Source organism: Neoarius graeffei, chromosome 3 (genome assembly GCF_027579695.1).
Source record: "Neoarius graeffei isolate fNeoGra1 chromosome 3, fNeoGra1.pri, whole genome shotgun sequence".
Taxonomy (NCBI): domain Eukaryota; kingdom Metazoa; phylum Chordata; class Actinopteri; order Siluriformes; family Ariidae; genus Neoarius; species Neoarius graeffei.
Genome location: NC_083571.1, coordinates 42,143,016 through 42,215,104, shown reverse-complemented (window position 1 = coordinate 42,215,104; position 72,089 = coordinate 42,143,016).

Below are 72,089 nucleotides of genomic sequence, written 5' to 3'. Positions count from 1 at the left end.
CTGAAAACCCGATTTGTGTCCAGACATTTTGTTCTGCTACCAACGAACTAACTCGTCAGGTCTCGTCTCTCGAGCCCGCGATGATTCCCGTGGGAAGGGCAACAATTGATACATTTTTACAAACAGCCAATAGGGAGGTTGCATCGTTCAGGCTCTTCTTTGCTCAGACACTCAGTAATTCACCTAGTATTCACTAGTAGTCCACCTTCCCGCTCTCTCCATTCAATCAGCGAACGTCACACAGGAAGTGAACCCCAGCGGGTCATAGAAACTTGCGCAGGAGAAGAATGACTATCTGTAGGCTACAGAAACTTTGAGGAACGAAATAAAAACCGGTATTAACCGGTTACCATTATTTTTAATAAGCGTTTCTGTTCCGGAACATAAAAAATAAAGTTTCTGGTTTCGTTTCTGTTCCATGTGAAATAGAAAAAGTTCCTGGTTTTCGTTTTCGTTCCTTGAACCGGTTCAAAGCCCTGGCCAGAATACATAGATATAGCAATTTACAGGTCTATATCCCCCTTAGAACAAAAAATATGGGCCTCCAAAAATGCTTGCAAATTAAGTGTACAATTCCTGGACCCCAAAAGTGGGCGTGGCACCCAAACTTTGAAGGGCCAAAATTCAAAAACTGTTCCAGCTAGGAAGCTAAAATTTTGGATTCTTTCTTTTGACATAATAAGGCACTAATAAAATAAGTATCAGGCAAATTGAAGAGGGGTCACTGGGGAGGGTGTGTGAATTGACATGGAATGACCCAAAAGGAAACACAAAATAAAAAGTAAAATGCACCCATAAAGTCATTGTTGGTGATAAATTGTCATGTTCATCTCATCTTAGGCATAGCAGTGGGTTTAAAAACAGGCTGATGAATATATGGACTAGTTGAATGAGGACTTATTGTTGAGTCTCTAAAATAATCATTGAATTAAGTGACTTTTGTAGGTAAAATTACCGGTAGGTGTTTAACAACCTGTTAAAAATACACCAGAATGCAGGAAATGGCATCTAATTAATTAAAAATTTTCTGGGGGAGGACCCCCAGACCCTCTGCCAGCATGTCCCCCCTATTAAAAATGCTTCTGACACCCCTGTGCTGAACAACCAACATTCCTGCCTGTCTGTGACTCTGCTGCCTGTCTCACGTTTTGGATTTAGCTGCTAGTTTGTGATGCACCCACTCTCCCCTGCAACTGCATCTGTAAATGCCTGCACCTGCTGACAGCTATGAAATGAGAGGATGTGTGTATCATCTTCACAACTCCAAGGCAAATTGAAGGCATTACAAGCTAGAGCAAGGGTATGATACAAAAAGACTTTATACATTCTGCTGTATAAAAGTAAGTAAATGTTTTGATGCATTTACATTGTGTTTTCACAGACTGAGCTCCCCTCACAAGGAAGCACTTACTACTTATTTGGTTGAAGCTCGAGCTGCAAGTGCAGATTTGCACAGTGCATTATGATGCCATTCTCTGTAAGTACAACATATTAGGGCCATTGGAAGTTTAAAAAAATGGAGGTGAAGGAGGGTTAATATTCGGAGGAACCCAAAAGCTTGGGTATTCTTTGAGATTAAAGCCACAAATTTTGACAGGCGAAAGCTCAAATTCCATTTATGTGAAGTAACATCAGGATTTGGGACTTTTCTCATGTTACTGCACCTCTCTTTCACCACTAGATGGACTTATTTTGCCCTTTTGTGTTTATTTTGCTATTGCTTAAACCTGTTAGCATGGAGGTATATATTGTGTGCCTAGCCTGGTGCTCTTTGAGTTCTACAGTCTGCTGCGCTCCTGAGAATGTAAGCTGTGAGTTTATGACCATTTGTCTGCTTCCAGGGTGAGTGTGTGTTTTTTTTTTTTTTTTTTTAATGTTCTGCCTGTTTGGACTTCCTTTTGTGAACTGTTACCAAGACCTTGTATGGAACCTGGTTGGTGCAAAACTTGCATTATTTGGAATTTGCCAGATCGAAAGTAAAGTTCTGCGACTACTTTCTTGTAATTTGTGTCTCTTTGCACTTGGGGCTTGTACATCCATTGTGGTGGCTCAGGGGCTCTTGCACCATCTATTCTGTCCTGGCAGGTATGTCACTTCTATTGTTAGACAGTGAACATAAAGACTCTGTAGGCTTGACTCTGGGTTGAGTGTGTTTTACTGAAATCTTGTTAATTTTTGTATTGCAATTTTACAAACTTTAAACACATTATCAAATAAAATGTGACCTTGCTTGTATTTTTCTCTCTTTACAGGTTTCCAACTGTGGTAAGGGTTTTTTTTTTTTTTTGGGGGGGGGGGTTAAACAGGTTTGCAGATCAGGCAGAAGTATCCTAATGGTTAAGCAAACATTTTACAGTAGGATTCACTTGCAGGTAAGCAAATGAAGTATGAAATGCAGCAAATGACAACCATGTAATAATTCAATCAACATAAATGAGGTTTAACAATGTAGTAAATCAGCCCATGTAGCTTAGCTAAACCTATGTTAACTTAGCCTCCTGATTAGCATAGTTAGCCTGGTAGGTCCCCTCCAAGTGAAAAAAAAAAACTGCCTTTAACACTATTCTGATGCAGACATATAACCAACTTAAATAAGCTAGGAGCAACATACTCCCTGATAGATCTACTCCAAGGATCAGACAAACAACTCTGTGGTGGAGCATTTAATCTGCATGTGCCTTTGCCTGTTGTATCCTTAAAGGCACAATAACACACATCACCAAAGTTCACGAATGTTACTCCAACACTGACAGGAGTCCGAACACTCCCTGGTTGGTATAAATGTTATACCACTATTTACTCTTTCACATTTTGGTATAAGTAAGGCATCACTAATGGGCCTAAGATACTCCTTAATTGTCTCTTGGTTAAGAGTCTTCACCATGAGTCTTCACCATAACCTTATGGACCTTGCTGCTGGAGCTGGGAATGGCCTTAATTATCAGTCCAAGAGGCCATCTCATCTCTAGCCGCTTTATCCTTCTACAGGGTCGCAGGCAAGCTGGAGCCTATCCCAGCTGACTACAGGCGAAAGGCGGGGTACACCCTGGACAAGTCGCCAGGTCATCACAGGGCTGACACATAGACACAGACAACCATTCACACTCACATTCACACCTACGGTCAATTTAGAGTCACCAGTTAACCTAACCTGCATGTCTTTGGACTGTGGGGGAAACCGGAGCACCCGGAGGAAACCCACGCGGACACGGGGAGAACATGCAAACTCCACACAGAAAGGCCCTCGCCGGCCCCGGGGCTCGAACCCAGGACCTTCTTGCTGTGAGGCGACAGCGCTAACCACTACACCACCGTGCCGCCCTCCAAGAGGCCACTCATTACATTTTGCATGAATGTCCTTTATCAAAACATCAGCCTCCTGGAGGTCAGGCTTCTCTTTCGTCCGGCTTCTCTTTGGCCCACCTTCTGTGGCTGAAGAGTTGCTAAGTACTCCAACCTCCACATTTTCCAGAAGGAGTCTGCCAAGCTCTGTACCTGGTACCACTGTCCCTTACATAGGTGGTCCAATTCGAAGTCTCCTAGGGGTGTGGGAGTAACACTCACCTTTTGGGTTAGGAGTGTGAGAGCATTTCAGGTATCTTTGCATCATATGTAATTGAGACCAGTAGTCTGGTGTTCATGATGGCCATAACCTCAGCCATCAAGATTGTTAGGACTTCATGGGTCAGTCTGGTAGCTCCATCCTTCACCAGCAGTGCATTTAGGATCTGTCTAGCCACTCCTATCAACCTCTCCCAAGTGCCTCCCATGTGCAAGGAATGAGGTGCATTAAAGGTCCATGTACAGCCTTGGTCTTGCAGGTAGTTCTTGAGCTCAGGGTTGCTGGTGTTAATCTGAAGCTCTCTGCATGCACCAATGAATTTGGTGCCTCTATCTGACCTGAGGTGTTTCACAGGTCTCCATATGGATAGAAAGTGCCTCCAGGTGTTGTTGACTCAAGGTCAACATAGATTCAATGACTTCCAGGTGGATGGCTCTCATACTTGGGCAAGCAAAAATAACAGCCCACCTTCTGCTCTCAGCAGAACTGCCTCACGTCTGCTGGGTTATGGCACTCCATGCACCCAAAACTTCAAGTACTACATGGGTGAAAGGTGGGTCCATAGCCAATCCATCAGTGGGCAGATCAGACATCTTTTGAACCTTAGACTTGCCCCTCAACTTCTTACAGATGACACATTTGAATATGATGCTGGAGATGAGCCTCTTCCCTCCTACTATCCAGACACCAGCAGTGTGCAGTGAGCCCTCTGTAAAGTGGTGACCTTCGTGGGCTACTTTATCGTGATAGTGACAGACCAGGAGAGTGGTTACATGATGATCAGCTGGTTGGATAAGTGGGTGTTTCTCTAGAGCTTCCAAATCTGATTTGTGTATCTGACCTCCCACTCTAACCAATCCATTCTTGTCAAGGAAGGGATCCAACTTTATGAGAGGGCCTTAGCGGTGAACTTTGATGCCCTGAGTTAGGCATTTTAGCTCCTCCTTGTACACCACCTCCTGTACTGCCTTGAAGATGGTTGTCTGGGCTTAAAACCACTCTGTAGTGTGTGGCTGATTGCATTGATGCCATCCTTTACACTCATCAGTCTTGGTCTCACTAGAGAATGACTTGGCTACATGAATGGGACTTGCCATGCCTCTTACTAGACTCTTCCATGTAGAGAAGTGTTCAAATCTTTGTGATCCAAGAGACTGCTCTGTGACCTTGGTTGCAAGAGAGGTGACTTGAGGCCGAACATCTTTATCTGTGCCTGGTTTCACAAGCTTGAATGATTCTGCTTCATCTTGATCTGTGTTTGGCTGGCTGAGAAATGGAGGGCCAAGGAGCCAACTGGATGAGGCCAGGTAAGCTACTGGAATTGGCCTGGTTCCATGGTCTGCAGGGTTCTCATGTACTGCCACAGTTTTTCTTCAGTGAAGCTCCAAATGTGAGTTACTCAGTTAGCTACTGTACATGGGTATAGAACCTTCTTGAACTGTTGTGGATGTACAGTGCTCAGTGTAAATGAGTGCACCCCCATTGAAAAGTAACATTTTAAACAATATCTCAATGAACACATACAATTTCCAAAATGTTGACAAGACAAAATTTAATATAACATCTGTTTAACTTATAACATGAAAGTAAGGTTAATAATATAACTTAGATTACACATTTTTCCATTTTACTCAAATTAAGGTGGTGCAAAAATGAGTACACCCCACAACAAAAACTACTACATCTAGTACTTTGTATGGCCTCCATGATTTTTAATGACAGCACCACGTCTTCTAGGCATGGAATGAACAAGTTGGTGACATTTTGCAACATCAATCTTTTTCCATTCTTCAACAATGACCTCTTTTAATGACTGGATGCTGGATGGAGAGTGATGCTCAACTTGTCTCTTCAGAATTCCCCATAGGTGTTCGATTGAGTTCAGATCAGGAGACATACTTGGCCACTGAATCACTTTCATCCTGTTCTTCAGAAATCCAACAGTGGCCTTAGATGTGTGTTTAGGATCATTGTCATGTTGGAAAAGTGCACGAAGACCAAAGGCACGGAGTGATGGTAGCATCTTCTCTTTCAGTATAAGCAATACATCTGTGAATACATGATGCCATCAATGAAATGCAGCTCCCCGACACCAGCAGCACTCATGCAGTCCCACATAAGGACACTGCCACCACCATGTTTCACTGGAGGCACCATGCATTTTTCTTTGTCTTCCTCACCTTTGCGACACCATACGGTTTTGAAGCCATCAGTTCCAAAAACATTTATCTTGGTCTCATCATTCCAGAGTATAGAGTCCCAGTAGTCTTCATCTTTGTCAGCATGGGCTCTGGCAAACTCTAGGTGGGCTTTTTTGTGCCTGGGCTTTAGGAGAGGCTTCTTTCGTGGACGGCATCCATGCATGCCATTCCTCTGCAGTGTACGCCATATTGTGTCACGGGAAATAGTCACCCCAGTTTGTCTTTCTATTTCTTTAGATAACTGCCGTGAACTTGCATGCTGATTTTCTTCAACCCTTCTCATCAGAAGACGCTCCTGTCGAGGTGTTAACTTCTGTGGATGACCTGGACGTCTCTGTGAGATGGTTGCGGTTCCATCTTTCTTAAATTTTTTGTACCACTTTTGCTACAGTATTCTGACTGATAAGCTTTGCTGATCATCTTATAGCCTTCACCTTTGTGGCATAAAGAAATTATTTTCTTTGGAGAATTCTGAAGAGACAAGTTGAGCATCACTCTCCATCCAGCATCCAGTCACTAAAAGAGGTCATTGTTGAAGAATGGAAAAAGATTGATGTTGCAAAATGTCACCAACTTGTTCATTCCATGCCTAGAAGACTTGGTGCTGTCATTAAAAATCATGGAGGCTGTACAAAGTACTAGATGTAGTAGTTTTTGTTGTAGGGTGTACTCACTTTTGCACCACCCTAATTTGAGTAAAACTGAAAAAAATGTGTAATCTAAGTTATATTATTAACCTTTCATGTTGTAAGTTAAACAGATGTTATATTAAACTTTGTCTTGTCAACATTTTGGAAATTGTTTGTGTTCATTGAGATATTGTTTAAAATGTTACTTTTCAAAGGGGGTTGGACTCATTTACGCTGAGCACTGTAGCCCAGCATGATGCGACAGTCTCTGAAGAACCTGACTGCTTGTGAATCTATCTATTTCAGACTGGATCAGTTCTGCCAGCTTGACCACCAAGACTGCTGTGCACAACTCCAGGTGTGGTACAGTGTGCATGGGGTAAGGAGCCAGCTTTGATTTTTCCCATTACAAAACCTACATGCCATTTTTTTCATCAGAATCCAAGACATGTAGGTAGGCTACAGCAGCTATCGCCATAGTGGGAGCATCTGAGAACACACAGTTCTGTCCATTTGCGACATGACCTGGAGCCTGGAATGTATGCTCTCTGAATGTGAACCTGTTCCAGCTCAGTTAAGGAGTTAGTCCATGCTTTCCACTGTGCCTCTTTCTCCAGTGGGAGAGGTGTGTCCCACTCATATTGCTCTGAGGAAAGGTCTCTTACTAATCCCTTGCCTTGCACTGTGATGGGGGAAGCAAATCCAAGGGGACCATAAAGGCTGTTTACAATGGACAGTACACCTCTCCAAGTGAATGGTTTAACATCTCTTGACACTCTGAAGGTGCAAATATCAGTCTGGAGTTCTCAGCTTAAACCCAAACTCTGCTGGAGGGGCAAGGGGTCTGCTCCTAAATCTAGATTCTTAAAGTCACTTGCTTGCTCTTCTGGAGGAAAGGCCTCCCTGACCTTTTGTGCTATTCAAAGCTATTTTGTGAAGTTGTAAGTTGGACTTGGCTAGTAGGGCCTTGGTACACTGCAGAAGATTGATAGCTTCAACCTCCTTTGCCACTGAGGTGAGTCCATCATCGATGTAAATTTCTGAAGACAAACTCCTTTGCATCTGTGCCATGTTCAGTTTCTCCATGTTCTGCAGCTTTCCTCAGTCCATATGTTACTACAGCTGGTGATGAGCTGTTCCCAAACATGTGCACAATCATCCTGTAGTCAATGATCTCCTTATCCAGATCATTATCTTGGTGCCACAGATGCCACAGGAAATTGTGATGGCCCACTTTGACCTTGAAACCATAGAACATTTGCTCTCTCCTGAATCTTAGGAGGACTCCAACTAGGGTGTTGTTGAGGTTTGGTCCACTGAGAAGCATGTTGTTCAATGATGTTCCTTTATAATCCGTGCTGGAATCAAATACCACTCTTATTTTCCCTGGTTTCTGGGGGTGGTATACACCGAAGGTAGGTAAATACCAGCGCTCTTGCCCTAGCTGCAGTTGAGGAGCTGACTCTGCCTGGTGGTTGTAAATGACTTTCTGCATGAAGTCAAAGAAGTGTGCTTTCATTTCAGGTTTCCTTCTGAATGAGTGTTGGAGAGAGGAGAGTCTCTGGGAGGCCTGTTCTGTTATTAGGAAGGGGCTTGCGAGGTAAGCAAAAAGGCAGCAGTGCCACCCAGTGATTTTCATCATCCATGTACACTTCATTTTCCATTATTCTGAGAAAGTTGCTGTCCTCCACTGACATGGCTGGTTTGTCATCTTCAGGTGTCTTCTGAAACGCACCTTCCCCCAGACCATCTAGACATGTCTCATGAAAGATCTCCTGGCCATGAAATGGCATTTGAAGACTGCACTGGACGGACCCTTGACTCTCTCCTTGATGTGGATATTGTTGGAACATGGCTTAAAGAAAGAGAAGCATCCATTTTGAAGGACTTGTCTTGTAGGCGTTGATTTCCTCTGTCTTGTGAGCACCACCCAAGTATAACTCTCCATTTATGGCCCAGCCAAGGTCAAGGCACTGGGTGTATGGTGATTTGAGGCCTGTTATGCTGTTCACCGATCTTTATACAAGCTCAATATGTCTGCCTAACAGGAGGAGAATAGGAGCACCGATGTCGGGGGGATCTTCTCACCTCAGACCTGTGGCTGATGAAAATATTGGGTGAACTCAGGAGTTGTGATCTGTCGTCAGGTAGGTTGTTACATTCTCACAAAGTGAGAAGTTTCACCTTGGTTTTCCCATTGAGTGACTCCACCATAATGTTACTCGCTTTCCTCCCTGTAGTCTCTACTGTGCCAGAGCATGTTTTAAGAGTATAGGGGGATGCACTGCTGTTAATGTCTAATAGATTGAAGAATTGTGATTATACTAAAGACAGGTTGCTTTGGTCATCGAGTACTGCGTACACCCTGTGAAACTTGCTTGGATGGTTGGCATGGTAAACCTTGACCCAGATTTTTGAGCAGGATCTGGGCTTGGGAGTACCACCACATTTCTGTACACTTGGAAGTAACTATAGGGGTGTTGATTCTTCACACTCACTGCTTTGCTCATCCTCAGGTGTGTACTCAGCCTGCTCACCAAGTGACCAAGGAGCCAGACCAGGATGCATCACTGAGGTATGCTTGTCGCTTTCACATGCCTTGCATTTAAGCATTGCTTTGCAATCTTTAGCCATATGCTTGGTGCTGGCACAACATCGGAAAGAGATTAAAGGAGAATTCAAGTATGTATTCTTTTCATCAAGGTGCTTTCCTCGAAACCCATGGCATTTTGACAGTGGGTGAGGTTTATGATGTATAGGACGTTGCTTGTCCAGTTCATCCTCCTTGGCAGCTGCATTAACCTTTGGGGCAGGAGTTGTGGCAGTGACTGCAGTTTTTCTAGCTGTCTCAGTTGTTTTTGGGGAGGTGCTTTGGTGCCTTTTCAACCTTTGTGTGGCTTGGGGTAGAGGAGAGGCTAAATGCAAAACTGGGGTCATCTTGGCCTGGTCATACAAAGCTGAATGGTGGGAAGGGGACATGATCATCTTTATATGTGGATCCCTACATGATCCAGCATTCCCGTAGAGCAGAAAGGAAGCTTTTTGACTATTGGATTAACACCCCTCGATGTGTCTAGATATGCAAGTTCAGGCAAGGATCCCTCAGATTTAGCAGCATCTAGCTCTCAGCAAGGTGTGTGTGTGTGAGAGAGAGAGATGGATGACTGGGAAAGTCTCTAGTCTTCTCAGTTAGGGCACTTTCGATCACCTCTGGGCTTCCATACGTTGCCTCCAAACACTGCCATATCATAAACACACCTGCTCTAGGATTATTAACATGCATTTATCTTACCTTACCTTATCTGCTTTGCTTGACCTGATGACTCAGAGCCTAGCCATTTGGTGAGAAGGTTGAGCTCTTCCTGGTCAGATTTAGCTCCTTTGTGGCTGCTAGGAAAGATGATTTCCATGCCCAGTAGTTTTCTGGACGATCGTCAAAGGCAAGGAGCCCAGAGCTCACCATCTCTCTTCTCACAAGATACTGAGCTAGGTCAGGGGTCTGAGGAGTTGAAGGCAAGTATGTCTTATACTGGACCTGATCAGGGGCTTGAAGAGTAGCAGCTGGGTATTCCTTTGGGGTGTAAGGAGTCACAGGTGAGTATTCCTGCTTTGGGAAAAATACCTTAAGGGGAGGTGCATAGTGTTCACCTGCAGTGGGTTTGTAGTTATCTTTCTCAAGTGTCTCGTACACAGTTTTGTACATTGATTGGGGGGGTATGCTTTTATCATGTAGGATTGGCTGCAGTGGCATAGCATCTTGAAGCTCCTGTTGAGCATGTTGTTCAAATGGCTGAGTTTCTATATAGTCTCTGGTGTGTCTTATTGGATCTTCAAGAGTTAAGTCCTGTAACTCTCCAAGAGGGTCTCTTTCCATTTGTTTTGCTGCTGCTGCCTCTTTTGATGCTGTTGCTCCCTTCTCTTGCTTCAATATGTGAAGACCTTGCCTCTATCAAAGCCTTTTATTTCATTATGGCTACTTCCTTTTTATTTTTGCTGCTTTGACCTTGGCTCTAGCCCTTGTCACAATGGCACTGACAGATGTCCATGTTGAGATTCTGGAGGACTTGTGAGACACTGGACCTCATCTGCAGCTGAGACTGTTATACTTTGTCATTGTTGTCGCTCATCTTTGCAATGTTTCTTGAGTCAGAAGGTTTAGGCTTCTGCATGCTGTTCAGAATTATTGTAATTTCCTGCTGTGTGGATATCCTTTTACTATTCTTTTCTGGCATATACGTCACTTGTATTTTTAGACAGATATAGAACGAACTCAGTAGGCTTGACTCCAGGTTGAGTTGTGTGGGTGTTAACTAATTTTTTTTTTAAGTTATTAGATTAGATACAACTTTATTGATCCCTTTGGGCGGGTTCCCCCAGGGAAATTAAGATTCCAGCAGCATCATTACAGATGAACAGAGAAAATAAATAGAGAACTTCTAGATAAATTAAAATAAATTATTTACATATACAAGTATAAAAGAATAAGATATGGGGAGGGGGGGGCAGCGGCAGGAGAGATATTGCACATTATATTGCACATTGTCCGGTATTGCTTATTGTTAGGCTAGGCTACTGCTCTTTCCAATCCTCTGTCCTCCTGTTACCCCCCCCCCCCCCCCCCAGAGAGGAGTTGTACAGTCTGATGGTGTGAGGGACAAAGGAGTTTTTGAGTCTGTTCATCCTGCACTTGGGAAGGAGCATTTTGTCACTGAACAGGCTCCTCTGGTTGCTGATGACGGTGTGCAGAGGGTGACTGGCATCGTCCATGATGTTCAATAGTTTGTCCATAGATCTCTGCCACTGTCACCAGAGTCCAGCTTCATGCCGACCACAGAGCCGGCCCGCATGATCAGTTTGTCCAGCCTGGATGTGTCCTTCTTGGATGTGCTGCCCCCCCAGCACACCATGGTGTAAAACAGGACACTGGCAACCACAGACTGATAGAACATCCACAGGAGTTTCCTGCAGATGTTAAAGGACCGCAGCCTCCTAAGGAAGTATAGCCTGCTCTGTCCCTTCCTGTATAAGTGTTTGGTGTTGCAAGTCAAGTCCAGCTTGCTGTCCAGCCACAGCCTGAGGTACTTGTAGGAATCCACAGCCTCCACCTCGACTTCCTCGATCAGAACTGTTCGTGACCTTGGTCTGGACCTCCCAAAGTCAATGACCAGCTCCTTGGTCTTCGAGGTGTTGAGCTGCAGATGGTTCCTGTTGCACCACACAGCAAAGTCCCTCATCAGGCTCCTATACTCCTCCTCTCTGTCATCACTGATACACCCAACGATGGCTGTGTCATCAGAAAACTTCTGAATGTGACACAGCTCCGAGTTGTAGCAGAAGTCCGCGGTGTACAGGGTGAAGAGAAGAGGGGCCAGCACTGTACCCTGGGGTGCTCCGGTGCTGCTAATCACAGTGTCAGATGTGATGTCCTTCAGCCTGACGTACTGCGACCTGTTAGTGAGGTAGCTGGAGATCCAGGTGACCAGGCAGGGGTCCACTCGCATCCTGTTCAGTTTGTCCTGAAGCAATAGGGGCTGGATGGTGTTGAAGGCACTCAAGAAGTCCAAGAAGAGGATCCTCACTGTGCCATTTCCCTTATCCAGATTTGAGTGGGCTCGGTGTAGCAGGTAGAGGATGGCGTCTTCCACACAATTGTAAAACTGCAATACAAAAAATTAAAATACACATTTATGATTTTATTTGATTCAGGAGTCAGAACACAATCTGGTGACCTGGATTCAAATCCCTGCCCACCTAACAAGTCAGAAATTCAGAGACTAGTCACATACTCGTGAGATTTTAATCTTTGGATTTTTTTTTTTAAACCGACAATGGTCATGTCGTTATGTAAATATTCTAAGCTTTATTGCAGACACAGGTCCATATAACACATCATACAGTATAAATAATATAAAGAGTGTTCAAAAATACAAAAAATGTGCAAATTACAAGATATACAGGCTATTGCACCAATGCCACCTTAACCTAGAAGTGAATCTATAGCAGCTTTTCAACAGGCTGACTAGGGCTTCAATTATGTGGTTCTCTGACTTGTCCAAGTGACACACACAACTAAACATCAGCTGTCTTAAGAGTGTCTCACAAGTAGGCACTATTGGACACAAACAACTGACTAGCACTATGATACCTAGGGACAGAAAGCAGCAACCTCATTGCATCATTGTATGCTACCTTGAGCCTCTGCATAGTCTTTTTCTTATAGTTAGACCACAATTGGGCAGTTTATAATGGTGTAATGTAAGTTCTGAACAGGGAACACTTCACAGAATCAGAACACACAGAAAACTTCCTAATAAGCATGTTAGCTTGAGAATAAATTTTACAACACTGTTGATATAGGTCTTTGTCATCTATCCAGTCATCAGATATGATATGTCCTAGGTATTTAATTTCCTCACACACAGCAAGGGGACCGTCTGCCAAATAAAAGGTGGGAAAAGTTGATTTCCTATCCCCAGTGCTTCTAACTATCATTATGTGGCTTTTCTTAGCCTTATACTTTCATGATCAAGTCCATACTGAGAACACACCTTCAACATCTGCTGCGGCCCAGCACTATATAGACAAAGCAGGACCAAGTCATCTGCATACGTAAGATAACTAATAGGAATGTTGCCCACAAGGCAACCAGTTTGTAACCTATTTAACTGATTTGATAATTTGTCCATATAGACATAGGAGACAAAATTCCTCCTTGCCGCACACCATTACTGACACAAAATGGAGCAGATACCATATTGTCCCATTTAACCTGAAATGTTTGATGGACATACCAAAACACTAAAATTCTCACTAAGAATTTAGGGACACCTCTATCTAGCAATTTTATAAATAATTTTTCATGATTAATTTTATCAAATGCCTTTGATGCATCAGTGAAACATAAAAATACAGATGAGTTCAGGCTTGTGTACTTAAATACAATCTCTTTAAGAGCATAGATACACAGGTCAGTTCCATGTTTTCTTTTAAAGCCAAACTGGTTGTCAGAAGTAAGAACATTTCTAGCGTTGTTAACAGTATTCTCTCCAGTACTTTAGATAAGATGCTGGCTAATGCAGTAGGTCGATAATGGTCAATGCTATTAAGCTTACCCACCTTGTCTTTAAGCACAGGCACTAGTATTAGACATAATGGAGTTGGTACAGTAAAATACCTTTTGCTGTATCTTATAGTGATTCCAGAAATCACTACAGAGAGTTGTGAAGACAGCACAGCACATCAGTGGCAAGGGTCTCTCTGCCATTCAAGACATCTACCCCCAGTGGTGCCTGTGGAAGGCACACAGCAGCATTAAGGACCACAGTCACCCAGCATGACAGCTGTTACTGTCTGGAAGGTGATGGAGAAGCATGAAGGCATGGACTACCAGACTCGTGGTTTTTATCAGATCATCAGAGCTCTTAAAGTGCTAATCTTACAAAAATGACATCACCCCTGAATTTATACCTTATAACACTAAACATGGTGTGGCGCTGTGAGACAACAGTGCTAGAAGGTTCTGGGTTTGAGCCCAGTGGCCAATGGGGGGCCTTTCTGTGTGGAGTTTGCATGTTTTCCATGTGGGTTTCCACTGGGTGCTCTGGATTCCCCCACAGTCCAAAGACATGCAGGTTAGGCTAATTGGTTGCTCTAAAGTGACTGTAGGTGTGAATGGTTTTGTCTCTGTGTCAGCCCTGCGATAATCTGGCAACTTGTCCAGGGTGTACACTGCTTCTCGCCCATAGTCATCTGGGATAGGCTTCAGCTTGCCCACAACCCTGCACAGGATAAGCGGTTATGGATAATGGATGGGTAAAACTAGACATGTTAAATGGTTTACTGTCTAAATTGTATTTTAATGAGACCAGGAATATGTTCTATTAAGCTGGTAAAATTTGACTCTCTTGAGTCAGCCATTACACAAAATGCATTCCTGGTAAATCCTCTGTTAATTCAAAGGAAGTGACATATGCCCAGCGCTTGAAAGTTTGTGGCATTTCTGGCTTTGCCTGCTTTGCAAAATGTTGCTTTTTTTTTTATTCCAAAATAAAATTAAAACCAGAGCATGCCTCCTAAGAGGTGTCATTCAAGGCTGTTCAAGTGTAGCCATCTCGTTATCTCTAGCCACTTTATCCTGTTCTACAGGGTCGCAGGCAAGCTGGAGCCTATCCCAGCTGACTACGGGAGAAAGGCGGGGTACACCCTGGACAAGTTGCCAGGTCATCACAGGGCTGGCACATAGACACAGACAACCATTCACACCTACGGTCAATTTAGAGTCACCAGTTAACCTAACCTGCATATCTTTGGACTGTGGGGGAAACCGGAGCACCTGGAGGAAACCCACATGGACACGGGGAGAATATGCAAACTTCGCACAGAAAGGCCCTCCTCAGCCATGGGGTTCGAACCCGGACCTTCTTGCTGTGAGGTGACAGCGCTAACCACTACCAAGTGTAGCCAATTGATCCATTATAGCTCAAAGTTGGCAGGATGCTTATGGAATGAATGGGTTCGATTTGTACAGACAGGATGGTTTGGTGTCTGCTCCATATGTTTTGAAAGACAAATTTGTGAGGCAAATTCACATGGAAGGATTTGACTAACATTTGGTATGTGGAGTAGTTCCTACAACCTGGAAACAAGTCAGACATGCCATCCCAAAGAGCTCACCACACAGTAAGTGTCAAGCTTGTGTTAGGCATGTTTCACTTTCAGCACTGGAGCCAGCAGAAGTGGGTGACACACTGTGCCATCTGCATTGTGTGCAGCCAGCGCACAGCAGCCAGGACCTTGTTAGGGTTAACCTCCAAAACTAAGTTGCTCATAAAACTACAGCCTTTTCTGGTTCTAACAGTACCAATTAGAACCATGTAGACCCTTTCTATTGTGTTAAGTTAGGTGGGGGTGTGGGTGTGCAATTACCTTTTTTTAAAAAAACTAATCCCTGTTTTTGTTTTGGTAACTAATATATTTTTACAACTCCATTTTCTCATTCAGGTACTTTTGCAACTCTCACTCCAGACTTTACAAGACAGTCGTTGTCATCAAGTACACCTCTTTCCTCTAATTTAGTGTGGTAACTGCCTAACTCTGAAATTAGATAAGAAAGCTCTGCAGTCCAAAATTAAAAGGCTGGAACATAAAGTAAAATAAATGGAAACACAATCAGAGCAACTGGGTGAATACATTTAAAACTGGTTGATTTTCCAGCAACTGTTTCAGCAGGTACACATACATTTTATTTCTTAATTTGTGCTACATATTAATTTCCCTGGGGCAGCACGGTGGTGTAGTGGTTAGCGCTGTTGCCTCACAGCAAGAAGGTCCGGGTTCGAGCCCTGTGGCCTTTCTGTGTGGTGTTTGCATGTTCTCCCCGTGTCTGCGTGGGTTTCCTCCGGGTGCTCCGGTTTCCCCCACAGTCCAAAGACATGCAGGTTAGGTTAACTGGTGACTCTTAATTGACCGTAGGTGTGAGTGTGAATGGTTGTCTGTGTCTATGTGTCAGCCCTGTGATGACTGGTGACTTGTCCAGGGTGTATCCTGCATTTCGCCCGTAGTCAGCTGGGATAGGCTCCAGCTTGCCTGCGACCCTGTAGAACAGGATAAAGCAGCTAGAGGTAATGAGATGAGATTAATTTCCCTTATTTAATCTAACAAATCCATTGCATTCTTAAGAATGTAATGGATCTGGTGTGCTTAAAAGCCTGGTCCTACAATACCGATAACTATATAAAATAAATTGATCCCCTGCAGTTTGTGGTTGGTGGTCACACCAGACCGATAACGATGCCTATAGCCCAGGCCTGGGTTTTTTGGCATTTGAGTGTTTCTGGCATTACACCCCCCACCACCACCACCACCAAAAAAAGCCTGATCCAATAAAACATCTGACCAATCGGGTAATTGTTCACATATGACGTTGTCTGAGCACGTGCTATTTTTCCCCAAACATCTTTGTTGCGTCAATGAAAGAGAAGCGGATTATAGAAGTGTCAAAGAATCCTTTATGAAAAAAGCACATGCAGTACAAAAATGCAGCCAAAAAGGAAGATGTACTGGATGGAAGATCATTTGCAGTTGTGTGTGTGTGTGTGTGTGTGTGTGTGTGTGTGTGTGTGTGTGTGTGTGTGTGTGGGCTGTGCAAGATTAAACCGAGATCTAAAATTGAGATTTTAGAGTGTGCAGCCACACGCGCACACACTGCCACAAATATTATTTGTGGATCATGTAAAGATTTTGCAGTCCGAGGTCTTACATCTGATACACTTTTCTATGTGCCCACTGCCGAATAATATATATTTAAATTGCCTAAATTCAAAGAAACATAAAAATTTGTCACCTTATTCGTATCTGAGTTGGAGCGCTGAGTGCCCACTTACTCATTCACAAAAGAATACACACATGGCATGATCACTTTCACTCTTTCGGTTTCAATTGGTTTATCTTGCGTGGTGGGAACATCCACCGTAAACAGGATAAAATTTGTCAGGCATAGTTTAGGCTATCTGTGTTAAAGGTTAATTTAGTACTCAAAGCAAAACACACAGGCATGCGTCTTAGGTATGTACAGTGTATAGCTGTGTCTGTCATGCCACTGACTGTCCGAGTGGGTCTGTTACATGTGGGAGTGCCAGGAGTCTGAGATTAGCAGTCCTCTATGTGCTGCAGGATTTCATGCACCCAGATTCCCCCTTTCTTCTTTTGGCTTTGCCTTCTGTGCAATGAGCATCAAAAGCAGCTCTTCCTTGCTGTCACTGTCAGCCATTGTGTGCTCCTGAGTGCACTGGGTATGCGCGCACAGCATACAATCACTACATTTTCCTGCAAAAAACAACTGATCATCAGGATAAAAGATGTGATGTGACTGCTCCAGACTAGAACTAAATTCAGGAATAGGTATTGTTATAGTTATCGGTGCTATGGGACTGAGGCATAAAACAGCACTCAGTATTCCCTACAATAGGCACCTAAAATAAAATTATTAAAATTATAAAATGATACTTGTGTACCATCTCTTTGTAGCTTTCATCATCTTTTTCAAAAGAATTGGTATCAAGAACGCATGCCACTGCAGAGAATATTAGTTGGTGTGGACACAAAAGAAGGCAGTGGCGCATATGATGTCACACATGCAGTGCCACTGACCTATAAATCGCTGCGATCTAATGGCGGACAAGCTTTTAGTGATGTTTTTGGAACGTAATTCAGATGCAAAAATTTTTTTTTTTAAACAATCTTGTTTAATTCATTGGTGAACTTTAGAATTTATTTGAGCATATCACACACAGAACCTAGGATTTTATGATGTCATTTTTGTAAGACTAGCACTTTAACACCTAATCATTCCACATTGCTCTGGATCGCCAACACTTCACATTTACTGTTTTCCATATCACATCACATATTTACCAACTTATCACAAGACTCTGTTTATCACTGTGGCAGCGGGGGCGTGGTCAAGCATCGGTCTGTGACAGGAGGGTGGAGCCGGGGAAGGTGAGTGGCAGATTCGCTACACCTGACTGTAATTAACCTGTGTTTTGTGTGTGTTTTCCCAGTAAACCGCTCCCTATTTTAGGAGGCTGAGAGAGAGCAGAGGGAGCGCGACCCGGGATTGGAGGCGGAGTGTGTGTCTGTGTGCTGCGATTATTAGACTGAAAAGTTTACTAATAAATACGCTGTCACTACCTCCAAACGTTGTCCTGCCGTCCTCTGTGCTCCACCCACTCATTGTCCGCGCTACAGTGGTGCCGAAACCCGGGAAAAGGTGGAGCACCAGTGGTGCAGCTCCATGGAATCCTCCCCGTTCGCGGACTTGGTCCACGCCCTCGCCACGGCTCAGCAGAGCCAGCACCAGGCACTCGTCACGCTCCGAAAGGAGCAGGAGCGCCGCTTCGAAGCCCTGGTGCTGGCTCAACAGGAAGATCGAGAGGCGTTCCGGCGGCTCCTCGCGTCGGCGGGGTCCACCAGCGCCCCGGCCGCGGGCCCGTCTCCCCTCACTGTGACCAAGATGGGCCCGCAGGACGACCCCGAGGCTTTCATCACCTTGTTCGAGCAGGTCGCCGAAGCCTCGGGGTGGCCGATGGAGCAGCGCGCGGCGCGCCTCCTCCCCCTCCTGACTGGAGAGGCGCAGCTGGCTGCATTACAGCTCCCCGCCGACCGCCGGCTGGCCTACGCTGACCTTCGCCGGGCCATCCTCCAGCGCGTGGGGTGCACGCCGGAGCAGCAGCGCCAGCGCTTCCGCGCGCTGCGGATGGAGGAAGTCGGCAGCCCGTTCGTGTTTGGCCAGCAGCTCCGGGACGCCTGCTGGCGGTGGCTGAGGGCCGAAGATCGTGACGCCGAGGGAATCATCGACCAGGTGGCGCTGGAACAGTTCGGTGCCCGCTTACCAGCCGGAACCGCGGAGTGGGTCCAGTGCCACCACCCGGCGTCGCTGGATCAGGCCGTAGGACTGGCGGAGGATCATCTGGCGGCTGTTCCGGCGGCAGGACAACGGATGACATCGTCTTCTGTCTCCTCTTCTCTCTCTCTGTCTTCCCCCCCTCCTCCCGTGTCCTGTCCTCGCCCCATTCCCCCACCACGGAGGCGGGGGCCGGCTCCACCCCAGCCGGCCCACCGCACCCGTGGTGCCCTCCCGTTTCTCCCTTCTGTGTCTGTCTCTCCCCCCCCCTCAGGTGAGTGAGCCCCAGAACACAGCTGCAGAGGGAAGGCCCGGGCCGGTTTGCTGGCGCTGCGGGGAACCGGGCCACCTGCAGCAACAATGTGCAGCGATGGAGGTGGGGGCAGTGGTGCGGATCCCCGACGTGCCAGAGGCTGCCCTCGATCGGGCCGGAGCGTATCGCATACCGGTAAGTGTACAAGGGGCTACATATCAGGCGTTGGTGGATTCAGGCTGCAATCAGACCTCGATCCGCCAAAGCCTGGTGCAAGACGAGGCATTGGGGGGAGCACAAGGGGTGAAGGTGTTGTGTGTGTGTGTGTGTGCACGGGGATATTCACAGCTACCCGTTGGTGTCAGTCCACATATATTTTAGAGGGGAAAAATCTATAGTGAAGGCGGCGGTTAATCCTCGCCTTACCCACTCTTTGATCTTGGGGACCGATTGGCCGGGATTTCGGGGTTTAATGGCACGCCTAGTAAAGAGTGGGTCCTGCCAGTTGACGGGGGAGGGTCCCGGTGTCGCTTTGGCTGGAGCGGCGGTCGCAGAGCCGTCTACGTCATCTCCACGACAGGGTGAGGAGCCGCCGGCCCCTTCTCTTTCTATTGGGGAATCCCTCGTGGATTTCCCACTGGAACAATCGCGAGACGAGACTCTGCGACACGCGTTTGACCAAGTGAGAGTAATCGATGGTCAAACGCTCCAGCCGAATGCCACCCCGTCCTTCCCCTATTTTTCCATTTTGAAGGATAGATTATACCGAGTGACGCAGGACACTCAGACGAAAGAGCGAGTCACCCAGTTATTAATTCCAAAGAGCCACCGGGAATTGGTATTCCAGGCGGCCCACTTTAATCCCATGGCTGGACACCTCGGGCAGGATAAGACACTCGCCCGGATAATGGCCCGATTCTATTGGCCGGGGATTCGCGGCGACGTCCGTAAGTGGTGTACGGCGTGCCGCGAATGCCAGTTAGTAAATCCAGCGGCCATTCCAAAAGCGCCCTTGCGCTCCCTACCATTAATCGAGACCCCGTTCGAAAGAATTGGGATGGATCTCGTCGGGCCATTAGATCGGTCAACACGAGGGTACCGCTTTATATTAGTTCTGGTGGACTATGCAACGCGATACCCGGAAGCGGTGCCTCTTCGCAATATCTCAGCACGCAGTATTGCAGAGGCCCTCTTCCACATCATCTCCCGGGTTGGAATCCCGAAAGAGATTCTGACTGACCAAGGCACCTCGTTTATGTCACGGACACTGAGCGAACTGTATGGGCTACTAGGTATTAAGCCGATCCGCACCAGCGTTTATCACCCACAGACGGACGGTTTAGTTGAACGGTTCAATCGCACCCTCAAGAATATTATTAAAAAATTTGTGAGGACGCACGTAACTGGGATAAGTGGCTCGAACCCTTGTTGTTTGCAGTGCGAGAGGTCCCCCAAGCCTCCACGGGGTTCTCCCCGTTTGAATTATTATACGGGCGTAAGCCGCGCAGCATCTTAGATGTACTGCGGGAAAATTGGGAGGAGGGACCTTCACAGAGCAAAAACGAAATTCAGTACGTTATGGATCTGCGCGCAAAACTCCACACGCTCACCCACCTAACTCAGGAGAATTTGCGGCAGGCCCAGGAACGGCAAGCCCGCCTGTACAACAAGGCCACGCGCCTTAGAGAGTTCACTCCGGGAGATAAGGTACTCGTCCTGTTGCCCACATCGAGCTCCAAATTAATCGCCAAGTGGCAAGGACCCTTTGAGGTCACACGGCGAGTCGGGGACGTCGACTATGAGGTTAGGCGAACGGACAGGGAGGGGGCGCTACAGATCTACCACCTCAATCTGCTGAAACTCTGGAATGAGGAGGTCCCCGTGGCGTTGGTGTCGGTAGTTCCGGAGAAGGCGGAGCTGGGGCCGGAGGTCCCTAAAGGGTCATTGGCATCACGTACCTCTCCGGTCCCCTGTGGAGACCACCTCTCCCCGACCCAACTCGCGGAGGTCGCCCAGTTGCAGGCCGAGTTTTCGGATGTGTTCTCGCCCCTGCCCGGTCGCACTAACCTCATAGAACACCACATAGAGACGCCCCCGGGGGTGGTAGTCCGTAGCCGCCCTTATAGATTACCCGAACACAAAAAAAAGGTGGTTCGGGAAGAACTTCAGGCCATGCTCGAAATGGGCATCGTCGAGGAGTCCCACAGTGACTGGAGCAGCCCGGTGGTCTTGGTTCCCAAGGCCGACGGGTCGGTCCGGTTCTGTGTGGACTATAGAAAAGTCAACGCGGTGTCTAAATTCGACGCGTACCCAATGCCTCGTATTGATGAGCTGCTCGATCGACTAGGCACGGCTTGCTTTTACTCGACACTGGATTTGACGAAGGGATATTGGCAGATCCCCTTGACTCCATTATCCCGAGAGAAAACGGCCTTTTCCACACCGTTCGGCTTACACCAGTTCGTCACACTTCCGTTTGGGCTGTTTGGGGTGCCCGCTACGTTTCAGCGGCTGATGGACCGGGACCTCCGGCCGCACGCCACCTATGCGGCCGTGTACTTAGACGACATCATTTATAGCAATGACTGGCAGCGGCACCTGCAACACCTGAGGGCCGTCCTTAGGTCGCTGAGGCGGGCGGGACTCACTGCCAACCCGAAGAAGTGTGCGATTGGGCGGGTGGAAGTACGGTATCTGGGCTTCCACTTGGGCAACGGGCAGGTGCGTCCCCAAATTAATAAGACGGCAGCGATTGCGGCCTGCCCGAGGCCCAAGACCAAAAAGGGGGTGAGACAGTTCCTGGGGCTGGCTGGCTACTATCGTAGGTTTATACCTAATTATTCGGACGTCACCAGCCCGCTGACTGACCTCACTAAAAAGGGGGTGCCAGATCCGGTCCAGTGGACGGAGCAGTGCCAGCGGGCTTTCTCTGAGGTAAAGGCTGCACTGTGTGGGGGGCCACTCTTACACTCCCCTGACTTCTCTCTCCCTTTTTTGTTGCAGACGGATGCGTCGGACAGAGGGCTGGGGGCCGTTTTGTCCCAGCAGGTGGAGGGGGAGGACCGCCCAGTCCTATACATCAGCCGCAAGCTGTCAGTGCGTGAGGGGCGCTACAGCACCATTGAGAAAGAGTGCCTGGCGTTCAAGTGGGCGGTCCTCGCCCTCCGTTACTACCTGCTGGGGCGCTCTTTCACCCTCTGTTCGGACCACGCGCCCCTCCAGTGGCTCCACCGCATGAAGGATGCCAACGCGCGGATCACCCGTTGGTATCTGGCACTCCAACCCTTCAACTTCAAGGTGGTCCACAGGCCGGGTGCGCAGATGGTCGTGGCGGACTTCCTCTCCCGTCAAGGGAGGGGGGGGGGGAGTCGGCTGCGGGCCGGACGGGCGCCTGGCCTGAGTCGGGCGGTGGGGGTATGTGGCAGCGGGGGTGTGGTCAAGCATCGGTCTGTGACAGGAGGGTGGAGCCGGGGAAGGTGAGTGGCAGATTTGCTACACCTGACTGTAATTAACCTGTGTTTTGTGTGTGTTTTCCCAGTAAACCGCTCCCTATTTTAGGAGGCTGAGAGAGAGCAGAGGGAGCGCGACCCGGGATTGGAGGCGGAGTGTGTGTCTGTGTGCTGCGATTATTAGACTGAAAAGTTTACTAATAAATACGCTGTCACTACCTCCAAACGTTGTCCTGCCGTCCTCTGTGCTCCACCCACTCATTGTCCGCGCTACAATCACCAACATATTTACTGCTTAGATATTTACCAACTGTGGCAGCAGGGGTGTGGTTGAGCATCAGCTGTGAATGGCAAGGAGGCAGGTTGAACCAGTAAATAACATAAGGTGCACCAGTGTCTTATTACTGGCTATTAACCTGTGTTTCTGTTTGTCTTTCAGACAGCTAGGAAAAAAAGAGAGAGAGAGAGAGAGCTGTTACCCCGTGTGTGTTTTTGCAAGCAGATGTATTAGTAGTCACTGAAAAGTGTCCAAGTAAAAAGAACTCGCCTGTTCTGAAGCCTTCTTCCAGTTCCTCTGTTTCCCCACAATTTAAAGAAGTGTCACACTGGTGCCAAAACCCAGGACTGAGCGAACACTGGCATGAAGTCTGAACCAGTCAGAGAGTTCCTCCAAAGCACTCTCTAACAACTTCCAATACCAGCAGCATACCCTTGTTGCACTGTCAGTAGATCAGTGCTGGCACTACCAGGCTCTGCTTGAAGCCCAAGCAGAGGACCAACAAGTGAGTTGGAGCTGGATCCAGTCCATGGGTGCTCCAGCTATCGTCCCTGCGGCCAGCATGCCCATCCAGCTGGTCAAGATTGGGCCACAGGACAACCCCGATGCTTTCCTTGAGCTCTTCAAGCATGTTGCAGAGGCAAGCTCATGGCCAATCTCTCATGCCCCTTTTCCACCAAAGCAGTTCCAGGGCTGGTTCAGGGCCAGTGCTTAGTTTGGAACCGGGTTTTCTGTTTCCACTGACAAAGAACTGGCTCTGGGGCCAGAAAAACCAGTTCCAGGCTAGCACCAACTCTCTGCTGGGCCAGAGGAAAGAACCGCTTACGTCAGCGGGGGGGGGCGGAGTTGTTAAGACCAACAACAATAACAAGACCGCGAAAGGTCACCATTTTTAAGTGATGAGAAGCAGCAGCTGTACAAACACAAAGTCATCCATTATTATTATTGTTGTTGTTGTTGCTGCTTCTTCCGTGTTTTTGCTTTGATATTCGCGCCAAGGTTTATGCAAATGTGGTGCCGTAACTGATGTATACAGTGACGTAATGACATGGCTCCGCTTAGCACTGCGAGCTATGGAAAAGCAAACTGATTCTCACTTGGCTTGCAAGTTGAACGAGTTGTGAACCAGCACCAGCACTGGCCCCGAACCAGCCCTGGAACTGATTTGGTGGAAAAGGGGTATCAGTGGGCAGCTCGCCTATTGCCACTCCTGTTGGAAGCGCAGCTCAACAGCTCCCAGTCACCAACATGTTGGAGTAACCCCCACCTGAAGCAAGCCATCCTACAGCAATTCAGCCACAGCCCAGAAGAGCAGCGCCAGCATTTGCTCACTGGCATATGCTGAAGTGGGGCAGTCATTCATGTTCACATGAGCTATGGGACACCTGCTGACAGTGGCTGCTGGCCAGCGAGTGCAACATTGAATCCATCAAGTGAGTAACACTGGAGCAGTTCATCACCAAGCTGCTGAGCGAGAGGTCAGCATGTCAATGCATGATGTCACTGGAGGAGGTGGTCCGGCTGGCCGAGGACCATCTGATGGTGTTTCTGGAAGGAGATGCTGAGACAATATATCTCTCGCTCTCCTCTCTCCCCTCACCCTACCCTAGCCCTGCAGAAATGCAGGCCAATTCCCCCAAAACCTGCTCCCAGCACTTGTCTGTCCTTGTGTTTCTCCTCTACCTCTGTCTGTGCTGCCATTAACCCTCTCTCTCCCCCCACAGGTGAACTCTTCCATGCCCACCAGAACAGTGTGTGTCTGGGCAGGTGTTATAGCTGTGGTGTTGGGGGTGGGGTTTTGTTTTGTTTTTTCCCTTCTCCAGGTACCACCCTCCACCATTGCTGTGAGTGGTTAGCTGTGCCGGCGCTTAAATGTTCACCAGAAGCGGCTGTTTTAAAAGACCTGGGGAAACCTATGAACAGGGCCATTGGCCAGACAGCAGTGTGGATGCTGTGTGCGCATGCGTGCGCAATTTAACCCTGTATTACAGAGATCACTGTGTTTTTTCGTGGTGTCGGATTACAGCAGTTATGCTGTGTGGATAACTGAAATCTGATTTCTGATAGCAGTGATTACGGTGTGTGTTAATAGTGGTGACACGGTGCATCTAGGTGCACAACCTTGACTTCACAGGGAGTGGTTTGGGGTTTTGCTTTGTTCTGTTGTGCCCCTTTTATTTATTTATTTTTGTTTTATAAATAAACTCACGTATTTCCATTTCCCCTCTATTTTTTTCTTCTTCTCTTGGTTGATGTACTTTGTTACCTCCCCCATTCCCTGGACTTAATCCTTGGGGACGTAACATATTTGGGGGCTTATCCGGGAGACTGAAAGTGATTGGTAAGCAGAGTTTTTAAATTAGTTTCTTTTTTATTTTCTATCGCATTGACTAGCCTGTGTTAGACACTTAAGCAGCTCCCTCAGATTAGGTAGATGAGTGTCTAGCTGGGCTGTACCAGCCTCTCCATTGGGCACTCGTTTATTTTGTCTTTTCTTATTTTCGGGGTAAATCCTGGGTGGGGATAAAGTTCTCCAGCGGGGGGGTAGGCATTTCAGGGCTTCAGCCACTGATGTTAAGCCTTTCAAGTTGCCTCGAGCCCGGCATGCTCCGAAAGATAGGTAGGTATAATGTGAGTTAGGTAGGATCTGGTGGGAGTTTTGCTTCTGTAAGGCTGAGTTTGGTAGTTGCCCATTATGTCTATAAACTCCAATATCAATATTACTGCGTTTGCCTAGGTGACAGTGAAAGCCTTTATATCAATGTGTTAGAAGCTACGTTGTTAGGTTTGGTCTATGTGTATGGTTAATTTACTTGCTTTTGGTAAGTATGGCAACATTTAATTTGGAGGAGTTTGTGGTTAATCCCACTCTGAGTCAGCTTGATGAATGTTGAAAAATTGACTTGTGTATAATCGCCAAGCATTATGGTATTCCTTTTTTGACTTCCCTTGTTAAGAGAACTAAAAGCTGCTGTGTTAAATGGGTTGAAGGAAAAAGGTATCTTCACCTCACAGGACAGTTCGGTGGCTGGGGCTATGGCAGCAGTGTCCACAGGCAAGGGCTGCAATGGTATGGCGGAGCCCTTGGGTGAAATCTCCGTTGATCTTCAGTTGGGACAAGCGACCGAGTTGCAGCCTGTTACCCACACTCCTGGTTTAGAGAAGAGTGAGGTGGAAGGAAAGTTCACTTTGCCATGATTTGATCCTCTCTCTGTGGGCTCGTCTTCTGGCTCTAGGCTAGATGTGCAATTTAAGTGTGTCTAGCCCATCTTCAATTCGAGATGCAGGAAAAGTTGCTGGTTCGTAGAGGGGAGCGAGAGTTTCAACTCTGGAGGGAGGTAGAAATAAAGAAATTGGAGGCAGACACAGCCATTAGAATGTGTCAGCTAGAGTTGCAGATGGGTGAAACTGGTTTTAGGGCTACCTCGGCAATGATTACTAACTCTGGCGAGTGGCTGTCATCCGAATCTGCAAGTACATTTGATGTAAGTAAAAATATTTCCTTGGCCCTGGTTTTTCAGGAATCAGAGGTTGGATCTTATTTTAGTGCGTTTGAGCACATTGCTGCTGCTCTGAATTGGCCAAAAGATGTGTGGGCAATACTTTTGCAATGCAAGCTGGTTGGTAAGGCTCAGGAGGCTTGTTCTCTCTATTGAAGACAGTCTTGTCTATGAGAGAGTAAAAAGCGCTATTTTGCAAGCGTATGAGCTAGTACAGGGGTGGGCAAACTTTTTGGCTCAGGGGCCACATTGACTTTTGAAATTTGCCAGGCGGGCCGGGCCAACACCAAATTTATACATATTGAACATAAACTGGAAAAGCTTTAGTGTTATTGTAAGGCCTTCACTGACAGAGACCCAAATGCAGATCAGATTGACATTTATTTTAGTTCTCAGTCAACAAAGGCAGAGCAGAAAAATGCTTGCAGTTCAATAGATTGGCACTGGATCCATCCAGAAAAGTAATACACACACACACACACACACACACACACGTGACAGTAAGAAAAGTAGCACACTTAATTCTTAAATTACATCTTTGAGCTGCCAGGATGAGTAGGATGCCAGTGTATTTGTATCATTTTATACATACAACTAAATTGCATATCATTAAATTGAACTAAATTACATATCAGTACATATCATTTTTGTACATTTCACTGAACTCGTAGATTTACACCTGAGGTTTTTTTTTTTTTTTTTTTTTTTTAACCATCCACTTCCAGCCTGCCAGTACAACCAACCACCATTAGTAGGAGAGGTACCACACCATTCCAAAATGTTTGCAGTTCAACAGTTTGGGCACCACACCATGCCAACATGTTTGCAGTTCAGTGGTTTGGCACTGGATCCATCCAGCCCACAAAATCAGACAAAACAGCTCAAGAAAGCAAAAAACTCCAAACTGGTTTTCAGGTTCAAAGTCACTCACTGAAACATTTCCAGTCCTCAAAAAATCAAAACACAGGTTCCAAACAGGTTTTCATATTCCAAAAGGCCACTCATAGATCAGAATAACCTCCACAGGCAAAAGTCCAGGAACAGATATAAGCAGAATCAAGGTCAGCTGCTCATAGTACACCTGTAATAGCAGACAGGGATATAAATGAGGGGAGCAGACACCCAAAAGCACACGGTATTTAAAAACAAACACCAGCACTACAGCAGCCACCCACGACAACCAAAATTACTAAGAGTTATACTTTTTATATTATTATGTCTGTAAACATGTGACTACCATCTTATTACAGCTCCAACATAGTTTTAAAAAGAGAAAGTGTTAATACTCACATTCACTCAGCAACCACTCAGCTGTATTCATCCGTGCTTGTGCTGACTGGTTGTTAGCATAATTAGCATGCTTGGAGGAAAAGTGCCATTTGATGTTATATTCCTTTAAAACTGCAACGGTTTCTTTGCAAATAAGGCATACAGCCTTTGATCGGACTTCAGCAAAATATTTAGTTGTCCATTCTTTATTGAACACCCTGCACTCACTGTCCACTTTTCTTTTTTTTAGGACCACTCATTGTAAAGTTTTATCCTGTGTTCTCGAGATCATCAGTGGCACGGGCGCCAGAATGACTTCCATGGCACGCGCTGCACCACTCTGCAAATGTAATCTCGTGTGAATATGACTGACTGGAAAGACGGATCTCTAGAACACCTGTCTACGTGATAACACTGACGCTTATAGTTTATAGAGCTGCTCAATCGTGTTTATATGATTGTCTTCCGCGGGCCGGATTAAAAACGCCAACGGGCCGGATGTGGCCCGCGGGCCGTAGTTTGCCCACCTCTGAGCTAGTACCAGAGGCGTGTAGATGTTTCCAAAGTCTTAGGAAAAGCTCAAGCCAGACTTGTCTTGACTTTGCTAGAGAGAAAGGAATCCTCTTCAACAGGTGGTGTGCAGCATGTAAGGCTGAATACCTGGTCTCATTGCATGAGCTGATGTTGCTAGAGGAGTTTAAAACTGTGTGCCAGAGCATACTGTGGTTTACTTAAATTAACAAAGTACACTGCAGCAGGCCGCCACTTTGGCGGATGAGTTTGCGCTCACACACGTTTTTAATAAATCTGATTCTTCTTCCCACCGTGGTTTTACCCATAAATCTGGTGACACAGGCCAGTGCATCTTTCTAAGCTGCTAAGGCAGAGAAACGATGTTTTTTTCTGTCACAAGCCTGGTCACACAGTTGCTGACTGTATGGCATTAAAACGAAGACAGCAGGTGTCAGCTTCAAGGCAGCCAAAGGGTGTGGGGTTAATTGTCTCCCACTGATCAGTCTGCAGTTCAGAAAGTGCCTGATGAGTGTGTTAAACCTTTCACACTTACTGGATTTGTGTCTCTCACAGGAAAGTCTGAGGACCAGCACCCAGTCAGTGTTGCGAGACACCGGTGGCTCACAGTCTTTCATCCTCTCCAGTGTCCTGCCCTTGAGTGCTACATCTGCCTGTGGCATGAGTAGCATAGTGAGAGGTATTGGGATGGATTTTGTGCCTGCACCTCTCCACCACATTTGTATGAAATCTAGCTTGGTTACTGGTTTCTTTCCAGTAGGGGTCCTCACTTTGTTTTCCTATTGACGGCATTGATTATCATGGGAAATGACATTGCTGGGGGTAAAGTCTTTCCTGCTCCTGTGGTTACTGATGTTCCCATTTCTGGGGGAGGACAGGATGACCTGGCTCTACGTCATCCAGATGTTTTTAGTTAGTGTTTTGACAAGAGCTCAAGTTAATAAGCAGGTCCCAGATGTTGATTTGTCTGATTCCCTGTTTGCTTCTGTCTTGACAGAGGAAAAGCTGCTACGGATTGGTGAGTTGAACCCCACAGCATTAAAGCCAAGAGGCTTGATAGAACCTATCACTGCCACTGACCCGTGAGGTGCTCGTCAGTGCCTAGAAAGATGATCCATCCTTAGCCAAGTGTTTCACAGCAGTCGTTAAGGACCCTAGCGAGTGCAAGGAAAAGCAGTCATTTTTTATGGATAATGGCATGTTGATGCGCAAGTAGGTTTTACGACCAGGTGAAGCAGGGGACGTTTTAGGTGGGGATTGGGGCACAGTATAACAGATAGTCATTCCTGTTGGTTATTGGCAGCATGTACTCAAACTAGCACATGAGCATGGGTGGTCTGGTCATCTAGGTGTGACTAAAACATATATGATTGGATCCTGAGACATTTCTTTTGGCCTGGAATGAAAGCTGATGATGTGCCCTTTTGTAAGATTTGCTGTACCTGCCAAATTGTGGGTAAGCCTAATCAAGTGGTGCCTCCAACCCCTCTGCACCCCATTCCTGCTGTTGGTGAACCCTTTGAGCATGTTATTGTTGATTGTGTTGGCCCACTGCCCAGAACAAAGTCTGGTAACCAGTTTTTATTAACTGTAATGTGTGTCTCCACTAATTTTCCAGAAGCATTTCCCTTGCAAAAAAGCATGGCATCAGCTGTCACAAATGCATTGACAAAGTTCTTCACCACCTTTGGTTTACCGAAAAAAGTGCAAATGGACCAAGGTATCAATTTCCTTTCAAAGATTTTTAAACAGACCTTGAAATCTTTGGGCATTTCTCACTCAGTGTCCAGTGCATATCACCCAGAGTCACAGGGCATACTTGAACATTGGCATCAAACACTGAAGTCGATGCATCAAGGCAGTACTTCCTCAGCAGGGAACAACTGGGATGAGGGGGTCCCTTTTGTTCTCTTTGCTATACGGGATGCAAAACAGGTAAAGAATGCTTGCATCATGCATTTTCCTTGGCAAAAGAAGCCCTCTCCTCCTTGCAGGAGAGTATGAAGAAGTGCTTTGACAAAGCAGTTGAGCAACAGTTTCAGCCAGGTGATCAAGTTTTAGTCCTATTGCCAATACTTGGCTCTGCTCTTTCTGCCCATTTCTTTGGTCCATATGTGGTAAAAAGTAAAGTGTCTTACACAGATTGTCATCTACACCCCTGAGTGAAGGGTAAAAAAACACGATTGTGCCATGTTAACATGCTCAAACCGTATCATTCCAGGGAAGCTATTCAGGGGGAACAGGGAAAAAAAACTCCAGAGACTGCTGCCCACGGTAAGACATCTGCCTCCTTGGTTTGTGTAGGATCTTTGTCTGATGGTTTGAGAGGGTTAACTGATGGCCAGCTGTGTGGTAGATTTTCAAATTGAGTTTTTGCCTAACATAGAAACCCATTTGTCCTATCTTCCTAAGTGTCAGAGGGATGTTACGCTCCTTCACTCCTACCCCGCTCTGTTCAATGATGTGCCATCACATACAAGTGTGTTACACCATGACATTGTCGGTACTGCTGTCCCCATTAAGCAACATGCCTATTGCTGTCTTAAAGAAAAGAGGGAAATAATGAAGGAAGAGGTTAAGTATCTGTTGGAAAATGGTTTAGCCAAACCCAGTTGCAGTCCTTGGAGTTCCCCATGTTTGCTGGTTCCTAAGTCTGATGGCACCCATCATTTCTGCACAGATTTCCGTAAGGTTAACACAGTTACGGTACCAGATTCCTTCCCATTGCCTCACATGGAGGACTGCATTGACAGCATTGGCTCAGCAGTGCTCATTACTAAACTTGATCTGCTCAAAGGATACTGGCAGGTTCCTTTATCACCCAGAGCCTCTGACATTTCCATGTTTGTGACACCTGACCAGTTCCTGCAGTACACGGTTATGGCATTTGGCATGAAAAATGCGCCTGCCACCTTTCAGTGCCTGATGCACCTGGTGTTGGGGAATATTCCCCACTGTAATGTCTACCTTGACAATGTGTATTCAAATAGCTGAGTAGACCATATCGCCAGTCTGACTTTGGTGTTCCAGCGGCTTGCTGAGGCCTTGTTAACCCTTAATCTTGCCAAGTGTGAGTTCACTAAGGCCACCATCACTTACCTGGGGAAACAGGTTGGTCATGGGCAGGTCCATCCAGTAGATGCTAAAGTTGCAGCTGTGCTGTCCTATCCAGTTCCCACTACCAGATGTGAACTCTGCTGTTTTCTCGGCATGATTGGCCACTACAGATGTTTCTGTAAAAACTTCTCTGTTATGGTTGCTCCTCTCACCAAACTGTGTAGTCCTGCTGTTCCATTTGATTGGAATAATGATGGTCAACATGCCTTTGATGCTACTAATTCTCTCCCCTGTAGCGCTCCAGTCCTGGCTGCACCTAACTTCTCTCTCCTTTTCAAACTAGAAGTTGATGCTAGTGCCTCTGGAGCCAGTGCTGTATTACTACAGGATGGGGATGGTGGTGTATGCCATCCTGTATGCAACTTCTTGGACAAGTTCAAATGTCATCAGCTGAACTACTCCACAATTGAAAAAGAAACCTTAGCCATGCTACTTGTCCTTCAATACTTACAAGTGTATGTTGGCTCCAGTTCTTTTCCAGTAATTGTATATACTGATCATAACCCCCTTGTCTTCTTGGCCCAGATGTGCAACCATAACCAGTGGTTGATGCGTTGGGCTCTGCTGGCACAAGGCTACAACATTGAGATCAGGCATAAAAAAGGGACAATGTTGTGGCTGACACACTGTCCTGTGGGTAAGAGGGTCCAATTGGAAAAAAAAGGAATGGTGTACACATTACATAATGCCATTTGTATGCCATGTGTATTTTAGCAAACTACCCATTCGCTCTTATGGGAGGGGTTGTTACAGCTGTGGTGTTGGGGGTGTTCTGTTTTTTGTCTCTCTCCAGGTACCACCCTCCACCGTTGCTGTGAGCGGTTACGGTAGCTGCACCGGCACTGAATGGTTCACCGGAAGCGGCTGTTTTAAAAGACCTGGGGAAACTTACAGATGGGGCCGTTGGCCAGACAGCAGTGTGGATGCTGTGTGTGTGCATGCATGTGCAATTTAACCCTGTATTACAGAGATCACTCTGTTTTTTTTGGTGTTGTCAGATTACAGCAGTTATGCTGTGTGAATAACTGAAATCTGATTTCTGATCACAGCGATTACGCTGTGTCTTTTAATAGTGGTGACAAGGTGTGCCTAGGTGTGCAACCTTAACTTCATAGGGAGTGGTTTGGGGTTTTGCTTTCCATTTTGTTGTGCCTCTTTATTTTTTGTTTTATAAATAACTCACGTATTTCTGTTTCCCCTCTTTTTTTTCCTTCTCTCAGTTGATGTACTTTGTTACCTCCCCCATTCCCTGGACTTAATCCTCTGGGATGTAACAGCAGGTCTGTAGGCATGGAGGGAAGGCAGGGAATCAGCACTTCTGCAAAGAGGCTGGGCTACTGATTCGCATCTCCGATGCACCACAGGCTTCCCTTGATCAAGTGGGGGAGTACAGGAGAATTGAGTATTCAAGGGGGTACACACCAGGCTTTGGTGGATTTGGGTTGTAATCAGACCTCCATACAAGTATTAAGTAGAAATACTGTGTGTTCCAGTAACCTAATCAATATAAAATTAGGTCATACTAACTGTATAGCCACTGCCAGCACCTTTTGATCTAAAGGTGGGGCTATTGGATCTCTTGCATCTAAAGTGTGAATGGTTAATGAACTTATTACTGATCAGGAGTTTAATGTAGTGTTTCAGTTAAACATGGACTAAGCCAAATGAATATATAGCATTAAATGAAGCTAGTCCTCCTGGATAGTTATATACACCAGCCTTGTCTAACTGGCAGAGGAGGAGGCGTTGCAGTTATTTATGGTTATCGAGGTGTAACACAAACTTGGTTATAAATGTAATACATTTGAAGTTCTTCATACTAATGTATGTAGCCGTGAAAAATAATTCTACCCAGTTAATTCCGTTACTTATTATTTACAGTGCCTTGCAAAAGTATTCATACCCCTTGAACGTTTTCACATTTTTCCACCTTACAATCACAAACTTAAAAGTTTTTTATTGAGATTTTATGTGATAGACCAACACAGAGTAGCATATAATTGTGAAGTGAAACGAAAATGATAAATGGTCTTCAAAATTTTAAACAAAAAAATCTGAAAAATGTGGTGTGCATTAGTATTCAGCCCCCCTGCATCAATACTTTGTAGAGTCACCTTTTGCTGCAATTACAGCTGCAAGTCTTTTGTGGTATATCTCTACCAGCTTTGCACATCTAGACACTGAAATTTTTGCCCATTCTTCTTTGCAAAATAGCTCAAGCTCAGCCAGATTGGATGGAGAGCGTCTGTGAAAAGCAATTTTCAAGTCTTGCCACAGATGCTCAATGGGATTTAGGTCTGGACTTTGACTGGGCCATTCTAACACATGAATATTCTTTGATCTAAACCATTCCATTGTAGCTCTGGCTGTATGTTTAGGGTCATTGTCTTGCTGGAAGGTGAATCTCCTTCCCAGTCTCAAGTCTTTTGCAGCCTCCAACAGGTTTTCTTCCAGGATTGCCCTGTATTTAGCTCCATCCATCTTCCCATCAACTCTGACCAGCTTCCCTGTCCCTGCTGAAGAAAAGCATCTCCATAGCATGATGCTTCCACCACCATGTTTCACAGTGGGGATGGTGTGTGCAGGGTGATGAGCAGTGTTAGTTTTCCGCCACACATAGCGCTTTGCATTTAGGCCAAAAAGTTCAACTTTGGTCTCATCTGACCAAAGCACCTTCTTCCACATGTTTGCTGTGTCCTCTACATGGCTTCTTATGCCTGTCTTTCAACAATGGCTTTCTTCTTGCCACTCTTCCAAAAAGGCCAGATTTGTGGAGTGTATGACTTATAGTTGTCCTGTGCACAGATTCTCCTACCTGAGCTGTGGATTTCTGCAGCTCCTCCAGAGTGATCATGGGCCTCTTGGCTGCTTCTCTGACCAGTGCTCTCCTTGCTCGCTCTGTCAGTTTAGGTGGACGGCCATGTCTTGGTAGGTTTGCAGTTGTGCCATACTTTTTTCCATTTTCGAATGATGGATTAAACAGTGCTTCTTGAGATGTTCAGAGCTTGGGATATTTTTTTATAACCTAACCCTAACTTCTCCAGAACTTTATCCCTGACCTGTCTGGTGAGTTCTTTGGTCTTCATGATGCTGTTTGTTCTTCAGTGTTCTCTAACAAACCACTGAGGCCTTCACAGAACAAGTGTATTTATGCTGAGAGTAAATTACACACAGTAGGACTCTATTAACTAATTAGATGACTTCTGAAGGCAATTGATTGCATTGGATTGTATTTAGAGGTATCAGAGTACAGGGGGCTGAATACTAATGCACACCACATTTTTCGGATTTTTATTTGTTTAAAATTTTGAAGACCATTCATCATTTTTCATTTCACTTCACAATTATGTGCTACTCTGTGTTGGTCTATCACATAAAATCTCAATAAAACCTTTTAAGTTCGTGGTTGTAAGGTGGAAAAATGTGAAAAAGTTCAAGGGGTATGAATACTTTTGCAAGGCACTGTACAGGCCCCCAGGGCCATATTCTGAGTTTTTCTGAATTTACAGATTTTCTCAGACCTGATTATTTCCTTAGACAAAGCTTTAGTTGTTGGAGATTTTAATATTCACTTGAATAACCCAGAAGACCCTTTGAAAACAGCATTTGCCCATTTTAGATTCAGTAGGGGTTAATCAGAATGTCATAGGACCGACCCAAAATGGTGGTTACACTCTTGATCTAAAACTAACATTCGGGTTAAATGTAGAAAATATAGTCTCACTTCCACAGTCTGAAGTTATCTCAGATCATTCTCATCTCATTCAAAATATGTCAGAGTGATAATATATGCACCTCACCATGCTACTGTATTAAATGTACATTCACATCAACTACTGCACAGAGTTTTATAAATGATCTCCCAGAGTTATCAACTTTGATTGGGTCACTGTCAGCCCCTGCAGAACTTGGTCAGGCAACTGAATGCTTAGTCAACGATCTGCTATACTTTAGATAATGTAGCTTCTCTTAAAAGGAAAATGATTAGAGAGAAAAAAATTAGCACCGTGGTATAATGACCCTTACACTTTAAACAGACCACTTGAAAATTGGAATGTAAATGGCGTCAAACAAAATTGGTAGCATTCAAATTAGCTTGGAAGGAGAGGTTCCTGAAGTATAAAAAAGGTCTTGGTGCTGTTGGATCAACATATCTTCTATTTGGGAGGAGAGATGATAATGAAAATAATCCTAGATTCCTATCTAATATTGTAGCAAAATTAATCAGGAATAAGTCCACTATAGACACATGCGTACCTGCAGTATGTAGTAGCAATGACTTCATGATTTTTTTTTTTTTTAATTTATTATACGACTGTGGCAGGGGGGGCATGGTCAAGTGGTGGTCTGTGACCGGAGGGCAGAGTCAGGGAAGGTAAGTGGCAGAATCACTGCACCTGATGTCAATTAACCTGTGTTTGTGTGTCTTCCCCAGTGACCACGCCTGATAAAAGTAGAGAGAGAGCAGAGGAAGAGCTCTCTCTCCCCAACCAGATGAGTGATGTGTATGTGCATGTCTGTGTGGCTGGGAGATTGTGTCAACTGAAAAGTGTCACAATAAAGAGTTTTTTCAATTCAGTTCTGTCCTGCCATACTTCTGTGCTCCACCCGCCCGCTCAAAGCCTTACAGTGGTGCTGAAACCTGGGAGAGAACAGCCCCATGGAGTCCTCCCCCTTTGCAGACCTGATCCACGCCCTCACCATGGCCCAACAGAGCCAGTACCAGGCGCTGGTTGCCCTCCGAAAGGAACAAGCGCAAAGGTTCGAGGCCCTGGTTCTGGCACAACAGGAAGATCATCAGGCGTTCCGGCACCTCCTCGCATCGGCAGGGTCCACCACCTCCACCGCCGCAGGCCCTCCCCACCTCACCCTAATGAAGACGGGCCCACACGATGACCCCGAGGCCTTCCTTGCACTCGTTGAGCAAGCAGCAGAGGCCTGGGGCTGGCCGGTGGAACAGCGCGCGGTGCACCTCCTTCCCCTGCTAACGGGCGAGGCGCAGCTGGCCACGCTACAGCTCCCCACCGACAGCCGGCTGGTCTACGCAGACCTGCGCCGGGCCATCCTCCAGCATGTGAGGCGCACCCCAGAACAACAACGCCAGCGCTTCCACGCTCTACGCCTCGAGGAGGTCGGCCGCCCGTTCGCGTTTGGCCAACAACTCCGGGACACCTGCTGGTAGTGACTGAGGGCTGACAACCGCGATGCCGAGGAAATCATCGATCTGATGGTGCTGGAGCAGTTCATCGCACGACTTCCCAAAGGGACCGCAGAGTGGGTCCAGTGCCATCACCCGGCGTCACTGGATCAGGCCGTCGAGTTGGAAGAGGATCATTTGGTGGCTGTTCCCACAGCAGGATCACAGATCTCCTTCTCTCTCTCTGCCCCCTCCCCTTCTGTGTCTCGTCCTCGCCCCATTCCCCCACCACGGTGGGGGGCCCGCTCCCCCACAGCCAGCCCACCGCACCCATGGTGCCCTTCCATTTCCCACTTCCGTGTCTGTCTCTCTCCCCCCTCAGGTGAGTGAGCCCCAGAGCGCCAGTGCAGAGAGAGAGCCCAGCCCGGTATGCTGGCGCTGCAGGGAGCCGGGGCACCTCCAGCATCAGTGCTCAGCAATAGAGGTGGGCGCGGTGGTCTGGATCCCTGACGTGCCAGGAAGCACCCTCGATCGGGCTGGAGCATATCACATACCGGTGAGAGTCCAAGGGGATACGCATCAGGCTTTGGTGGACTCCGGCTGTAATCAGACCTCAATCCACCAAAGCCTGGTGCAAGATGAGGTATTGGGGGGAGCACAATTGGTGAAGGTGTTGTGTGCACTGGGATGTTCACAGCTACCCTTTAGTGTCGGTCCACATTCTATTTCGAGGGGAAAAATTTAGTGTAAAGGCGGCGGTTAATCCTTGCCTTACCCACTCGATAATTTTGGGGGACTGATTGGCCGGGATTTCGGGAGTTAATGACTCATTTAGTGAAAGAGTGGGTCTTGCCATAGTTCAGCAGGGGGAGGTCCCGGTGTGGCATTGGTGAGAGCAGCTGTCACAGAGCAGTCTATGTCATCTCCGCATCAGAGTGAGGAGCAGCAGGCTCCTCATCCCTCTCTCAGAATCCCTTGCGGATTTCCCGTTGGAGCAATCGCGAGATGAGACTCTGCGGCATGCGTTTGATCAAGTGAGTGTAATCGATGGTCAAACGCTCCAGCCAAACGCCACCCCGTCCTTCCCCTATTTCTCCATTATGAGGGATAAATTATACCGAGTGACGTAGGATACTCAAAGGAGCAGATCACACAACTTTTGATCCCAAAGAGCCGCCGGGAATTGGCATTCCAGGTGGCTCACTTTAATCCCATGGCTGGACACTTGGGGCAGGATAAGACACTAGCCTGAATAATGGCCCGGTTCTATTGGCCAGGGATTCGCGGCGATGTCCATAGGTGGTGTACGGCGTGCCACGAATCCCAGTTCGTAAATCCAGCAGCCATCTCAAAAACGCCTTTGCACCCTCTGCCATTAATCGAGACCCCGTTCAAAAGAATTGGGATGGATCTCGTCGGGCCATTAGATTGGTCAACACGAGGGTACTGCTTTATTTTAGTTCTGGTGGACTATGCAATGCGATACCTGGAAGCAGTGCCTCTTCGCAATATCTCAGCACGCAGTATTGCAGAAGCACTCTTCCATGTCATCTCCCGAGTCGGATTCCCTAAAGAGATTCTGACCGATCAAGGCACTTCGTTTATGTCACGCGCACTGCACAAACTGTATGGGTTACTGGGAATTAAGTCAATCCACACCAGCGTTTATCACCTACAAACGGATGGTTTAGTCAAACAGTTCAATCGTGCCCTTAAGAATATAATTAAAAAGTTTGTCTGCGAGGACGCACGCAATTGGGATAAATGGCTCGAACCCCTGTTATTCGCAGTGCAAGAGGTCCCACAAGCCTCCACGGGGTTCTCCGCGTTTGAATTATTATATGGGCATAAGCCGCGTAGCATCCTAGATGTGCTGCGGGAAAATTGGGAGGAGGGACCTTCACCAAGTAAAAATGAAATCCAATATGTTATTGATCTGTGCGTAAAACTCCACACACTCACACACCCAACTCAGGAGAATTTGCGGCAGGCCCAAGAACGGCAAATCCACCTTCACAACATGGGTACGTGCCTTAGGGAGTTCGCACTGGGAGATAAAGTACTCGTACTGTTGCCCACATCAAGCTCCAAATTGATCGCCAAGTGCCAAGGACCCTTTGAGGTCACATGGAGAGTCAGGGACGTTGACTATGAGGTGGGGCGAACGGACAGGGGTGGGGTGCTACAGATTTACCACCTCAATCTACTCAAACTCTGGAACGAGGAGGCCCCCGTGGCGTTGGTGTCGTTGGTTCCAGAGAAGGCAGAGCTGGGGCCAGAGGTTCAAAATGGAACATTGACATCGCATACCTCTCCAGTCCCCTGTGGAGACCACCTCTCCCTGACCCAACTCATGGAGGTTGCCCAGTTGCAGACCAAATTTTCGGACGTGTTCTCGCCCCTGCCCGGCCGCACCCGCCTCATAGAACATCACATTGAGATGCCCCCCGGGGGTGGTAGTGTGCAGCCGCCCTTACAGGCTACCCGAACACACAAAAAAAGGTGGTTCGGGAAGAACTCGAGGCCATGCTCGAAATGGGCATCGTCGAGGAGTCCCACAGTGACTGGAGCAGCCCAGTGGTTTTGGTTCCCAAGGCCAACGGGTCGCTCCGGTTCTGTGTGGACTATAGGAAAGTCAACGCGGTGTCTAAATTCGATGCGTACCCAATGCCTCATATTGACAAGTTGCTGGATCGACTAGGCACAGCTCACTTTTATTCAACACTGGATTTGACAAAGGGTTATTGGCAGATCTCCTTGACTCCACTATCCCGAAAAAAAACAGGCCTTTTCCACACCATTTGGCTTACACCAATTTGTCACACTTCCTTTTGGGCTGTTTGGGGTGCCTGCTATGTTCCAGCGGCTTATGAACAGGGTCCTCCGCCCCCATGCCACCTACACGGCTGCATACTTAGACGACATAATAATCTATAGTAATGACCTGGCCACAGCATCTGCCACACCTGAGAGCCATCCTTGGGTCGCTGAGGTGAGCGGATCTCACTGCCAACCCGAAGAAGTGTGCGATTGGGCAGGTGGAAGTATGGTATCTGGGCTTCCACTTGGGCAATGGGCAGGTGCGTCCCCAAATTAATAAGACAGCAGTGATTGCGGCCTGCCCGAGGCCCAAGACCAAAAAGGGGTTAAGACAGTTCCTGGGGCTGGCTGGCTACTATTGTAGGTTTATACCGAATTATTCGGCCGTCGCTAGCCCGCTGACTGATCTCACTAAAAACGGGGCACCAGATCCGGTCCAGTGGATGGAGCAATGCCAGCGGGCTTTCTCGGAGGTAAAGGCTGCATTGTGTGGGGGGGCCACTGTTACACTTCCCTGACTTTTCTCTCCCCTTTATGTTGCAGACGGACACATTGGACAGAGGGCTGGGGGCTGTTTTGTCCCTGGAGGGGGAGGATCGCCCCGTGCTGTACATCAGCTGGAAGCTATCCATGTGTGAGGGGCACTACAGCACAATAGAGAAGGAGTGCCTAGCCATCAAGTGGGCGGTCCTCGCCCTCCGCTACTACCTGCTGGGATGCCCTTTCACCCTCTGTTTGGACCACGCACCCTTCCAGTGGCTTCACCACATGAAGGATGCCAAAGTGTGGATCACCCGTTGGTATATGGCACTCCAGCCCTTCAACTTCAAGGTGATCCATAGGCTGGGGGCACAGATGGTCATGGCGGACTTCCTCTCCCATCGGGGGGGGGGGTCGGCTGCAGGCTGGATAGCTGCCCGGCCTGAGTCAGGCGGTGGGGGTATGTGGCAGTAGGGGCGTGGTCAAGCAGTGGTCTGTGACCGGAGGGCGGAGTCAGGGAAGGTAAGTGGTAGAATCACTGCACCTGATGTCAATTAACTTGTGTTTGTGTGTCTTCCCCAGTGACCACGCCTGATAAAAGTAGAGAGAGAGCAGAGGAAGAGAGCTCTCTCTCCCCAACCAGATGAGTTGTAATGGTGTTGCCCAAGGTTCAAGTATAAATTTTAGTTCGGGTGCCAGGCAGGCCCAAAATCCTGCCACTTAAAAGTAACCACCACCAGCAATAATAAACAATAACAAAAGTAGGTTTTAAATGTGCATACTTGTCAAGTGTATATAAGCATCATGGGTTTCCCACACTTGAAAGGGAAGGACTCGGACACAGGATTCCACTCGTCTTGTGTTTTATTGATTTTCAGTGGAGTTGACGTTGTAGTAGAATTGTATATAGTAGGGTTTTTCCAGAAGAAAAGGTAGAAGCAGAAGTAGAAGTAAGGTGAAAAACCTTTAAACATACAAACATAAAAATAAATGTATGAATAAATGCCTGTTTTTCTACAACAAAGCATGTGTGAATAAATGCCTGTTTTTCTACAACAAAGTATGCATGAATAAATGCCTGTTTTTCTACAACAAAGCCCAAGTTAATTAGGCAACAATATATAAATATTTATGTATAAGGTAAGTTAAGTATATTTTAACCATTTTTAATCATTCAGGCAACTGAGAAAGAAAGTTTAAACCATTAAACCAAGCACAGGTAGGAAACAAACATTTCTCATGCCCATGGATTACTGCGAGCGCAGCGTTTGCATATAAAAAAGTTCAGTGGGTTTACCGGTAGCCTTTTTCATCCTTTTTTCCCCCGATGTGCTGTAAAGCTTGTGTTAGTAGCGAATTCTCTTTGCAACTGCTGTGCTGCTGCTTCGTTACAAACTGAATGTCAATTCTGCCTATCGTTCTAGAATGACCGCTGCCCTGCTAATCAGCATTGTGATTGGCTGCCTGTTCAGCACAGCATGCTGTCAAGCCGTGCACTGGCAGCGTAGCACTGCGATTCAGCATAGCAGGGAGTGGCGGAGGCAGCTGTCAATCATGTGAGCCTGCATTCAGACACTCCTTGCGGCAGGTCGCCGTGACACCTCCCAGTCGATCTTGGCGTGGCGCGACACGGGAAGATCGCACCCATCAGGCGAGCTGGTCTCTGCTGACTTGTTCCTCCACTGGGAGGAGGACGATGAGGCATTGCACATCCCGATGCAGTGTGGTACCCTGCAGATCCCAGGACTTTTTGGTTGGCTTTGGAGTCTTCACCTGAGCACGTCCACCTAGGGGGACTTTCACCTGGACATCCCGGACAATGCCTTTGGAGACTGCATTCACGCTGACCACTCTTGCAAGCTTGAATTGCCCCCTCAGTGCGTTTTGGTCGCAGAGCCACACTATGTCTCCGACAGCAACATTCCTTTTTGCAGTGTGCCACTTGCTGCGGATGAACAGGTTCGGACCTGCAAGTTGGCTCCAAGACCTCCAGAAGTGGCTAACTTGTGTTTGCATTTCTTGCAGTCTCTTGAAGGGGTAGGTGGTGTAGTCTACTGTTTTGAAGTCTCCAGTTTGTGTGGCTCAGCCAAGCAACAGTGTGTTTGGGGTTATGTAGTTGATGCGGTCCTCACGGCTCTGAACTCTGGCATCGATTGGCCTTTCGTTGGCAAGGTTAGCAGCTAGCTTAAGCACTGTCAGGAACTCACTGAAGGTAAGGCCTCCTCCACCACCAAGGCTTTGCAGAGCTCTTTTGGTGACCTTGACAGCAGCTTCGGCAGCACTGTTCCGGTGGGGTGAGTCAGCTGGAAGGATTTTCCACGTCCAGCAGGTACCGTTTTTGGCAGCATACTCTTCAAGTGATTCTTTGTTCAGTTGTCTCAGGTAAGTATACATTTCTTCCAGGACAGGTTTCGCTCCAATGAAGTTTGTTCCAGGATCAGACCAGATCTTCTGCGGATGACCACGGACAGAAGTGAACCTCTGGTAAGCAAGGAGGAAGCTCTCTGTTGTTAGTGTTTGCCAGTTCGACATGGATGGCTTGGCTTGACATGCAGCAGAATAGTACGCCCCATACTTTCATGCTTGCTCTTCTTCTGACGTCATCCTTCACTTGATATGGTCCGAACAGGTCAACGGATGTGAACTGGAATGGCGCAGCTGGATTGAGACACACTTCAGGTAAGTCACCCATGATATGCTGACAGGTTTTTGCTCTTTCCTTCTTGCAGATGATGCAGTTGTCGACAACTTTTTGGGCCAGAATTCTTCCTCTGATCACCCAGGCTCTCTTTCGCATCTGCAGCAGAGTTCCTGCCACTCCATCATGTCCCTCACTGTGTGCTTCACGGGCCAGGAGAGTGGGGACCCAGGCTTGGTAATGGTAGCAGGGGAACAGCTTTACGGTCCTCTTTGAAGGCCTGTATCCACCCTCCACACATCAGGATTCCAGTTACTTGATCTTTGTATACGACAAGCCTGTCAGTAGTTGTATTTGGAAAGTTCACACCTTCTTGCGCTGCCAGGCATAGTTTCAGGAACACGTTTTTCCTTTCGCTGACAGTGATGATGCCAGATGAAGGTATTGCCTCCCACTTTGCTTCATCTCCCCTCTTGGTATGCAAGAACTTCTTAGCCGCCCTCCAAATCCATGCAACCATCCCGACCAGCGATCTTAGACTGCTGAAGCACTTTTCGTCCAATAGATTTTGGACTGCTGCTACTGTTGGTGGTGGGTCGGGGGTTTGTTCTCTGACTTGTTCTTTCAGCAAGTCCTGGCCGAGGCGCATTTTCTTTTTCTTCTTGGAGAAGTTCACCACAACCATGACATGTAACTTGTCGTCGTCGATGGTGTAGCCGAGGCCCAGGGCTTTGTTATCCTCTTCAGTGAGTTGGTTTGGCAGGATCATGGTGTTTGACTCAATCTTCTCACCTCTCAACTCGCTCCTCCCGCTGTGATCCGAGTAGATCCAGGGCTTCATGAAGAACCCTCCTGCTTGAAGGATCTGCTCAATGTTGGATATAAGGCATTTCAGGTGGTCAAGGTTGTTGTGGGAAGTCAATATGTCATTGACATAGGTATCCTCTTCGAGGACACGTCTCTCCTCTTTGAAATGGTTGAATGAAGGCAGGCCGGTGGTCTCTCACATGGCAACTTGGGCTATGCAACCAGCAGGTTTGTCTCCAATGTTGACTCTTGTTATGGTGAATTCTTCGATCTCTGTATCTTCTGTGTCACGCCACAGAAATCTGTGCAGGTGGACTTCTCTTTCGTCAAGCCAGACAGAGTTATACATTTTGCGAATGTCCCCTAAAGCTGCGAAGACACCAGCGCGGAACCTCAGCAGGACACCTCTGATTGGGTTCAGGACATCAGGGCCTTTGATCAGGATGTTGTTTAGGCTGAGGCCACTGTACTTCTGGCTGCTGTTCCATACTAGTCTCACTGGGGTGGAGACTGAATGTGGATTTGGGGCTATCAGGTGACCTTATATACCACACTGGCCCGGTCCAGCTTTGCAGAACCTCTTTGGACAGCTTCACTGCAACTCTGCGGCTCACCATTTCGTGGACTTGTGAGGCGTAGGCCACTTTCCACTCTGGTTCCTTCGCCAGCTGCCTCTCAGTTCTGCGGAACGTGGCTTCAACTGCTTTCTTGTTGTTGGGAAGAGATGCTGGGTCTTCTTTCCATGGGTACTTGGCATGCCAATGTGGGCCAGGGCTGTGGTGGTCTCCGGCCACATAAGTCAAGCCGTCCCTCACCATCTCCATCTCCCTTTCTTTGGCCAGCGTCATTTCTTTCCCACCAGGCTGACAGTTCCCGCAGTGACATCCTCCGCATCTCGGTTCACAAGCTGCTCCAATGCTTTCCCATTTCCACCACTTCAGGAAGTCTCTGTTGCTAGTGGCTGTGTTGGACTGGGAGCTGGGATGTCTGGGAGACTGGCAGAAGACTGGGACTTTGCAGGTGAGTTCGGTGTATCTGACAGCTGCAGTGTGCATGGATCTTGCAAAGTGAGTCTTGGAGGTGTGGACCATTAAGGCGACTTCTTCAAAGAGGTCCGGGTGTGTGCCTCCAATGGTCTTGCCAAGTGGGCCATCCCAGAGCACCAAGTCACTGATGGAATGAACCTTCTGGGGTACCAGCTGCCCTTCTTTGTGGCTGATGAGGAGTTGGATCTCCTTTGGTCTTGCCAGATCTTCCAGGGAGATGTCTGAAGATTTTCTGCAGTTTTTCTGCCAGGACATGTCTGTGGACTTCTGCTATTTTGTCAAGTCCATAGCAGATGAGTTGGTGTGCTTTGAGTGTCCCTCTTGGGGTGCTGACTCGTATCTTAAGCAAGTAGCGCTTGGTTGCAACAGACACCTTCATCCCTCCAACGCCATGAACTACCAGTGTAACATCTTCACTTCTCAGGTTCAACTTGCTTGCAGCCTTGTGCGTTATGTAGTTTGTGTCTGATGCCAGGTCAATGAGGGTCCTGACACTCTGTCATTAGCAGTGACATTGAGGAGCATTAAGATGACTGGGTACTCAGTGAGGCAGTGTTCATCTAGAAGACCTCTCTCAGCAGCACTGGAGTTGAATGCCCTGGATGCTATGTTGCAGAAGGCATCTCGACACTGCTGTGCCAGCTCTGGTGTGAGTTTGGAGAGGAGCTGCTCCTGGGTGTCAGTGAGTCTTCTGCCCTCAGCCCTCACTGGACTGAACTTGGGTGTTCTTTGGGACTGGGGTCTGGTAACTGGACAGAGGAGGAAGTGGTATTGATCTTTGCATTCTGGATTCCCACACAGGTAAGTGGTTTTCTTGCAGCTTTCACCAGTGTGGACTTCGAGGCATCTTTTGCAGGCACCGAGTTGTTGTGCTGCATCCCTCTTTTCCGATGGCTTTAGGTTGGTTCTAAACTTTCTGCAGAAGTACAGTTTTCTTCTGTGCTTTGGGTCACCACAGACGATGCAGCCTGCTGCGTCACTGTTGGATGACACTGCCGGACTGTTGGTTGCTTTTGTTCTGGCTTGCTTCAGGAACTTGGTCCTGTCCTTAGCAGGTTCAATGCCATCTTTCAGCTGGTCAAGTTGCTCATATATAGCTTTCTGTGACTTTAGGTAAGCCAGCAGCTTGTCAAAGCAGTTGTGACGGTCCACAGCATTACTCACGTCAGCAGCATAGGTGAGCCAGTCTTTCTTTAAAGTTTCTGGAAGCTTGCCCTCAATGGATTTGGTCACAATGGGGCTCTTTAAGGCCTTGGCATTGTCCAGTTCATTTAAGTCGTAGCGAGCTTTTTCCACTGTTTGGAAAAAGGAGCTTGATGACTCTTCTTGGCTGGCCGGCTTTGACTGGAGGAGTTGCTTGCAGATCTTCAATGATCTCGAGAGCGATGTTGGCTTGGTTCCCAAACCGGTTATCCAGGATTCTGAAGATTTCGTTTGAGGAGCTGTAGGTCGACAGGTGTAGGTTTCTGGTCACCTTCTCATCGATGCTGTCGAGCAGCTGGAATTTCTTGACCTCTCTAGACCCTGTCGGTTCACCCTGCTTCTGTAGAGCTTCCCACTCCTCCTTCCATCTGTAGTAACTTCGCTGGTTGCCAGCAAACTTTGGGAGGGCTGTGGCTTTCAGCTTTATTGCTGGCACTGGAGCTGTATGGTGGACAGTGGGCTCTTCAGAGTCTGTCTTGATTTTTGCAGCTTTGATGAAGGCGGCCTTGCGCGACACCAGCTGGGGAAGTTGCACTTCGAGCTCTGCCATGCGGTGATCAAAGTCTCTTTGCTCTGCAGCGGGAGCCCAGTGGTTCCAGTCACGGTGCGCTTCTTTTGCCTTCAGCACCAACGTCTCGAAGTGCTTCAACATGAACTCATATGCCTCCAGAGTCACATCGAGCTGGGCAGGGGAGACATTCTTGCAGTCAGCTTCAGTGATGTGTAAGGCAAGCGGCAGCTCTTTTTCCCCATACGATTCCCAGAGTGTTTGTTGAATTAGGAGCTTTGCTTCTTTAGTCCTCTGCTTACAGTATGCCTCTATCTTCTCCAAGTCGGCTTTCTTCTTGGTGCCCAGGTCCTTGACAGTGGCTGTGTCTGCTTCTGCCATGTAGGTGGACTCAATCTCTTCGTTTGCCTCCATGAGTCTCGAGCTTTCTGCTGTAAGCTTGGGGAAGTTTTGCTTTAGCTCCTCCACAGTCATCTCTGAGTGTGTTCTTGCAATGCAGTTAGCAAGACGGGAGAAAAGTCTTTTGGCTGTGGTTCGCTCTGTTTTCAGTTCTTCTAATGACTTTGCCATTTCGTTTCTTTTTTTCAGGTGACTTCAAGCTTTATCCTCCAGGCCCCCAGGTGAAGTGTCTTCCCTCTCTATTGGGTTGTGGCACGAGTGGAGTCTTGCTTCTTGGTCACTGGTTTCGGTATGATGCACTGGTTAGGCGGTGATTCACTGGCAGGCGGCTCACTGGTGCAGCGGTGATTCACTGGCAGTCGTCTGGCAGTCGTCAGTTTCCACTGGTGCATCGTTTTTTCACTGTCAAGTGTATATAAGCATCATGGGTTTCCCACACTTGAAAGGGAAGGACTCGGACACAGGATTCCACTCGTCTTGTGTTTTATTGATTTTCAGTGGAGTTGACGTTGTAGTAGAATTGTATATAGTAGGGTTTTTCCAGAAGAAAAGGTAGAAGCAGAAGTAGAACCAGAAGTAGGAGTAGAAGCAGAAGTAGAAGTAAGGTGAAAAACCTTTAAACATACAAACGTAAAAATAAATGTATGAATAAATGCCTGTTTTTCTACAACAAAGCATGTATGAATAAATGCCTGTTTTTCTACAACAAAGTATGCATGAATAAATGCCTGTTTTTCTACAACAAAGCCCAAGTTAATTAGGCAACAATATATAAATATTTATGTATAAGGTAAGTTAAGTATATTTTAACCATTTTTAATCATTCAGGCAATATGTTGCTGAACAAACATAAATGAACAGAAAACCAGTTCTAAACTAAGAATTATTTACTTCTAACCATTAGCCCTTTAACAGGCAGTTTGTGCACTTTAACTGAAGATATTTTACTGCACGCCACTGAGAAAGAAAGTTTAAACCATTAAACCAAACACAGGTAGGAAACAAACATTTCTCATGCCCATGGATTATTGCCAGCACAGCGTTTGCATATAAAAAAGTTCAGTGGGTTTACCGGTAGCCTTTTTCATCCTTTTTTCCCCCGATGTGCTGTAAAGTTTGTTAGTAGCGAATTCTCTTTGCAACTGCTGTGCTGCTGCTTCGTTACAAACTGAATGTCAATTCTGCCTATCATTCTAGGACGACCACTGCCCTGCTAATCAGCATTGTGATTGGCTGCCTGTTCAGCGCAGCGTGCTGTCAAGCCATGCGCTGGCAGCGTAGCACTGCGATTCAGCGTAGCAGGGAGTGGTGGAGGCAGCTGTCAATCATGTGAGCCTGCGTTCAGACACTCCTTGCGGCAGGTCGCCGCGACAATACTCTTTACTTATTCACACACACAAAAAAAGAATGGCATCAATACAACCCCATAATGTTCTTATGCTCCCAATACAGTGAAAGGGGCATGAAAAATAAAAAAAAAAATGTCGTGTAAACCCAGTGCGTGGGTGTGGGTGTTTGTGGATGTTAGCATGTGTGGAGGGAGAGTTTGTAGTTCCAGTAGCGCATGGTAAACGAGCAGCAAGGGGCATGTGGATAAACGCTTTACCTCACAGTTCTGGAGCTGGCTGTGTAAACTGGACTGTCCTGGATCTGAAGCTTCAACAGTCCTTAGCCATCCGCTTCCCGCATCGGGCTTGAAGTACTGTAGCTATTTGCTCCTCTCACCTGTGGCTTGCGATGTACCTCTGTCATGGAAATCTTGCTTGGGTCGGCTTGCAAATCTCCGCCGCAAATTCCGTCATCGGCAACAATGTACAAGTCTTCCACTTGGTTTAGCTTCTACTCCAGAATCACACCTTCGTGCGCAGATGAACCAAACGGAGCTCTACACTGCTCTGCTGCACTACGCTTCCTCCCCTCTACGGATGCAACATAGTGACATTTAAAACAAGCGCTTCGTCAATCACGCGTAACCACTCCCCCAATCAGCGTTTGCAGGTGTTGCGTGTTATGTTAATAAGGTGAGTGCTGTGTCATTTTAGTGTGCTTTTGAAAGTGACAGTCACAGGGAAAAACGTTATGTCTCAGGGGCAGAATATATTTCGCCATATTCCCCCCCCTCCATGGGAAGACAACCCATGGTTGGCAAGAGACAAAAGACTAAGTGAAGCCGAGAAAGTCTTCATCATCGGAGTCGTCCTCAAAAACTTTAGACAGTGCCTCCATTTCCTGTCTCTCAATCTCAGCTGCTGTGGGAAAGCAGGGTTTGAGGTTGTTGACGTGGACATTGCTCAGGTCTTCCCCAGAGTCTTCCCGTACCTCCCCAGAGTCTTCCCGTACCACCTCAAAGTTCACAGGGCCCAACTGCCGCAAGACTCTGTAGGGTCCCTTCCACTTTGGTGCCAGCTTTGCAGAAAAGTGTTTGGCTTTAGATGACTGAGCATGGTTGCGCACCCACACTCTGTCCTTAGGTACGTATTGAACTTTTCTGTTCTTGTTGTAGTTCCTAAGTTGTCTTGCCTTTGCTTTCTTACTGCTAATGTGTGCTTTCTTTTGCAGGTCTTTTAGGTGTCGCACAACATCGTATCCGGTGTCGTCAGGGGTAAGGTTTTGCCCTCTGAGGAGTTTGTCCATGGGACTATGCAGCTTTCTCCCAAGGTGCAGCTTGGCAGGAGTAGTCCCAGTCATCTCATGAACAGCAGAGTTGAGGGCAAATCAGAATTCAGGTAAGTATTGGTCCCATTTTCAATGGTTATCTGAGACATAGGATGTGATCATGGATTTCAGATTCCTGTTAACCCTTTCAGTCAAGTTGGTTTGTGGATGGTATGTTGTGGTAAGTTTGGGGGTGACTGACCGGGGGTGACAGAGTTCCTTGAACAAGCTGGACACAAACTGAGGCCCTCTATCAGACAGGATATAATCGGGTACGCCCCAGCGGGTAAGTATTTCATCACGGATGATGCAGGCTACCACGGCAGAGGATGCTGTATGGAGGGGAAATAACTCTACCCAGCGGGTGTAATAATCGACGAGGACAAGTAGATATTCATGTCTGTCTGAACTGCGGGGTAGAGGTCCCATGAGGTCAACTCCAAGCATCTCATTGGGATAGCTCACAGTGGTTTGTTGGAGTTTCCCACATGGCTTCTGGCTGTCTCCTTTGCGTGTCTGGCAAACTGTACAGGCACGAACATAGCTCCTCACTTCGTCCCACATTTTAGGCCAGAAAGCCATGTTGTGAATACGTTTGTAGGTCTTGAACATACCTTGGTGTCCACACCAAGGGGAGTCATGGTATGCTGCCAGGAGTGGAGGTATTAGTGTCTTTGGTATCCACACATGAAAGTGATGCATCTTGTCATCATCATCCAGCTTGATCATTCTGTAAAGCAGGTCATCAACCATGGCGTAGTTCTCTCTGACATCTTCACAGCCTTCAGCCAGATCTTTCATGATTTTCTCTATATGGGGGTCTTTGTGCTATTCCTCCCACAAGGTCATGGTGGAGAAAGGAAAATCTTGTGGTTCCTTTTGGCTCACAGCCAACATGCATGAAGGCCCCACAGGACATCGAGAAAGGGCATCCGGTGCTACATTGAGTTTCCCTTTGTGGTATTCAATGATAAAGTTGAACTTCTGGAGGCGAAGGGCCCAACAGAGGAGACGACTGGAGGTCTTGGTGCTGCTGAATACCCATTGCAAGGAGGCATGGTCAGTCACTACTGTGAACAGTTTGGGTTCCAGGTAGTGCTGCCATTTTTCCAGCGCCCAGACGACTGCGAGACATTCCTTCTCTGTTGCGGAGTAGTTCCTTTCAGCCTTGTTTAAACTTCTGCTTGCGAAAGCAATTACCTCTTCATGGCCGATCCCCTTCTTTTGTGCCAAGATGGCACCAAGCCCCAAGTCACTGGCGTCTGTGTAGACGAAGAATGGAAGTTCTAGGTCAGGATAACCAAGGACAGGAGGAGACATAAGGTGGTCTTTTAAGTTTCGAAAAGCTTTCTCACACTTCTCATCCCACTGGAAGACACAACCTTTCTTCTTGAGAGCGTTGAGTGGTTCTGTGATTTGAGAGAATCCAGGTACAAACCGGTGGTACCATCCTGCAAGGCCAAGGAATCTCTGCACCTCCTTGATCATTGTTGGAGCCGGGTAAGCCTTGATGGCCTCCACCTTCATGGGGTCTGCAGTGGTTCCTTGGGCGGAGATGACATAGCCCAGGTACTTTATCTCCTTCATGCAGAACTTGGACTTTTTCAGGTTCAAGGTGAGTCCTGCTGCTTGAAGCTTTTCCAGAACGGCATGAAGGTCTTGGAAATGATGTTGGATGGATGGTGAGTAGATCACAATATCATCTAGGTACACTAGACACACTTTTCCTTTCAGCTCAGCCAACACCAGATCCATTAAGCCAGGGGTGTCCAAACTGATCCATAAAGGGCCGTGTGGCTGCAGGTTTTCATTCCAGCCATGCAGCAGCACACCTGACTTGGCTCATTCAATCAACTGAACTGTCTTCAGCCAGTCAAATACTTGCAGCCACACCCACCCTTGATTAAAGGGTGGGTGTGTCAGTTGATAGAATAAGCCAAATCAGGTGTGCTGCTGCATGGCTGGAATGAAAACCTGCAGCCACACGGCCCTTTATGGATCAGTTTGGACACCCCTGCATTAAGCGTTGGAAACTGGCTGGGGTGTTTTTGAGTCCAAAAGGCATGACTCTGAACTGGAACGTGTCCATGTGGGTCACAAAAGCTGATTTGGCCATACTTGTGGCATCCATGGCGACCTGCCAATAGCCACTGTTTAGGTCTAGAGTGGAGAAGACAGTGGAGCCGGCAAGTGACTCTAGAAGTTCATTGATGTTGGGCAGTGGGTATGCATCGGTTTCTGTGACTGCATTAAACTTTCTGTAATCAACACAGAACCTAAGTGTTCCACATCTCTTTGGGACAAGGACGACTGGTGAGGTCCACCCAGAGTAAGATGGTTCGATCACACCTTGAATCAAGCATGTCCTTCAGATGCTGCCCCATGACTTGACATTTTTGTGCAGACATCCTGTAGGGTTTTTGCTTGATCGGCACTTCACTGGTGGTATGGATGTGGTGCTTTAACACATCAGTCCTTCCTGGCTTCAAAGAACATAGATCTGGTTTGGACTCCAGAAGCTGTCTAAGACCAGCCTTCTCCCACTCTTTCACCTCAGCATTCTCTACTGCAAGATCAATGTAGTCTTGAGTGGTGAGTGCCACAGGCTGTGGGGGCAAGCAAGGAGGGGGTATGCAAGACATAAGAGTAGCCCTGAGCGGTGCAGTGTAAATGGTGGTTTGTTCATTCTGCTGGAACAGATATCTCTCTAGTCTCCCCTTGAAACTGTACTGACAGTCAGCTGCATGGATTTGCAGTCCGCTGTGAAATAAGTAATCAAGGCCAAGAACTGCTTTGTAGGCCAAAGCTTCTGGGGACAGGACTGCCACTTCATATGTGCATGAAACCTCACCCAAGTTGACGGTTACTTCAGCCTTTCCAAGGGGCGTCTCAGTCTCTCCATTAGCGAGGAAGAGAGGTCCACTTGTCCAAGACTCCAGGTCTTCCTTTTTCAGGGCCTTTTGAGAGCTTTCCAGACCTGTTCATGGATGAGTGTGTAGCTTGCCCCAGTATCAATGATAGCCCTGCCAGTCCAAGGTCTGATGTTGACTGTGACTACCAGCTGCCAGGGAATATTGAAGGTGCTTCCCGGTGTTGTGGTAGGCATACCTTTTGATCTGGTTCTTCAAACTCTTTGTAGTGGTAAGGTTGATGTTGCCATTGCCCTGCTGTGCTGGCTTAGATGGTCAAGACGTGTTCTTGGGATGGTGTTGTGTGGACTGACGGCCTCCAGGAGATGGTTGGTATTGAGGACAAGAGCCAGGGGGATGTTGACCTTTACAGCACCAGCACGTAATAGAATGCGTGTCCAAGTCTGTAGATTTGGGAGTGTTTTTCACCCTCTGTGCACGTTTGTCATGCGTACCATGCTGTGTTTCATACAAGGACTGTTGTTCTAAGTCTTTTTCCAGCTGATGGCCGAGCTTCACCAACTCTTCAACATTCTGAGCCCGACCCCGTAGGTAGGTAGCCAGCCATGGTTTGACATTTTTTTAGAATGAGCTTCGCTATCTCAGCCTCAGTAATGGTGGGTTTCCATTGTTTTCAAAGGGCACAGTGAGAGAAGGCAAAATCACGGATGGACTCGTTTTCTTTCTGCCATCGGTTTCGTACTCGGTCCTTGAGCTCCTCTTCGTAATCATCAGACAGGAACGCTGACAAACTTTTTCTGGAATTGGGCCCAGGTAAAGACCTCAGTCATGGCAGTCTCCCACCAATCTCTGGCTGTGCCATGCAGGACAGTTCGGAAGGTAGCCAGAATCTCTGTGTCAGACAGAGGGTGAATGGCTAGAAAGTCACGGCACTTAGAGGTGTAAAGGACAGGGTCTGGATCATCGCTTGCCTTGCCAAAGGTAGGAAATGACAGTTTTAGAACTTTTAGATGACCAGACTTTGTTCCAGTAGGTGGCGTTTTGGGCAGTGAAGCTGGAATGGCTGTAGCTGTAGTGTGTGAGGTTACTGATGGCCTCATGCCAGTAAGAGGAGATGTGGTTGAGATGTGTTGCTCAATCTTTTTCTCTAGCTCTGTTATCTTGTTGGTAAGTATGTTGTACTCTTTTGTTATGTGTGCTGGTAGATGTCCTAAAGATGTGTTTATTTGGTTGGTAATTCTAACACAGCTGTCCATGTTCTGTGACAGGTGTCCACAGTCTGCTGCAACAGCCCTCCTCTGGGACAAGATCTCCTGCTGTACCTCGGCCTGTAACTGTTCGACCATGAAACATATTTCTTCCAGTTGTGTAATACTTTGGTTTTTAACTTCTGTGATAATGGCCTTCAGCAACTTATCCCATTCATTCTCTGTTTTCTGTGTACTAGCTGTGAGTGCTGCACTGAGTTTTGTGAATTCTGTTTTTGCCATTTCAGACACTACCTTCAACTTGGCCTCCAAGTGAAAGCGGCTCCTGGCCACTAGTTTAGTGACCTTACAGAGTTGAGCATCCTGTTGTTCCAGTTTCTGAAATATCAGGGCCCAGTTGTCAGGAGCTTTTAGCGCCAGTGTGCCAAGCTTTCGTGCTGGTGTTGGGAGCGCTGTAGGCAAGTCACGCTGCACTGAGGTGTCTGAAGACCATGATGAAGTGTCCAAATCCATATCTAATGAAGAGGCAGCTGCGGCCTGAGTGTAGTCCGAACCAGTAGTCTGTAGTGCAGCTGTTAGCAGGTTGGATGGCTCAGCAGTCAATGAAGGGGGCGCTGTAGACACAGTAGGCAGCTGGTCTGCAGTAGCAGTACCAAGAAGTCCAGGGCTAGTAAGAATGAAAGAGGTATCGCTATGAAAAGGAGGACGGAGGAACACCCGATGCTCAATTTGAGGTGTGCTTATGTCAGGTGGTGAGGTTTGTGTCTCAGGAGACGTGGGGACATCTGTGTGGCTCTCCCATTCTGACATAGCGGCTTTAGGTTGTGACATAGGTTATGTTATTGATTATTAAATGATGTGAAAAATATTTGAAATGTTTGTGTTTTTTGTGTGTCTGTATGTTTGTAGCAAAATGTACCCCACTTGAAAAGTAACAAGTTACACAATAGGGAAATACCCAGGCAATTATCATACAAAGAAAATTCAGCAGTGTGATAAAAATTCAACACAGACCTGAGCACAGGTTCAAAACACCAATATCAGCACAGTATCAGTGATAACATAGCATACACATCACCATCAATACAGCGCTCAATTCAACAGTATTTTTTTTTTTTTTTAAAGTGTCCCACAAGTCCAAAAAGTCCAAGGAGCAGTCACTAAGCAGTTCAAGTCCCGTTAATTACAGTTCAAGTCCCTTGTTATTTACAGTTCATGTCCCTGTTTGGGTGCCAATTCTGTAACGGTGTTACCCAAGGTTCAAGTATAAATTTAGTTCAGGTGCCAGGCAGGCCCAAAATCCTGCAACTTAAAAGTAACCACCGCCAGCAATAATAAACAATAACAAAAGTAGGTTTTAAATGTGCATACTCTTTACTTATTCTCACACACACAAAAAAAATAATGGCATCAATACAACCCCATAATGTTCTTATGCTCCCAATACAGTGAAAGGGGCATGAAAAATAAAAAAAAAATGTCGTGTAAACCCAGTGCTCGTGTGTGGGTGTTTGTGGATGTTGGCGTGTGTGGAGGGAGAGAGAGTTTGTAGTTCCAGTAGCTCTTGGTAAACGAGCAGCAAGGGGCATGTGGATAAATGCTTTAACTCACAGTTCTGGAGCTGGCTGTGTAAACTGGACTGTCCTGGATCCAAAGCTTCAACAGTCCTTAGCCATCCGCTTCCCGCATCGGGCTTGAAGTAGCTACTTGCTCCTCTCACCTGTGGCTTGCGATGTACCTCCATCACAGAAATCTTGCTTGGGTCGGCTTGCAAATCTCTGCCGCAAATTCCGTCGTCGGCAACAATGTACAAGTCTTCCACTTGGTTTAGCTTCTACTCCAGAATCGCACCTTCGCGCTTTGCGCGCAGATGAACCAAATGGAGCTCTACACTGCTCTGCTGCGCTACACTTCCTCCCCTCTACGGATGCAACATAGTGACATTTAAAACAAGCGCTTCATAAATCACGCGTGACCACTCCCATAATCAGCGTTTGCAGGTGTTGCGTGTTATGTTAATGAGGTGAGTGCTGTGTCGTTTTAGTGTGCTTTTGAAAGTGACAGTCACAGGGAAACATGTTATGTCTCAGGGGCAGAATATATTTTGCCACAGAGTGATGTGTGCGCGCACATGTCTGTGTGGCTGGGAGATTGTGTCAACTGAAAAGTGTCACAATGAAGAGTTTTTTTCAATTCAGTTCTGTCCTGCCGTACTTCTGTGCTCCACCCACCCGCTCAAAGCCTTACAATGACAAAATTGAAAATCCATCCATTGTCTGTCACTGCTTATCCTGTCCTACAGGGTCGCAGGCAAGCTGGAGTCTATCCCAGCTAACTATGGGTGAGAGGCAGGGTACACCCTGGACAAGTCGCCAGGTCACCGCAGGGCTAACACATGGACACAGACAACCATTCACACTTGCAGTCAATTCAGAGCCACCAATTAGCCTAACCTTCATGCCTTTGGACTGTGAGGGGAAACTAGAGCACCCAGAGGAAACCCACACAGACACAGGGAGAGCATGCAAACTCCATGCAGAAAAGCCCTCACCAGCCACTGGGCTCGAACCCAGGACCACCTTGCTGTGAAGCAACAGTGCTAACAACTACACCACTGTGCCATCAAATTGAAAAATATCCAACAAATTCAAACTTCTAATTTAAGGTCAGACAATGTAAGTGACCCTGTAGTTAGCAATATAACTGTATCGGATCAGCAATTAGAATGTTTTACTTCCCTTATAGAAATTGAATTACTTTCACTAATCTCGGCATCAGCAATTAGAAAGCCTCAACTTGTGTACTAGACCCCTTACCTACACGTCTATTCAAACAGAATGCCTGATGTAATTAAATCGCTTCTCAAAATAATAAATTCTTCTCTTAGGATTGGCTATGTACCCAAATCCGTTAAACTAGCAGTTATCAAACCCCTGATTAAAAAACCTAACCTTGATCCCTGTCAGCTGTCCAATTATTGGCCAATATCAAACCTCTCCTTTATCTCCAAGATCCTTGAAAAAGCTGTGGGGCAGCAGTTATGCTCATTTACATAGGAATAACATCCATGAAATGGATCAGTCAGGATTTAGATGCCATCATAGCACAGACAGCTCTGGTTAAAGTAGTAAATGACCTACTGTTGGCTTCTGATCAGGGCTGTCTCACTGCTTGTGTTGCTTGACCTTAGTGCAGCATTTGATACCATTTGATCATTCTGTTCTTCTGGACAGACTAGAAAATGTTGTGGGAGTTAAGGGAATGGCCCTTTCCTGGCCCAGGTCTTATTTAACTGCTTGCTATCAGTATGTTGATGTAAATGGTGATTTTTCTAGAAATACTGAGGTAAAGTTTGGTGTTCCACAAGGTTCTGTCTTGGATCCGCTGCTTTTTTTTTCTTTATATATTACCTCTTAGTGATATTATTTGTAAGCATTGTATTAGTTCCCACTGTTATGCTGATGACACACAGTTGTATGTTTCTGCAAAAACAGATGAGAGACACCAGCTTAATAGAATTGAGAAATGTGTAAAGGACAGACACTGGATGCTTATTAACTTCCTTCTGCTTAACTCTAACAAGACTGAAGTACTTGTACTAGGACCACATGCAGCTAGAAGTAAGTTTTCTGATTACATAACTCTGGATGACCTTTCTGTTTCTTCATGTGCAGCAGTAAAAGACCCCAGAGTGATTATTGACCCCAGTCTTTCATTCGAAACTCACATTGATAACATTACTTGGATAGCTTTCTTTCATCTCAGAAATATTGCTAAGATAAGAAATTTAATCTCACTACACGATGCAGGAAAAACTAGTTCATGCTTTTGTTACCTCCAGGTTGGATTATAGTAATGCCTTATTGTCTGGATGTTCCAATTAGTGCATAAACAAGCTCCAGTTAGTTCAAAATGCAGCAGCAAGAGTCCTTACTAGAACTAGAAAATATGACCACATCACCCCTGTCTTATCCACACCGCATTGGCTCCCAATCAAATTTCATATTGATTTATAAAATACAACCCCGATTCCAAAAAAGTTGGGACAAAGTACAAATTGTAAATAAAAATGGAATGCAATGATGTGGAAGTTTCAAAATTCCATATTTTATTCAGAATAGAACATAGATGAGATATCAAATGTTTAAACTGAGAAAATGTATCATTTAAAGCAGGGGTCACCAAACTTTTTTCTCTGGGGGCCACATTGTCGTTCCTGACTGTGATGGGGGCCGGGGTCGGGTCAGCTATATCACATAGAATTGTATAACCCAGACAAATATGACCACCAGCAGGCCTCATTGTGTAGTAGAGATTACTAGCCTGGCACGGCCATCCCCACTACTATAGCCACACTACTATATCCATACTACTATATCAACACTTGATTCCTGGCACATATTTGTTTATCTTTACTAGTGGTTTGCAAAAGTAGTAATCAAGTCTTCACACTTTGTTTTAATTTGAAATACCACTGATATTCCATTTATTTATTTTCTAATAAAAATAATATCAAAGCTGTCAAGGTAAGAAACATCTGCCTAGTTGAGGTGATTGACACTGGCAAAGGTGAGTGGAAAATTATAAATTGTAGGTAGGCCTGTTGATATTATTAATAATATTAATAATAATTGTATGCAGCACTTAATAAAGGTCAAATAAATAGGCCTATAAAATAAATACATTTTAAAAAACAGTGAAATTATAATAATATGAGCAATAGATCAATAGATCACAGCAGTTGTGCTGTGTCCTGCACGTCATTGCTCTCATCCATGGCCAAAGCAAAAAACTCGAATTCTGATGCTCTCTCATTCAGCTGGTCATACACGTTGTCCCCCAAATCTTCGGTTCACCTGGTCATAGTAGGTGCAGAGAGACTCGCCGCATTGAGTGCATCCTTCTTGTCGGGACACACCTCCTCGGCCACAGCAAGCATGCATACTTTAACAAAGTCCCCATCAGTAAACGGCTTTCCATGGGTAGCTAGTAGGTGAGCTACCTTATAGCCAGCTCGGACAGCAGCCTGGTTGATCTGGGTTTGGCGAAGGAATACATTCTGTTGTGCAGCCAGTCCGCATTTCATCCTCAGAATCCTGTCTTCTCTTGTTTGCCCTCGCAAACTAGCATACTCTTTGTGGCATAGGCTCCCATGAAAGAAGCAAACTTAATTTTCTGTGGAAGTCTCTCAAATACATCATATATCACCATAATAAGCTTGAATAACCTATATCACCATATAAATATAAATAAAACTCATTTCATTTCTGATCACCATGCAGCCATAACTTTGTATTGAACGTGTTATTAAACCGCAACATGTACAGCTGTACTTCACCACCACACCACTATGCGCGCAAACTGAAATTTGCAGCCTGCGAAATTGAATGTGAAGTTAAGTCCGAAGAAGACTTGTCCTCTATCTCACAACGATCTTCCTTTGTTTAACAATATATATAATTATATATATATATATATATATATATATATATATATATATATATATATATACACACAATATATATATATAATTTGTTTAACAATATATATATATATATGCAACACCGTGTGTGTGCGTGCGTGCGTGCATGCGTGCGCCTGTGTGTGAAAGCTGTGCACTGCAGTGCGCAAAAGTGCGCTGGTCCAGGAGAGCGAGTATGCATTGCTTTTTTTTTTTTTAAATAGAGACCCCCATAGGGTCAAATTTATAATTCGAACCCTGCTTTGTGGCGGGTTTCATAGTGACGACGCAGATTATATTCTTTGAAAACCAGCACACTTTCTTTACATACAAGATAAACTGCACGGTCCTTACACTGAACGAAAAAATAATCGGTGGTCCACTGTTCTTTAAAAACTCTGCACTCTCTGTCAGCTTTTCGCTTACCGCTCGCCATTTTGCTGTCCTGAACACTGACAGTTCTCTGCGCGTGCGCTGCCTGTCACTGCTTGATCGCGAGCATATGACGAAAATTCGGAAAATATGAATAGTTCATTTTATAACTAAATATCAATTTTAATTGATAAAATCAACAAAATACAAGATGCAGACATGTTATTATTTGCCAAAAAGCAATTTAAAAAAATAGGCCATGACCACTTTTGGGGATTGCCTCATAGGGCCGGTTCAAGTGATGGGGGGTAGAGGGGCTGGGGGGCCGGTCAAAGGGGGGTGGCGGGCCGGATCTGGCCCGCGGGCCGTAGTTTGGTGACCCCTGATTTAAAGAGAAAAATTTGGTGATTTTAAATTTCATGATGACACATCTCAAAAAAGTTGGGACAAGGCCATGTTTACCACTGTGAGACATCCCCTTTTCTCTTTACAACAGTCTGTAAATGTCTGGGGACTGAGGAGACAAGTTGCTCAAGTTTAGGGATAGGAATGTTAACCCATCCTTGTCTAATGTAGGATTCTAGTTGCTCAACTGTCTTAGGTCTTTTTTTTGTTGTATCTTTCATTTTATGATGCGCCAAATGTTTTCTATGGGTGAAGGATCTGGACTGCAGGCTGGCCAGTTCAGTACCCCGGACCCTTCTTCTATGCAGCCATGATGCTGTAATTGATGCAGTATGTGGTTTGGCATTGTCATGTTGGAAAATGCAAGGTCTTCCCTGAAAGAGATGTCATCTGGATGGGAGCATATGTTGCTCTAGAACCTGGATATACCTTTCAGCACTGATGGTGTCTTTCCAGATGTGTAAGCTGCCCATGCCACACGCACTAATGCAACCCCATACCATCAGAGATGCAGGCTTCTGAACTGAGCGCTGATAACTTAGGTCGTCCTTCTCCTCTTTATTCCGAATGACACGGCGTCCCTGATTTCCATAAAGAACTTCAAATTTTGATTTGTCTGACCACAGAACAGTTTTCCACTTTGCCACAGTCCATTTTAAATGAGCCTTGGCCCAGAGAAGATGTCTGCGCTTCTGGATCATGTTTAGATATGGCTTCTTCTTTGAACTATAGAGTTTCAGCTGGCAACGGCGGATGGCACGGTGAATTGTGTTCACAGATAATGTTCTCTGGAAATATTCCTGAGCCCATTTTGTGATTTCCAATACAGAAGCATGCCTGTATGTGATGCAGTGCCGTCTAAGGGCCCAAAGATCATGGGCACCCAGTATGGTTTTCCGGCCTTGACCCTTATGCACAGAGATTCTTCCAGATTCTCTGAATCTTTTGATGATGATATGCACTGTAGATGATATGTTCAAACTCTTTGCAATTTTACACTGTCGAACTCCTTTCTGATATTGCTCCACTATTTGTCGGCACAGAATTAGGGGGATTGGTGATCCTCTTCCCATCTTTACTTCTGACAGCCGCTGCCACTCCAAGATGCTCTTTTTATACCCAGTCATGTTAATGACCTATTGCCAATTGACCTAATGAGTTGCAATTTGGTCCTCCAGCTGTTCCTTTTCTGTACCTTTAACTTTTCCAGCTTCTTATTGCCCCTCTCCCAACTTTTTTGAGATGTGTTGCTGTCATGAAATTTCAAATGAGCCAATATTTGGCATGAAATTTCAAAATGTCTTACTTTCAACATTTGATATGTTGTCTGTTTTATTGTGAATACAATATCAGTTTTTGAGATTTGTAAATTATTGCATTCCGTTTTTATTTACAATTTGTACTTTGTCCCAACTTTTTTGGAATTGGGGTTGTACTACTATTGACCTTTAAAGCACTAAATGGTCTCGCACCACAGTACCTGAGAGAACTTCTGGTCCTACAGTACTAGTATATGACCTGCTATGCCTACTTGGATCAAAAGGTGCAGGCTATCTGCTGGTAACTCATATAGTGAAGGCTACATCAGGGGGCAGAGCCTTTTCTTACAAAGCCCCACAGTTATGGAACAGCCTTCCAAGTAATGTTTGGGAATCAGACACACTCTCGGAGTTTAAATCTAGCCTGAAAAAATATGTTTCGTCAAGCCGTTTGTTAATGGTGTTTTATGAGATAAAGGAGTAGATCTGGAGGGTCCTCAGACAGTGTTTTGGTAAACTGGGATGTATGGGTGTTGTCAGTCCCCCGCTTGCTTGCTCACTCGAGTTTGTTGACAGTGTAGTGGCTGGCTGCTTTGTCCTTGGGCCCCTCATGCCTGTGTTATCTTCTGGCTCTCCCCTTTTAGTTATACTGTCATAGTTAGTTTTGCCAGAATCCCTGCTTGCACTCTGCACAAAATGTATACTGTTCCTACTTATTCAGGTGACATTGGGCATACCTAACAACCTGTGTTTTCTCTGTTCCTCTGAGTTACATGTCAATCCTGAGATTGAGATGCTGACCTCTTCTGCTCCTCTGACCTGCCTGATCCATCCTGATGCCCTATGTCTGGTTGGAGTCTCATCACATTGCTCCTGTGGAGGATGGCCCCATATGGACAGTTGAAAGTCATGCTTGGAAGACGCTCTGGACACTTAGTCATGCTTTTATGGCTGAGAACTACAGTTGACTTGCTAACTTTAGGACTGCAGTTGTCATGAACAGTTTTGCACTCAAGTTTCCATCAATGAAGAGTTTTATAACATCAATGAAACTGACTTCATGTTGAAACTGTTAATGTTAGTCATATTGTCTGTTGCCCAAATGAGGATGGGTTCCCGTTTGAGTCTGGTTCCTCTTGAGGTTTCTTCATGTCGTCTGAGGGAGTTTTTCCTTGCCACCATTGCCACAGGCTTATTCATTGGGGCTAGATTTGGGATAAAATTAACTCGTTTTAATTCAAATTCTGTAAAGCGGCTTTGTGATGATGCCTATTGTTATAAGTGCTATACAAGTAGACTTGACTTGACATCAAAGCCTGAATCAAGGCGGGGCACTCAGAAAAGTACGTTTGGTGAAGGTTAATTTTGTGCATGGTGATGTACACAAATATCTGCTAATGCCCATCACTATTTATTTCCAGAGAGAAAAGCATGGTGTGGAGGTGGCAGTTAGTCTTAATCTCACCCACCCTCTGAACAAACACCATTTTGAGCATAAGGTGGTTCATAAGTGTACTTAGTACCAGAACACCTTAAGACAAAGATTGATAAACTTCATGGTTGTACTGTATCATCAGATCTGCGACCATAAGTCTTGGACACTCAGGTGAAGAGAGGAGCAGAGCTGTCAACTGATTACCACCTGGTGGTGAGTTGGATCAGATGGCAGGGGAGGCTGAAAGGCAGACCTTGCAAACTCAAGTGTGTAGAGAGGGTGAACTGGAAATGTCTGGCAGAGTCCTCTGTTCATGAGGTCTTCAATTCCCACCTCCAGAAAAGCTTTTCATGCATCCTGGGGGAGGTTGGGGATATGGAATCTGAATGGACCATGTTCAAAGCCTCCATTGTAGAGGTAGCTGGTTGGAACTGTAGGTGAAAGGTCACTGGTGCCTGTTGTGGTGGTAACCTAAGAACCTGCTGGTGGACAGCAGTAGTGAAGGAAGCCATCAAGCTGAAGAGGCCTTTCAGGCTTGGTTGACCCAGGGGTCCCTTGAGGCAGCAGGGAGGTACCAGGAGGCCAGAATGGCTGCAGCTTTGGCAGTGGCTGAAGCAAAAACCTGGGTGTTGAAGGAGTTTGGGGAGGCCAGGGAGAAGGACTTTCAGTTGGCCTCAAGGAAGTTCTGGCAAGCCATTCGGCGACTCCAGAAGGGGGGAAGGAGGGCTTACCTCAGGCTGTATGCATCTGGGGAGGAGAATTGCTGACCTGAACTGGGGAAATTGTCAGGTGGTGGAAGGAGCACTTTGAGGAACTCTTGAACCCATCCTACATGTCTTCTGTGGAAGAGGTGGAGTCTGAGGACTCGGGGGAAGCTTCACCCACATATCTGGCAGAGGTCACTGAGGTAGGCAAGAAGTTTGGTGGCAAGGCACCAGGGGTGGATGAGATTCATCCTAGGTGCTGAAGGCTCTGGATATTGTTGAGCTGTCTTGGCTGACATGCCTCTTCAATGTTGTCTGGAGGTCAGGTACAGTGCCTGTGGAGTGGAGGACCAGAGTGTGCTCCAATTAAAGGGGTATCACACTGCTCAGCCTCCCTGGTAATGTTTATTCCAGGGTGCTGGAAAGGAGGCTCCAACTGATTGGTCCTCCTGAATCTGAGGTTTGACAATGTGGATTCCATCCTGGTCATGGAATGGTGGACCAGGTCTTTACCCTGGTGGGGGGGGGATTCATGGGAGTATGACCAGCCAGTCTATGTTTTTTTGTTTTTTTAGATTTGGAAAAGGCTTATGACCATGTCCCTGGGGGCTCTTGTGGAAGACACTGCAGGAGTATTGGCTATAGGGGTAATTGCTATGAGCCATCTGGTCTTTTGGACAACCAACGTGTGAGCTGTGTCCATATTCTCGGCACAGTCAACCACATTTCTGGTGGGTGTTGGACTCCCCCAAGGCTGCCCCTTTGCTGATCTTGTTTGTGATCTTCATGGATGGGATCTCAAGGTGCAGCCAGGGTGAGGAGGGTGTCTGGTTTGGGAACCTCAGAATTGCATATCTGCTCTTAGCAGATGTGGTTCTGTTGGCTTCTTCAGAGCATGGTCTTAAGCACCACATTGGGACAGTTTGCAGCTGGGAGTGAAGTGGCTAGGATGAGAGTTAGCACCTCCAAGTCTGAGGCCATGGTTCTCTGCCAGAAAATGGAGTGCTCCCTCCAAGTTGGGACAGAGTTGCTGCCCCAAGTGGAGTTCAAGTATCTTGGGGTCTTGTTCATGAGTGATGGTAAAATGGAGCATGAGATGGACAGGTGGATTGGGGTGGCATCAGCAGTAATGCAGGTGTTGTACCAGACCATTGTGGTGAAGAGGGAGCTGAGCTGGAAGGCAAAGCTTTTAATTTACTCGTGAATCTATGGTCATGAGCTTTGGGTAGTGACCAAAAGGATGAGATCACACATACAAGCGGCTGAACTGAGCTTTCTCTGTTGGGTGGCTGGGCTCACCCTTAGAGAGAGGGTAAGGAGCTCAGACCTCCAGAGGGATCTCTGAGTAGAGCCGCTGCTCCTTCATGTCAAAAGGAGTCAGCTGAGGTGGTTTGGGTATCTGATTAGGATGCCTCCTGGGCACCTTCCTTTGGAGGTTTTCTGGGCATGTGTAATGGGAGGAGACCTCTGGGTAGACCCAGAACATACCAGAGATATATATCTCACCTGGTCTGGGAGCAACTTGAGATTCCCCAGGAGGAACTGGAAAGCATTGCTGGGGAAAGAGATGCCTGGAATACCTTGCTTAGCCTGCTGCCACTGCAACCTGACTTCAGATAAGCAGATGAAGATGATTGGATGGAAAAAAATTAAGACCACTGCAAAATTATCAATTTCTCTGGTTAGTTCATCCAGCTGTAGGCCAGGCCAGATGAGCTTATGTGATCACGCGTTGTCCATTGTCTGTCCGTTGACCATTATCTTCTCTCCTCCTCCATCCACAATTTACAAAAAAACTCTACTCCTCTTACAGGATTGATCAGATTTTAATCAAACTCTCATTGTGTTCCCAGGTGGGTGTACATAAAAGTTGTCAAGATGCTGGTGCCACCTGTCATATTTACAATTTTATGGGCCTCATTAAGGCTATCCTTTTTTTTTTTACACTATTTATAGGCATGTTTGAGGAACATGAACATTTTTTCATTCCATAACTGACATTTCACCCAAATTCCACAAAAATATCACATGGAGCATTTAATTGCAGAAAATGACAATGGGTCAAAAGAACAAAAAAAGATGAAATGTTTTCAGACCTTGAATAATGCATAGAAATCAAGATCATATTCAATTTTATACAACACGATACTAATGTTTGAACTTCTGATGAAATTCAGAACTCTATTTGGTGGAATAACCCTGACATTTAATCACAGCTTTCATACCGTATGCTCTCCACCAGTCTTTCATATTGCTCTTGGGTGACTTTTTGCCACTCTTGGCCCAAAAATTCAATCAGTTCAGCTTTGTTTGATGGATGTTCACATGCCATCTTCCTCTTGATTATGTTCCAGAGGTTTTCAGTGGAGTTCAAGTCTGGAGATTGGGCTGGCCATGACAAGGTCTTGATCTTGTGGGCCTCCATCCACACCTTGATTGACCTGGCTGGGTGGCATACAGCATTGTCTTGCAGGAAAACCAAATCTTCAGAGTTGGGGAACATTTTTAGAGCAGAAGGAAGCAAGTTTTATTCTAGGATAACCTTGTATATGGCCTGATTAATGTGTCCTTCACAAACAAAAATCTGCCCCATTCCAGTCTTCCTAGAGCACCCCCAGATCATCACACATCCTCCACCAAATTTCACAATGGGTGCAAGACACTGTCACTTGTCGGCCTCTCCAGGTATCCATCCAACCATTAGATGACCAGGTGATAGGAAAAGCTGACACTTGGACTCCTCAGAGAAGATGACCTGAATCCAGTCCTCTACAGTCATTCTTATAGTCTTCAGCAAACCTCAGGCTGGTTCTTCATCAATGAGAAGCAAAGGGCTTTTTACTAGCTTTGCATGGCTTCAACCCTGCTCAGAGGAGCCTGTTTCAAACAGTCTTTGCCATGCACTTAACCCCAGCTGCCATTTGCCATTCTTTGTGTAGGTCACATGTCATGCTATAGTTGAGTGACATTCGAAGTAGTTGATCATTCCAATCAGTGGAGAGTCATTTTCACCCTCTGCAAGTCTGTAAATTTGTTGTCCCCAATGTCTGCTGCTTGAACTTGTTCTTATGAAATGATGTCTTTGAAATTTTGAGGATGGAAGCAACCTGAAGCTCACTGTATCCTTCTGCCAGTAAAGTCAGAATTGAACCCTTTTTTCACTCAACTTTTTAAACTTTTTTGGCATGATGAATAGATGTTTTTGTATTTCAGTTAAATTTAAGGTACTACTAGTATTGTTTTGACATGTAAACTGGTCCTATTGGAAGATGATAGTGATGACCACAACAGTGGTTTTTATACTTTTCCTTGTCAAATAAGACTTGGCTCAGGTGATGACAATCAGTACCTCATTAACAGTGCCAGCTGGTCAGTAGCAGGCACTGTGGTGGCGCCCCCCTCCAATTTATTCAAATGAGAGACTGTGATGTTAAACATGAATTAATTCAGCAGAAGTATTTATTAAATCAATTTTTTACTCATCCGACTTCACCCTGTATCCATATAATTATTTAACCTGTTTTTAAATTTTATGTAAATACCTACACTTTGTGTATACTTCCTCCCTCTGGGACTCCGGCCAAATGGGTGCATATGGGGTTCCACAAACTTTTTGGAGAGCATGTGATCTGAGGCTGTTTGTGCAAAGTGTGCCCCGGACACACCTTTTATTAGCAACCAATTAACTTTTTTTTTGTTCTTTCTCAATGAGTAGGTTTTGGGTTTTATGGACCCCTGGGTGTCCAGGGATATATGGGCCCAAGTAATGAGTTTGGTCTATGATTCGGAGATATCAGGGTTTTATGTTTGGGGGCATGTGCTAGGATAGTGGAGGCAGTTTGCATAGGTGATTTCATAGGTCCCAGGTCAGTGAACACACACAGCATGACGTGGGGATAACCATGCTTGGAACCTGGTCAGAATGAGATGGTAAACTGGAACTGGGTGGAGAACAGTGCTCATCTAGCTTGGCAAAAGTTGTTATTTAGTGGTTCCCAGATTTCAACATTCTTATAGAATAGAATGCCTTTGTCACTGCACAAATGTACAATGAAATTTAGTTCATCATAGTAGAGCAAACATGCTGTGTACGTGTGTGCCACCACTCTTGGGCACTTCAGCCCAAGGCCATCCCATGTTAACCTAACCACATGTCTTTGAACCAATAATCAGTGAATTTGATGAAGTGTCCTTATTTTTCCAGTGACAACTTGAGTCAGCAGTTCTCTGTTCCCCAAGTGTAGTGTTATTCTGCTTGTATGAGTTTTTTTAGAGAAGGCATTTGGATATAGTTTGGGTTTCTCTCAATCTTTGTGAGAACTGCTCAGACTTCTACATTGTAGGCATTCACCTCAAATATGAAGGGTCTTGTTGGATGTAAGTGTCTGCGGACGAGTTTAACTGAATACTACTTTTAGATGTTTCAGGGCCTGATCCACTTTGGAATTCCACTTCGGTTTCTCAGTACACTTTTTAAGCAGATTGGTTAGTTGGCTAGCAATTGAGCTAAAACCCTGAATAAAACAGTTGTAGAAATGGGCAAATAATGTTGCACATCCTTGGCCATAGTGGGTCTTGGCCATTCCTTGATCAACAATGATCTCCACCCGATATCTATCCTACCAATCATGTCTAAGATTTATGAGCGCCTGGTGTTAAATCAGATGGCAACCTTCTGCATCTGTATTAAAGGACACTATAAGTGCTTATCGCAAGGGACATAGTACCACAACTCTTTTGCTTTCTATGTATGATGACTTTCTTCATGCCATGAAACATGAGGTGACTGTTGCAGTCATAGCTGATTTTTCTCCAAAGTGTTTGATACCATCACTTTTGAAACTGTCTTGAAAAAGTTCCACAAACACAATTTCTCCAAGTCCTTTTTACAATGGGTCACTAACAACTTGACTGGGCGCAAGCAATTTGTTCAGATTGACAACAAGGGATTCCAAAAGATAGATGTTGTTTTTGGTGTTCAACAGTGTTCGATTTTAGGTCCCATTTTGTTCAATCTTTGTCAACAACCTCTCAGATGAGCTTGACTCCATTTCATTTCGCCAATATGCTAACAATACCACTTTTTATGCACATGCTAAGCCAGGTGACATGAAAGACTATGAGGAGTGATTATAACACGCTCTTGATCAGCTGTCATCTTGGTCACATGACGACAACCTTGCCTTAAATCCACAGAAAACCAAGTATATGTTGCTGTCTACTCAACAAATTACACATGCTCACCAGCTTGATGACTACCCTTAGCAAAAAGAAGTTTATTCAAGTGTACTATGAGTATACTTATTTTTTACTAAAACTGCAGAAGTACAGTGGGGCAAAAAAGTATTTAGTCAGTCACCAATTGTGCAAGTTCTCCCACTTAAAAAGATGAGAGAGGCCTGTAATTTTCATCATAGGTATACCTCAACTATGAGAGACAGAATGAGAAAAAAAATCCAGAAAATCACACTGTCTGATTTTTAAAGAATTTATTTGCAAATTATGGTGGAAAATAAGTATTTGGTCAATAACAAAAGTTAATCTCAATACTTTGTTATATACCCTTTGTTGGCAATGACAGAGGTCAAACGTTTTCTGTAAGTCTTCACAAGGTTTTCACACACTGTTGCTGGTATTTTGGCCCATTCCTCCATGCATATCTCCTCTAGAGCAGTGATGTTTTGGGGCTGTCGCTGGGCAACACGGACTTTCAACTCCCTCCAAAGATTTTCTATGGGGTTGAAATCTGGAGACTGGCTAGGCCACTCCAGGACCTTGAAATGCTTCTTACGAAGCCACTCCTTCGTTGCCCGGGCGGTGTGTTTGGGATCATTATCATGCTGAAAGACCCAGCCATGTTTCATCTTCAATGCCCTTGCTGATGGAAGGAGGTTTTCAGTCAAAATCTCAGGATACATGGCCCCATTCATTCTTTCCTTTACACGGATCAGTCGTCCTGGTCCCTTTGCAGAAAAACAGCCCCAAAGCATGATGTTTCCACCCCCATGCTTCACAGTAGGTATGGTGTTCTTTGGATGCAACTCAGCATTCTTTCTCCTCCAAACACGACAAGTTGAGTTTTTACCAAAAAGTTCTATTTTGGTTTCATCTGACCATATGACATTCTTCCAATCCTCTTCTGGATCATCCAAATGCTCTCTAGCAAATTTCAGACAGGCCAGGACATGTACTGGCTTAAGCAGGGGGCACTGCAGGATTTGAGTCCCTGGTGGTGTAGTGTGTTACTGATGGTAGCCTTTGTTACTTTGGTCCCAGCTCTCTGCAGGTCATTCAGTAGGTCCCCCTGTGTGGTTCTGGGATTTTTGCTCACTGTTCTTGTGATCATTTTGACCCCACGGGGTGAGATCTTGCATGGAGCCCCAGATCGAGGGAGATTATCAGTGGTCTTGTATGTCTTCCATTTTCTAATAATTGCTCCCACAGTTGATTTCTTCACACCAAGCTGCTTACCTATTGCAGATTCAGTCTTCCCAGCCTGGTGCAGGTCTACAATTTTGTTTCTGGTGTCCTTTGACAGATCTTTGGTCTTGGCCATAGTGGAGTTTGGAGTGTGACTGTTTGAGGTTGTGGACAGGTGTCTTTTATACTGATAATGAGTTCAAACAGGTGCCATTAATACAGGTAACGAGTGGAGGACAGAGGAGCCTCTTAAAGAAGTTGTTACAGGTCTGTGAGAGCCAGAAATCTTGCTTGTTTGTAGGTGACCAAATACTTATTTTACAGAGGAATTTACCAATTAATTCATTAAAAATCCTACAATGTGATTTCCTGGATTCTTTCCCCCCATTCTGTCTCTCATAGTTGAAGTGTACCTATGATGAAAATTACAGGCCTCTCTCATCTTTTTAAGTGGGAGAACTTGCACGATTGGTGGCTGACTAAATACTTTTTTGCCCCACTGTATACTTGAAGTTGACTTTTTATAAACTATATTTTATTTACTTAAGAATAGTATAGTGAAGTATACTTGGCTTATACTGAAAAGTATAAATAAAAGTCTAAGACTAAGTACATTAATACTAAGACTTATACTTTAATACTAAAACGTATACTTTAGTATACTTTTCACGTTTTTCTGCCACAAAGTACTAATACTTAGTATATCTTGCTCCAAGTGCATAATAAGGTCAAGTCATTGACTCATGCTTAACATTTAATTTATATATTAATATAATATAATGCTGGAGTTTAAAACTTTACAGTATATAGTATGTGTGCTCAATTGCATTATCTTTATGTACCTTAAAATCATACACAAAAACAGAAAAACTTTTGACTTGACTTTATTGATCAATTTCTCCAGTAAGGAAGGACTTGATTTCATAGGTCTTTATTTTTGAAATGTTTGAAAATATATCAAACTTGTTTTCAACATTCTGTCTTGTGATTTTGTAAATGCATCACACTCTTGTGTACATACAGTATGAGTAAACTTTAAGAATACATTAAGGAGTATATTTCCAGTATATAAATAGTAAGCTACAAGTAATATGCCAAGCAAACTTAAAGTATAACAAGTAAACTAGTGAAATAACCAACGTTTATAACAGTATACTTAAAGTATACAATAATAAACTAAAAATAGGGACTTGAAGTATGTAACTAAGGGGTGTTGTGGCTTAGTCAACTAAAGCGCCATACCATAAATCTGGGGACCTGGGTTTGATTCCAACCCAAGGTAATTTCCTGAACCCTCTCCTGCTCATTTCCTGTCTCTACACTGTCCTATCCATTAAAGGTGAAAAAAGCCCCAAAAAAAGAAGTATATCAATAAGTGTACTTGTGGTATACTTTAAGCATGCAAGAGGGATATACCAAGTACATTGATAGTATATAGATGAGTGTACTTGTTGTATACTTTAAAGTGTACTTTTGCAAACTTAAAATGAACTTTAAAGTATACTTTTATAAACTTGAAATGTTCCAATTTAGTCCGAAAAAGTATTAAATTTGTATACTTTCTAGTACACTAAAAGTACATGGTCTGTAGTATACTTGCTATACTTATACTGAAGCATACTTAATAAAATGAACTTTAAGTATACTACTTTTTGCTAAGGGTACCAAGCCAACCTCTCTGTTAATGGTTAAGTGCTTGAAAGGATTACTACAGCTCATCTCCTTGAAACTGAGATCCATCAAAATTTGAAGTGGAACAGTGATGTCAGCCCAAAGATCTCAAGTTGCTATGGGATATTAGCTGTTCTTAGAAAATATAACTGCTCCATTTCACAGAAACAGTCAAATCTCTTATCTTGTCTAAAATAGATTTTAATGATTCAGTATCTTATCCCATGTCTGATTATCTTGTTAAGCATTTACAGTGATTACAGCTGGCTGCTGCAAGTTTTGTAACTAATGCCGCTTTTCCACTACAAACGCGGCTGAGCCGTGCCGTGCTGAGTCGAGCTGAGTCGAGCTGAGCGGGGCTGTTGGAGTTGCATTTCGACTACAACCGCGCTGAACCGTGCTGGCTGGAAGTGGGTGGACACATTGGGTGGAGTTAGCGAAAGTGGGTGGACGTCACGTGATGTCGTTAAGCAGCGCAAACAGTGACATCAGTGACAGTGGCGGAACAAGTCAGAGCCAGGCCAGGGGCGGGGCAAATGACCGGGCCCTTTATTAAAGCTTATCATAACATCATTTTAGGCTACAAAATGTCCGCAACTGCGGTGTTTACCAATTTCAACACTACCGGGTGCAACTATGTTATTTAGTACATCAAGTCCTTCAAACGAACATGTAACTCAGAAACAAAAAACATTAGGATACTGTACATGGCTCATAATAAAACATCAATAGCCTATACTGCGCACATTATTTGAAGGGCATACGAATGAGCGCTCAGAGGTTGCAACGGTGACAGGAAGAGTCAGAAATAAAAGGAGGGCGGTGCAAACCTCACTGAATGCACTGTGTTTACCAATTTCAACACTACGGGGTGCAACTATGTTATTTTGTACATTAAGTCCTTCAAACGAACATGTAACTCAGAAACAAAAAAAACATTAGGCGACATACTGTACATGGCTCATAATAAAACATCAATAGCCTACTGCGCACATTATTTGAAGGGCATACGACGAGCCTTGCGCTCCGCGAACTCGTCCACGATGCTCTGTATATGTCACTGATTCAGTGAGCTTTTAAGCGGTAGTCTCACGACCCGAATAGTAAACAATAAACATGGAGGACATGGAGTCGTTAGTGTTGCTGGTCTTGGTGCTGTGGCTTGTTGTCACCGACACCGCCAACAGATACTGGCAAGAGTGTATAGATGAGGCGAGGCGCATAAGGCTTCATAAATTCTCGTAATTCGTAATTATTATTCTTCCGGGTTTGCGGTGTTTACAGATCCCAGCGCGCTCGCGGGGCGTGTGTGGGCATGTGAGGACACTCCTCCTCACCAATCAGTGCACAGGGGAGTGTCTGCTCACGCCCCCAACCTCACTGGGCACGGCTTGGCTCGC